This window comes from Symsagittifera roscoffensis, chromosome 1, assembly GCF_963678635.1.
Source record: "Symsagittifera roscoffensis chromosome 1, txSymRosc1.1, whole genome shotgun sequence".
In the NCBI taxonomy this organism is placed as follows: Eukaryota; Metazoa; Xenacoelomorpha; order Acoela; family Convolutidae; genus Symsagittifera; species Symsagittifera roscoffensis.
The window spans coordinates 12,294,995-12,367,083 of record NC_087062.1 but is presented as its reverse complement, the minus strand read 5'-3'; the positions used below and the strand labels follow the sequence as shown (position 1 = coordinate 12,367,083).

The window sequence follows — 72,089 nt, the reverse complement described above, 5'->3', positions numbered from 1 at the left end:
TGATGTTGAAGGGGGGAACTGGAAAAGAGCCTTAAATTGTTGTTTTAAAGTTTTTGATAGCTAAACGTAGGATGTTACAAAAAAAGTATAGTAATAAACAAGATTGCAAAAGTCTCTGTTCGTTAAAAACGGGTCTTAGACAAATGCTTGGGGTTTAGTTTTGATTAAAAAATTTGAATAAAATTATTTTTTGAGACGCTTTGGAAAACTATTCATTTTTTATAATAATTTTAGCTTTTCTCAATCATGTTTCAAAATTTAAATTTTAATCTCAAAATCATTTTTCATAAATTGTCCCAAGTTCATTGTCCCTAGTTCAGAATAATTTTTCATAAGTTTCTCTGACCACGCTCGATGTGGGAAGAAACTATGGCGTAGAACTTTTGTGGTTAATCCAAGAAAAGATTTTGAGGTTACTCCAAGGAAAGCTCATTTAGGTGCTAAAAAATGTATCATGTTAAAGCCGTTATTCAGACAAATTTTTGTGCATCAATAATTCCTAATTTCTATTTCTTAAATGTTAAGTAGCTCTTTCCTTTGGTTGAAAACCAATGGAGTTTGTACTCCGGTCTATCAATCAGATTTGTTTGTAATTTTTTCTAGTTTTTGTAAAAATGTTTCGCATTTCTCAAAAACCATTTTTCAAAACTCTTTGCATTTCTCAAAATGTTTTGCAATATTCCTGCATAAAAGTTACGCGCTTTTTTCGGCCAGGAAAATTTTATGAACTTGGGAAAACTTATGACATTTTTACCGTTTTCAAACTTTTTTTTTGATTTTTTTATAAACAATTCCTCCAATTCTGGGATTAGGTGTTAAATCAGAGGATCGTGTTGTGAGAAGTCATAAAAGCTTCTCCTTAACTGGCATCTAAGTCATAAATGGCACTCCCAGTTTTTGGTATGAAAACTAACATGGACTTCCTCAAGGGTCTGGAATGTTAGTAATCTATCTTTTTGAAGTCAATTTCATCGTAATTAATAAAAATTAGGAGCTTAAAAGGGTGTTAGACGATCTAAACGTAGGTTTTATGTTTATCAAAAGCAACTAGAAGGTTATTCATTTTTGTTAAATCTATTTTTGTGTGACCACGCTTGGTTTAGTATAGAACTATAGGCGCTTAGCATAGTGGCACGGCGTTCACTTTGTGATCGTCATATTGTGTAAGCGATCTTCTGCAATGGAAATGATAGTGCGTAAGGTCGAGCTCTCATTTGAACTCCAGGCTCTTTTTCCTTTTCCCCCCCACCTGACTCAAACACGAATTTTATGGTCTAACGAGTGGTTTTATAAGGTTAATTATGAAGACCAAATATGTTTGTCATGGCCTATTTAGTCTGCATGTCAATTTTCATGACAATCGGTTAAAGTGAACAGTAACTTCAAATATAAAAATTTGCAGGTGGGGGGAAAAGGAAAAAGAGCCGAACTCCAGTTGCAGGTCTACTGAAGCTTGACCAAATTCGGCCGCAATAGAACTCAAAAAACGATCTTGAGTTGCAAAAAAAAACGAGATTCTTTCAGCGAAATAAGATAAACGTACGATGGTTAGACAGGCTGCAAAGTATTTCATCGGCGAGTCGCAAAAACAAAAATCATTACTATGGCGTAGACTCTGTCCTTTTGACATCCAATTCGGATTATCCCAAGAAAGCTCAATAAAGAGCTCAAGTGTGGAGTTTTCAAAAGCGTGATTCACAAAACGGTTTCAGAAAAAATGTTTCAGTTTCGAGTAAACGGGTTTACAATTTTTGGTATTTCATACTGACCGAAGTTTGCTTGGAGCCCGACCTCTAAATTTAATTCTACCACATTTTTTGCTGAAAAAACCATCAATTATCACTCATTCAAGCACTTTCTTCAAAAAAAATTTTCTTAATGTTTTTTTTGCACTTTTTTTCTCTTTATTTTAGTTGTTTTCAATCAAAATTGTCGGGGCGTTAAATGCAACAGACCATTTTGGTTGAATATGCTTTGCACCGATATTATTTGTTCATTCCATTTTTCATTCGGAAAAACGATGTTCAACATTTTTTTTTCGATGAACGGAAAAGTTATTGAGACGTTAATTTTCAACAACAGCAATTTTTAAATGTTACTTTCTCCCTGTTTAGATTGAAAACTGAGGAAATTTCTAGTCCGTTGCATCAATCGGAACTTTTTCACTCCGTTGTATCTCTCATTCTGAAAAATGAAATTTTCAAAAATTGAAAAGTAGCTCCCAGGTGATCCAAATACGTTTTCTCTAATAAAATCCATTTGTTTGGAATTAATACAGCAAGAAGTTCAATAACCGCCTGTTCTACAAAGCTGTTTAACAGATTGCGATCATTTTATTTCATGCCTTTAACCAGCTAACCTTTTAGAGAAATCGTTTTGTACTGCATGAGTTTTTTGCTCTCCAGGACCTTGTTGGACTATCCCCCCTCCCCTATTTCGTTTTTCAGAAATTCAACTTTGGCTACCACATTTTCAAATTAAACATTTTTTATGTAGGTATTATATAAATAGTGAGTAATAGAAATACGAACGCACGAAAATGAAAACCCAATTAATTTTTAACCTTTTTGAAAATGCATCTTTTATACAGAAATGGTTCTCAAAAATAATACATGCAGAGGGGGGGAATAGTTAACAAGGTCCAAAAAAGGGGGGATTAGTTAACAAGATCTGTTCTCCATAACAAGTTCCCATTTTCCCGTCATGATTCTAGCTTTCGGTAATTTCATATATAATGGTGGAAAAAAAACAATCTAACCCGAGTCGTTTCCAGTAGTCGCAAGATAGTTTACGGTGATTTTGGAGGCCAAAGCTAAAAATTAGGAAGCCGAACGAAAACAAAAATGGATAAAAGAACGTTTTAAATTTGACTTTTAGTTGAAAAACTTGGCTCATGATTTCTCAGAATTCACGATTTTTGACCGAATGCGCAGTAGGTGTAGTTCAACTTCTAGAAATTGGAATGTCTTGAGTTCGAGCCTTGACAGGGACCTGTCTCTACTCTCGCAATGTTTTCCCTCTTTTGTTTGTCTAACTTTTAAAGCAATCGAATTACTAATTTTCTCTAAGGCAAGCGCCCGACGGATCATACAGTCCCATGCTGCTTGTCCGCTCAAGGATTAGCGTCTGTTTGTGTGTTTTAGGGCTTTGTGCACTGCTACGACTGGACGGAAGATGATCGTTATTTCTACATACTTGCAAATGTCTACCCCAAGGCCAAGTCTCTGAAAGATGAGCTAGATACAAAGGCCAGATCAAGAGACGAACTTGAAGAGTTTAGGTAAATTTGAAAATGAAGAAAAAAATGGCTGTTTTCCGATTCCCAAACGTACATTAAACTTTAAAATTGAGTGCTACTATAACTAAAATTTGATAACGGAGTAAAACTAGCGCAGTGGGTTTATCGAGCCAAGTTAATTAGACAGTTTCTGTTGTGTTTTCAGTTCCGACGCCCCCGCTCTAATTTTTTTACAGTCTCCAGCTTATCGTGAATTCTTTGAAATGACTTTAGCTGCTGCAAGTCATGCTATATAATAGGATTTACAATAAATAATTCAAATAGCCAGTTAGCCAATAAATAATTCAAATTTAAATAATTCAAATAGCCAGTAACAAATTAAGTAGGATTTCAGCTTTACATTAAATCTGAAAAGAAGACCAGAGAAATAAGAAAATTGAGGGCCTTATTTGGAGAAAAATCAAAAGTAGATTTGAAAACAGAAACGTTTTCAAGGAAAAGACTAGAAAAGAGCACCCAAAAATTTCCCGCATTACCCACCCGGTTTGTAATTTGGCATTGTGAAATATACACGATGTTATAATTTGACAAGTTAAAAATTTGATTGACATGTTGTTGAAAAAGTTATTAACCATTCTAAAACTACCTTTCTTAATGCCTCATCAAATATTTTTATGCATTCAACTACATTAGTAGATAATTTTTATAACAAAATCAAACTTTCTGAAAAAATACTTGTTGTTTAGTCGGAAAAGCGGAACAGATAGTTCCGCTTTTTATCTCCAGCTCTTATTTTTTATCTCCAGCTCTTATTTTTTATCTCCAGCTCTTATTTTTTTAAAATAAAAGACGGCTTTTTTGATCTGGCAAGTTTTACCGCATGCCAGTCCACCAGTCCGGGAACAGAAATCGAATTAATTTAACTTAGTTGACAGAAGTTCTTCGTTGCTGATTTGAATTATCAGGGCAAAACGAACTCAATTGGAAATGTTGATCTCATCTTTCTTATATTTGCCAATATGATGGCGACTAACGTTACTAAGAGTTTTACCAGAAGTAATATGATGAAAAATATTTCATCCCAAATTTTTGGCTCGTTTTATTCAATCAAAAACAAGGAGACATAACTCTTCGATCACTTTATGCCCAATTATCTTAAAAAAAGCTTCTGTTTAGCCTGATACACTTAAAAAAAACATCTCCAAAACCCAAATTGTAAACCCAAAACCCAAATTGAAAGAAAAACAACATCTAACCCAAATTGCAAGAAATTCTTTGAAACTGATAAGGACAAATTTTAGCATATATCAAAACGAATAGACTCGAGGAAGAGCACTAACTTAATAGCACATTTATTACAGTAAATGGCTGAGTGACTCGTATTGATAAAACTAAAAGTTTACAAAATTTCATGAAAAATTTAGAATTTTACTGTAGTCAATTTTTATGCAAAGTTTTCTTAACGTCTGTAGACGAATGAGATGGCATATCTTATCTGATAGAATAATCGGGGGCCTGTCCCTGATTAGAGGTTTGCGAGGTGACGAAGTAATCGGCGGAGGCGGGCTGATAGTGGATGGCTGGGCAGACTGATCATCTTCGATTCGCTTGACTGAATGACGCCGAGGGTCGCCAAAGAAACTTGTCGGTTTCATACTGCGAGAAGACGCTCTAGTCGCCTCAGAGTCCCCAGCAATCGGGTGAGCAGGAAGAGAGGGGCCAGATGACCTCGGATCGGTGTCTTCAGCACCGGGTGGAGCAGAAAGAGAGGGACCGAAAGTTCTGTGCTGCCAGCCGAAGTGTTTACTGGTTGAGCGTCAGATGTGGCACCAAGAGGAGTTGAAGACATCATAGTGCTATCCTGAGCGTGAAGTCCATTGTTAATTTGAACCTTAGAAGAATTTGGGATTGAAGTGCCCTTGACCGTAACGGGCTGTATATTTGTATAAATCGAGTGAGTTTGAAGAGCTGAAGGTTTTAGAAACTTGACAGGCAGAAAATCTGATGATAATTGTGGCCGCTCAGTCACCGGAGTCAAATCCCGTATTAATTGTGGGTTATTTGACCCCAAAGAGCTTTCACTAGAGGAGTCCGCAGTCAAGTCAACAATAATCGGGTCAGACGTGGTCGGGTTATTCGGGCGAGACTCCAGCAAAGCTGAATAAGACCTCGGAGCAGTCCTATTTAAAGCACTAGCGGGAGCGGTAGTGGGAAGGCGATCTCCTAAGGTGTTGTGACTAGCTGAAATGTCATAATGGAAATCAGGCTTAGGGCAAATATGATTTTTCCGGTAGACTTTTCGTTTATCAGTGATATAAGTATGGTCAGAGACTTGAACTTTGCGACCTAAAATAAACGTTTGCCAGATTGCCTTTCAACGACTTTCCGAAAGATATTCGCCCGCTTAGGATTTTCCAAAAAAAACTTTTCCAATTTATTTGTTTTGGTCGGCCGACGAACATTTTGAGCGGCAATACTTGTTCTCTGACTGTGAGAAAGTGCAGGGGTTGTCGTGCTAGTCGTTGATCATAGAACCTGAGGATTTTTCGGGTAAGACCTTTTTTCAGGGCATTAGCAAGATCTGAGTGACGGCTAGCCATCTCTTTAAACACCAGCTTGGCATTATCGGCCAGAAGGTTTCGTTTAAACTGTGTCCAGACATTGGCGGCCCGCGCGAGGTCTGCCAAAGCTTTGTATGGTTCACTATCCGCGACATTTCGTTCCAGAGCAAACATCGGTTTGAAACGAGGGGTGATGGTAGGGCTAGCACTTCCTCTCGGGACTACCTTGGCACGATCCCGAATGTAATCCTGACTGGCGATCTGATCCGGAGTGAGGAGATTACGTTCAAGTCCTTGAGTTGAAGTAACATATTTGATAACATTGTTAAGCACTTGGGACCACTCGGTATTTGATTTTCTACCAAAATGCATTTCAAACGGTAATTTTTTATAAGCACCGCGTGTTTGCTTTTAGGAATATCTTCAACAATTCGCTGGACTGTCGATTTCAATTAATGAAAATTGAGATCATGTTTTTCAGTACCTAATTTACGTTTAATCGTTTGTATTGAACGTTCAACTAATCCATTGGCCCGATGATCTCCGACCGGAGAGAGGATATGAACAAAGGCTTTACTAGAACGAAGCTTATTATCAACATCATTGTTAAAACCAGACCCATGATCAATCCTGATAGATTGAGGTATGCCGTGAATACGTAAGTAGGAATCTAAAAATTTAAAGACTTTTTTCGCCCCAGCTGTTTTGGTGATTGAGACTGAAGGGAACTTAGATAACGATCAATGGCAACTAAGAGATAGATCATGTCATCATTTTCGTCCGAGAGAGGACTAGCCAAATCTAACTGAAGTTCTTGATTTGGACCCGATAAAGTAGGGAGATAATTTGCTGTGTTAAATGCATTAGTAGGCTTAGGGTTCTTACCAAACAACGTGCATTCGCGACACTTTTCGAATGTATCAATACATTGTCGATTCATAAAATGCCACCAATGTACTCAGAGGCTCACATCATTGCCTCCTGGCCCGGATGAGAACGATGTAGCCTGGCAAGAACGACTTTCCTCGGAGGCTCCGGAATTGCGAGTTTGTTGTCCACAATGACGCAGTCACTCACCACCGCGGCTTTGTTCCAAAAATGAGCCATGTAGGATCCGAGTTTGTTGAATGAAGTAACATCCTTGCTAATAATAGCGCATTTCATAGGGCCTAGGAATCTGTCCTCCTCAGTAAGCTCAGCGAGAAGATCGGCGTCAAACAGACCAGGCAGTCCCACAACATCCTTCTTTGACTTAGAGAGAATCGGCTTACCTCCGTTGACGGCAAGGACTCCAAGTTTACCAGTCGCCTGAGCCTTCGTCGGCTTAGACAAGCGGCACTTCCTCAACGCCTCTAACAGTTGAGCATGTCCCTCTATACGAGAATTGATCAGCGCTGCTACAAATCGTGTCTTGGCGGCACGTTCTCTAGTCCGATTGTGTTGACGGATCTGATCAATGCGAGAAACCCTACCCATCTGGTGAGATTGTAACGGAGGGCGAGGACTGGGCGAGAAAAAGTAGAAGAACTGAGCGGAAGAGTTTCCACAAACAGTCTGTTCAGCAGTCGAAATGAGGATAAGGTTAGAGTTAATCGAGACGATAGTATTATTTAAGTCGTTCATTTTAGTGTTCGATTGTCGAGATCGATTCATATTTAGATTTAGATTGAGATTTAGCATAGAATGACTGATTGGTAATGTTTCAGGTCGGAGACAATAATTTTTTTAGAAGCCAAATATGGATTATTACGATTTTTAATTAGCATACTGGTATTTGTTGGATCGACACTATTTGAGCATAACTCGACACCCTCTAGCAATGAAGAATTAAGTTCTTCCATTTCGACACCCCTTACCAAAAGATGACGATCTATTGAAGGAAATTAATTATGAATCGTTAGAGAAACGACGCCCTCTTGCGTTTGGAAACAAGATTTTAGCCTGCGTTTCGATTGGCTAAATGAACCAGTGAAAAAGTCAGCATGTTGACCGAAATACGAACTTTGCCTTTTTTATGATGTTCAATCATACGAACTGGAATTATATCCGCGACTTCATGGTTTCGCTCCTTGTGAGAATTGATGAAATTCAAGGCTGTATTAAAAGCCTCAATAGACTTAACAACAAAAAGTTCGTCAAATTGAGAAAGTAAAGGTGCAGTAAAAGTATGATAACGAGATATATAGTCAACTCTCCCTAACGTAACCCCAGGAACGTGCACTACTTCAAAATAAAAAGGTAACAATATATCAGCCCGCCTGGATAGACGAGACTGATACGACTTTTTATTGTAATTTTTATTTAAAGCGGAAATAACGGCCTTATGATCTGTTAATATTTGAAAACGATTGCCTAGTAAATACGTTCGAAAATGTTCACAGGAGCAAACAATCGCCAACAGTTCTAATTCATTGGTACTGTATTTCCCCTCCGCGTTTTTGAGAAACCGCGACGCAAAAGCGATTGGTGCCCAAACATTTGGCTCAATTTTCTGCTCGAGGCACGCTCCTAAGCCATTATGCCTAGCGTCGCATTTGAGACTGCGGAGTCCGGTTCTCGGAGATAAGAAAAGTGGCATTTTCGACTTCTCAACCATTTGAGGAAACAGGGATTGTAACTGAACTGAATAAACGAATAGGACGCTTATTATAATCGACATAAGTGGTTTCTATCGGATGCCTCACAATATCCCAGAAGTGTAGAGGGATTGCGTAGGAGTAATAAATCGAACGTATGTTTGTTGAGGAATGAGACCGGGCTTCCGGTATTTATCGTAGAATAGAAAAAACTCGGACCTGAATGGAGTTGAATACTAAGGCTCGTAGGCTTTCTCCCAGCTGATTTAAGCAATTCAAAACTGTTTATCGTTGATTTGAGCAATTCAATACTGTTCATTTTTAAAAACTAGTTGACACTAAGATAAATGTAAGTTAGTTAATCAAAGAAAAATTGTTACAGAATAAATTAATCGGATACACGGTATAACATAAAAGATGAAATGACTTTTAAGACTTGAATTTAGCATAACAAATTCAGCACCTAACTTTGGTGTTGCTAAACAAGAAAGTCAAATGGTAAGAAAACTCTGTCATTTTGTTCATGAAACCTCTCCAAAGTTGAAACTTCAATACAAAAAGTAGGCTATATGAATTTGAATTTCAGTTTATTGAAACACTCGTACGCAGCAATAATTTCAAAAACAGATCTGGTCGCTGTTAATTCTTACTTAATTCAAATCTTCTGCAGAAAATAACCAACTATTATATGTGTATCGGCATGTGTGATCCAAATCTGCGCAGATATGGTAATAATCAACAACACAGATTTGCACAAGATCAGAATTGATGAAAGTATCCTAAGTCATGTTAAAACTATCAATGATTTAGGATTCATTAAAACTTAGCTAACTCCGAAAAACCTGGATCAGACCTGAATTAGATAATGTTCTCCTCTGATCTTTTGTCGATCAGATCAGAACGGATATAAAAAAACAATACTGGTACTGGAACACAACTATGAATATAAATAGAAAAATAACAAAACGTGTGGGTCGGAACAAACAAGATGCCGTCCCGTCTGGTATGCCCATCACCGGGACAGGAATCAACAAGTTTGGATCCAAAACACCCGTATTTTGATCAGAAACTAATTTTTCAGCTTCTGTTGAAATCTACTTTAGGTGAAAATGCAATCTGTAATCTCAATAAAAAAGTCGAAAAAACAATTTGATAAGAAAAGACTAACAACTAATACAACAGTTTTTTATCAAAAAAAAAATCTATCAAACCACAAATTTCTTTTAAACGAAATTTTTTTTACGAGAAATAAAAAAGTATGCGGCACAAAACAGTCAGCAACTAAAAACACACGGCAATTAACGAGAAAAACAAAACATAAATGAAAGATTTTTGTTTCTTTTCATATTGATTTGAGCATGTCTGATCCAGGCGGGTTATCGTTTTAACCAATTCTGAGCAACATTTTTTCTTTCAATAGGTTTGCACAAGTCTGTTTCATAACTGCGCACACTTGCTTTTAGCTCAAGTTCTGAATTTTACCAAGTCCCATGCCTCTAATTAGAAATTGCAAACAGGAATGTTAAAGTTAAACTCAACCATGTATATTTTTGTATAGCGCCTATTCTGTATCCTCCATTTTTAATATTTATTTCTAATAAACTCGTCATTTGGTACATGATAAAGTGATACCTGATGCTTTCGTTCTCTTCGATATGATAGCTCAAAAGCGATGTCAAAAATTTCGTGTTTAACAATTTCAATTCTTTAGAAAATGTCGGTAAAAATGAACTTAGGGAGCCTTAATTGGAAGTTAAAAACTCTAGTTTAGTCAATAGATGCGCGTTATCAGTTTGAACCGTCTAATGACTTTTAGCTTTTGCCGCCTGTTTGGCAACCCCACTCACACCTCAATACTCGTTGCCAAATTTTTCCAAAGGGCCCCCTTTGGCATTATTTTACATCCGTATTTGGCTGACCAAACTCAAAAACTTTATAAAAGCACCTTCGGCGTCAGTATAACTAAATTTGAGGGGGGGGGGGGGGGGAGCGTGCTCTGAAAAAACCGCAAGCTCTTGGTCAATTTTTCTAAAAAGTTCTCGAGACGTGTTTTTTTTCTAAAAAAACAAAATTGCCTGCCGCGCAGAAAATTTTTGACGAAATAGGTTCCTTTTAAATTTTTTGGAGAGCTTGAAACAAAATTTACCTACCTTAAAAAAAAGGTCGGCACAATTCTCAATTTTTTTTTTCGAAACATCGCCTTCCCCCACCTAGAAAAATTCTGCGCACGCCTTTGTATCGCTTGTTAAGACTTTTCATATTGTGATAAAACAATTGATTGAAGCCAGAACAACTACATTGTCTGATGGCTCACTTTGTACGATGGTTATGAAAATCTGGGCGCCGGCTAATCAGGCCATAGTAAATATTGTAGTCAAATCACTCTAGTTACAATTTAAAATTGATGCTCATTTTTGGGGGTCATAGAGGGAAGAGCTTGAGCAGTTTCAGATTAGATTATTCTAACATTTTATCAGTATTGGCTCAAGCTGAAAATGTTAACATTTTTGCATTACTGCGTTAGAAACCTTAAGTAAAAATGGAGCGATTTTGGCAAAAAGGTTTTTTTTTTAATATACTAAGAACAATTGATGCCAATTTTTATGATTTTTTACTCTAAGTTTGATTTAAAAAAACAAGAATAAAACATCTCGTATCAAAATGAACCTCCCATTTTTCCGAGTAAAACTCATTGAATATTTGATATATTTAGTTAATTTGTTCTATTAATCATGTTTATCGGAAATGGATGAAATCTTAAAAAAATGTCAAATTTCCACAATTTTTTTTTGAAAATCCGTCCCCACTCCCTCGTGAAAGTCGTAGATCCGCCCCTGCACTCACACGTCACAAAAAAAAACAATATATTTGGCGTCTATTAGCGCATAGATTAGATCAACTAGTCTGCCTAATTTGGAATTATAAAGCATGATTGAATACACATATTTGAATTGCTTCTAGATTTTGTAGGAAAATGTTTCAAATTAACCACACTCAAATTCAAATATTTTTTTTTGCGATTTAATTTGTAATTACTTTGCAAGTTCATTTCAAATTCAATTTCTAAGAAAAGGCATATTAAGCTCGCATATTTATGAAAGTGCAAATGGCAAGAAAACGTGATTATCTTAAGTCTCGAATGTAGTTTTTAGGCTTATCAGCAAAAAAGTTACCTATCGAGCCAGTTTTCTCGAATTGGGTTATTTTTATGATAAAGATGCATTTATGCGAAATTTTGAAAATTGAAAAGCTTAAGCGTCATATTTTTCTTAGACCTTGTAAACATTTAACAAAATTCTTTTTTTATTTCTTTGACTTGAATCCAACTTTCTGTTTGCTGTTTTTTTGAACCGGGAATAACTCGCCTCGAATGCGGTAACATCAGTTTCTTCATTTTTTTCGGAACTGTTTCTTTTTGAAAATTTCGAGTTAAGAGTTTTGTTTTTGGAAGTTCTATTGCATCGTATTTCGGTTTTTTTTTCGCTAGCAGCGGTACCTGTGAAACCTATTATGGAGACCATCTGGAAATTTTGGCACATCAAATTGTTATTTTTTTGACTATTTGCAACAGTTTTAAAGCTTTTCCAAGCAAAATCTCCACTCATTGTTTTTTACCACTTTCAATCTCAGTCTGCGTTTGAGACCGCATAGGTCAAACGTGAATAGCTGACCTTGTTTCCGGGATTTAAACATAGTCCTGTCGTTTTAGCATTCGACTAATTGTCACACTGTCCGAACGTATATGCACCTTGCATGAATTAGGCTACTGCCACGATGGACTCAATTTGGACACTATAATTGTTGAACAGGGGCGTATTTTCTGTTATAAGGACCAAAATTGATATTTTGAAGTTTCAATCAAAGTGCTTTGATTTGCTCAATTGACGTTATTAGGAGCCAATAGAAGCACGTGTTTTTGCAACCGTATGACAGAAAATACGGGTGCCGGACATCAAGCCGAATCGTAAAATTAGGGACTTCAAGCCGAAAATTTTCTCATTAAATGATGAAATAGGATTAATTTGAAAACTTTTTAAAAGAATTTCCTACTTTTATGATCTTTTTTTTCAGTAATCATTGGCTTTTTCATAAAATTTAAGCCGCCAAATGATGTTTAGGAAAGTTGAAACAAAACACGGTTGAAGGCAATTTTCTTGTTTATAATTTATGCATTTCAAAAACTGTCTGAAATTATTAACGAATGCCAATCCTAAGTGATTCATTGTCATGAATAACGCTTTTTATGGATTAAACTTGCCTTAATTTTTGAAAAGCAACGTTTTTCAGATGAAAAAATTGTAATTTGAGGTGCTTGTTAAGGGTCTAGGACAACAAACCTCCGGATTTCAAGCCGAAGGGACTTCAAGCCGAAACTAAAACTTTACAAGCACCTCAAAACACTATTTTATCATCTGTAAAACGTTATTGTTCAAAAATTTTGGCAAGTTTAGTCTATAATAAACGTTATTCATGACAATGCACCACTTGTGATTGGCATCCGTGAATAACATCAGCCGGTTTTTGAAATGCATAAATTATAAACATGAAAAATACCTTCAACCATGTTTTACTTTTCAACTTTTCGAAACATCATTTGGAGGCTTAAATTTTAAGAAAATGCCAATAAGTTGTGAAGAAAGATCATGAAGTTCAGAAATTCTTCAAAAAAGTTTTCAAATTAATCTTATTTCATGAGTTTTTAAGGAACAATTCGGCTTGACGTCCCTAATTTTACGATTCGGCTTGAAGTCCCGTCGGCTTGATGTCCGGCACCCGCTTGTTAAGTTTAAATTTTGGCCTGAAGTCCCTTCGGCTTGAAGTCCCGTCGGCTTGTTGTCCTAGACCCAGAAAATACGCCAAAAGGGAAACATTATCATCAACAACTTCGAGAATGTCAAACACTACACTTATCGCAAATTGCCCCAGAACTTCGGAGAAAAGTTTGTACTAACGCAAGAGGACAAAGACAAGTGCCGTTGTTACAGAAACTTGGGCGTTTTGCTGCAAAATGTGATCGTGTCACAGGAAAGAATTAAATAAATAATTTGCCAGTTTCCGAAAACAATGAATTTTTGTGGTAGCCGATCCAGGATCCATATTAAACGTGGGAGGAGGGAGGGGATGGTCTTCTACGAAACTGACCTCAGGAACCTGAGCGTTTTTCATGGCTCAACTCTTCAGGGCTTTGTGCATCTTTATACACGGTAGTGTGAACAAAATTGAGCGTCCTTAACCCGTTATTTTTTCCCAGTTTTCAGACAATCTCCGGTGGCTCACAAAAACAAGGTAAAATAGGGTCTCTAATGAGTCTAAGGAGATTTTTCAAAATGAGGACTCAGTTTACTTTCCTCTCTCTCCCCACCCCCTCCAATCCACTTAAGGGGGGGGGGGGGTGGATGTTAATTTGGTTCTGATTTCGAATTATCAGCCAATCAGTATAGCGCATTTTACACGTAAAATTAAATTTAAATTGAACGCTGGCGTGGAGGATCTTAACTTGGTCTATCGTGCGGAGGATGTTAACTTGATCCAAAAACAAGTTTGTCGGAAATTTTTGTGAACTCGAGAACAACTCATCTCGAGAAAAACTAGGAATTCGACTCCCTCATATCCCTACCAATTTGAACTCTTTTACTGTAGATTTATTATTCTACGGCATACGTTTTTGGCTAATGAACACTTCCATCCTCCAAAATTTCTACATCGGACCCTGGGTTCAAGCAAAATTGAAAAAAATCAAGACAGACCAACCCCGAAAAAATTTAAATAGTCTTAACTCATCGCCATTTGATTTAGCTATCATACCATAGCTGCTTTCCCCAGAAAATTACAGCCTCCTGCAGGGGCGGATCTAGAATTTAATCGAGGGGTGGGGTGGATTTTCAAAAAATTTCTGATTTTCCGAGCGCTCACAGAACACTCTAAAGACCCTATTTTGACAAAAAAAAAAATTTGCGCCGCAAGCATATTTTTGAAAAAAAAGACTTACAATGCCATTTTTGGGCACTTCTTGAAAATGTTGACAAAAAATACCAAAATGGGTGATTGGTGAGGGGTCGAATCCTTGAGGGGGTGCATCCGCCCCCACTAAATCAGCCCCTGGCCTCTTGAATATAATGGCTTGTAGCTAAAAGGGAAAGACATTATTTGGCGTTAAATTTACCAGTTTCGGAAACTGTGCAAGGTTTTGCAGGGAAGTCAAATTGACGACGTCGATTTATCTGACTTTATTGGCAAGCTGAGAAGTGGAAAACTGGAGAACCATGCTGCCATTTTGAAGCATCCGCACATTGCTGAGTCGCAGCTAATCGATGATTATGGAGACGAGTTGCAGTCCAGAAAAGCCGCAGAGAACTTAGCCAATCCAATTAATAAACAAAACATGCCTACAATCAGAGATCCGCATTAAATACTCTACTGACATCATTTATCAGCCCAATTTTCGAATTATTTTTAAAATACTTAATTTAAAAAAATATATTTTGACCAGTGTATCTAATAGTACAAGTAATGCCAACTTGTTGGCAGTATCTTCTTCGTTCATCAAATCTGAACGAAAAAAAAAATCATTTAAAACTGCTCATTTGACAGCTGAAATTAAAATGTCACTCGTTTGAGCACATTAAAAACCATATCAAAAAATATAATTAGCCTGAAACAACCGTTTTAGGACAAATTAAAATGCTCAAGGTTGTTGTTGTTGTTAGTAGCTGCTCATAAAGCATCGATTCGTCTGCAGCCCCAACTTGCCCTTGTTTTTGTACTCCACAATCGTAATTGTGGAAGTTGATTTGTTGCGTCGTCTCGTCTGTCAAACCCAGGGATCACTAAGAGCGGAAAAGCGCCTATTCCAGTCCTGATTAAACTACCATTCTAGAGGAGCAGTTTTGTTACGGAGAAGCGAGCGAAACTCCCGTGCCCGGTTCTGACGGGCAGTTTTTAATTCAGGCGGAGAATCGAGAAAAACTCCTAATGTGGGTTGGTTTTCGATTCTCAACCTCCTTCAAAACCCCTCCTGTCCAGATAATATAATTTCAGCAAGTTAGCGACTTCGATAGGTTGGTCGCACAGGTCGTCTTTTGTTGGTGCTGTTGGTGTGGCCGGACAGTTAAAAAGGTGAAGTACGTCACGAGCACTATAATAACAGTTCGAGCAGATGTTATTGGTGTCTTTATCGATTCACGAGAAGTAGCTGTTGAGATGAGTGCCAATTCCGCAGCGCAGTTGAGCAAAAAGGCATCTAGTACGACGAGGAAGGCGACTTTCTTCCTGTGGTACTTAGAGATTCGTTGAGCCCGTTAGTTTTGCAGGGTTACAGTTTCTATAGTTATTAAATTCCATCCGGAGAATGTTTTTCAAAGCAAGCTTGTAGTCTGATGGTGAGATGGATTTATCTTCGCCGGGTAATGTTGTATTTCATTATGATTTTTTTTAGTCACAACCTGCTTCAATTTTCTGGATTTATAGTTAATGAGTGTAGTGTGGTAGTCAACTCTGTGTAGTTGGTGCGCACCGGGTACGAATTGTTTGCACAGCATTTCATTCTGTGTTTTAGCTGGCAAGATTTCGCTTTCGCATTGATGATGCTCAGTAGGGCTCAATTTAGCGCAGCCAGTTGCTATTCTCAGAGCAGTATTTTGCTGAACCTGGAGCTCATTTTATCAAAATTTGCTAAACCAGGGCGACCAGACTGGAGCAGCATAACGAACAACACTTCGCTCAATGGATTTAGAAGTAACACAAAGCATTTCTTTACTGCAATTCCAAATAAATCTAGAAAATTTTACATTAAGTTATTCCTCGTTTTTAGTTGGTTCATGATGTTACTGATGTGGTGTGTAAAAGACAAGAGATTATCAAAAGCTACGCCCAGGAATTTGGGTTTATTGCTCGCTGGTAATACATTCTCATTAATGACGACATTAATTCTGTATTTGACCTCTTTGATTCAAGCCGTGAAGATAATTTCCGTGGACTTGTGGGATGATATTTCAAGGTTTCGACTTTCCATCCAGTTGTAGAGATCTTTTGAATATGGTTGGAAGGTTGTTTCTAATTTTGAGATATCAGGACCTGTGGAAGTAAGGGTGATGTCTTCGGCATAGGTGGTAACTTTGATATATTTTGCTGATGGGAGAAGCATAGAGGACATGTAGATATCAAACAGGACAGGGGACAAAACTCCTCAGGGGACAAGTTCTATAAGAAGAGCGCAACCTTGTAAATGTGATGTGATCCATCGTTTACTATTGTTGGATGTTAAAAATTGGGATGTCTTGCAGCAAGATACCGTGATTCACTGTGTCGAAAGCTGCAGTAGGATCAAGAGCCACCAATAGCGTTCTGTGTGGTGTTCTTAGTTGGCTGAGACCATTTTTAATGTCAGTGACAATACAGTTGAGGGCAAGTGTGATGTTTTTACGCTCATCTAGTACAATTCTTTCAATCAGCTTTGCACTTGGCGATAAGAGTGCGATCGGCCTGTAGCGTTTTGCCTACTCTTTTGTTTTTCCCGGTTCAAGTAGAGGAAATTTTTTTTCGGTTTTCCAGTTCTGCGGTATGATAAATGATTTTCAAGACATATTTTGTTGTTGAGTAGGAAAGACCCATTTCAGATTGGCATTAGTTTTAGCATTGTACAATGTTTTCTTATCGAGGTGTTTTAGTTGGTTTGATGTACGGTATGTGTTGTTGTCCGACAAAAATTTAACAGTCCTCTACCGAAGCACACACGCAAAAAAAAACATTATCATCTTTCACAGAACGCAATATGCGGAAACTCAGTCGATAAAAGATGAACCTACGACTGTTATTTTGCAGAAAATTTCAACCATTAAAACAAACCTCGAGTACAGCAGGTATTTAAAATCCAAACACGTTTAAAATATTTGTTGCATGAGTTAACGACCTGGTTTAAATATTCTCTAAAAAATTATTGCACTGGAAAAGTGCCTAAGTTTGCTTTAAAAACGAGTAGGAAAGATATGCGTAATCGCCTAACGAACGCGAGACTGGAGGCGTACAACTTACTGTCTTTAGCAATTTCTTTAAATTTCTTAGCAATTAAATACAAAATAAAGGATAGTTGCAAAAAATTTTTTGAGAAACCGTGGCCCTAAACATTTTAGTGTCGTTGACATTGTTGCAAGATGAATATAAAACTAGCGGCAAAAAATGAAAAGTTCTGATTTTTTTGATAAAAACGAGCTTTTCATAAAAAATAAAGGTTCTAAATTTAGAAAAACATGAGCCTCTTCTCTACCACAATCAACACCAACTGCAAAGTCAAGAATTGGATAACCAATAAAAAAGTGAATTATCAGTTTTTATAGTTTTTCGGTTATAGCTCGAAAGTAAGTTTGGTCATTCTACAAAAAATCGATATAATTTTCGAAAATTTTTGTGAACCCTACATCGCCTCGAGAAAAGCCCAGGAAATTGACTCCTTCATATACCAACTTACGTGAACTCATTCATACAACATACGACATAAGTTTTGGCACTGCTCGTTCCGCGTTTTGCTCTAAAATTGCACGCTTAAGGTACACGAAATCAACTGATTGGCCACAATACCGGAGAAGTAAGGATACTGTCTTGATATTGCGAAAATTGTAAGCTTACGGTTCTTGAAAAAGTTCTGCTATTTTACAGCTATTAAGTCAAAATCAAGGTAGCTGAGGTTATTTTTTTGAAAAATTTTCCTTGAACAATTTAGTTTCATAGAAATAAATGCAAGACGAAACTAAAACTAGCTGAACAAAAAAGACAAGTTCTGATTTTTTGAACATTTACCCAATGAAAAAATAACTTCTAAATATTGAATCAGTTCCCTACCACATTCAATGCCTACAGCAAAATCAGGTATTACATCTCCAGTAAAAATATATCCGATTGCTGTGCAAGTAGCACAGAATGTTCCGACCGTATTCATAGAGGGTTTTTTAATTTTTTTAAAAATATTATTGTCAATTCTAGAGCGTCGCGTGCTTCGACAATTTAATGATCAAGTAACAAAACTGGTGAACTAAGCATGATTCTTTATTTCAGTAAAGTTTATTTTTCTAATTTTTTGCAGAATAAGTTTATTTTTTGTAGAAAACGTTTTTGCCAAATAAGCGCAAGGCGAAACATCAAAAACTGAATTTATTTATAATAAAATCAGGTTGTTTCAACCTAAAAAATTTTTTAAAGTAAATTTCTATACACAGAGGCGAAGCTTCACTTCGCAAACACTTGCGAGAGAACGACATAAAGCAGCTCTGTAAAGTTAAATAATAAAAAATTAGAAATAATCTTGAATTAACAAAAGTTCGGTTGCTTCTAAGATTCGAACCTGTCACCTAGCGATTAAGATTCCCACATACTAGCCACTCAACCACGGAAGCTTAATGTACGCCGAACAATAGCGTCAACAAAAGCAGAGAACAAATGCTATGCAATTTCCAATGCTATAGTGAAAGTTCCAAATGAGAGAACACTTTGAATGAACACTTTTATCTGCGAGTTAGGTTAGAAATTAAGAAGGTTCGTATTAACACACTAAGCATATTGCAAATATAATAACAAGCAAAGCTACTCGATCGCATGTCTCGCACGAAATCAAACTAAATTTTAAAAATTTCAAACCAATTTTTCTCGGCAATGGGACATTTTGCAATCTTTTAAATGTCGCTTGAATCAAGACTGAAAATTGTTTAATGTGATATATCACGTGACCCATTCCGATGATTTTCATGGTACCAAATTTTGCATGAAAAACAAAAAAACTTTCGACCAATTAGCTTGCCACGTTTGAATTTTTAATCAACTTCTAAACAAAAAGTAGTACCACTGCTTGCAATGTGGGCGATGAACTACCTATTTCAATTTCTATCACATTTTGGGAAATTATTGAAGGGAATTTTTATTTATTCATCTTGGATATCTTTAAATTAAACTTGCGTTTAGGCAACTGGAATGCGTAATTAGCTTTTTGAATGGTAATTGAAGTTCAAAACATAGCCAAATAACAGTTGGAAAAAAGAAATGAACGCAAGTAAACAGAAAAACTGCCTTTGCTGAAAAAATATTAACTTTCGAATTTGAAAGGAATAATTAGATGCCCTTTAAGCTCTTTGAATTTCTAGAACAATTCATCATTGGCGCTTTTTTGATAACGTTAACCCAAACTGGATTAAACGATTAAATTTTTATTCCGCTGGAAATCTAAAATTAAAGAAGCAGGTTAATATATACATATATAAGCGCAGTCACAAATGAATTAACAGGTATGAATGCACATCTGTAGTTATAGAGCATTTTAAGACTTTTTACTGAAAAACAAAAAAATCACTAAGACCTATATAAGATTCTTCAGTACGTTCATTACTCATAAAACTTCAAAAAGTTTATCGAACTTCATAACGTATATAAAAATTAAACATATTTTAAGACTTTCCTGAAAAAAAACATGGCCAGAATAATTAACAAGAAAAAATTTCCGTATATTTTCCCGGGTAATAATGAAAAAAGATCAGTGAAAGCCAACAAAAAACATCCATGATTTTTGCATGAAAAAATAAGCATGAAATTATTTTTTCCAGTACATGTATTGATCAACTCATTGATCAAGCTGCATATATTAATAACTATAGATTGCCGGATTTTACCTTTTAAAGTCTAGTTTTGAGCTTCAATACACTGAAGTGTAGAAAGTAGTTGCAATTACAATACGAATTATACAATTGGATGCTTAGCGGATTCTTGAGCTAGATGCTACAGTAGCCGAATTGAAACTTATTTGACCTATATGTTTTGCTTGTAAAGATTTAAAACATTAAAAAATAATTAATCAAGTTAAGCATATAGGATTTGATTAAGAAATGATACATATTGTACCAAAACATGAAATGGACATAATTGTTTTAAATTAAATTAAATTTTACAAGGAGGCCAGTTAGCTTTTCTATTAAGTTACTTTTAGTGTTTATATTCAGTAATGCGTATTTGTAACAAGATGATTTTCAGTTAGTTCATTGCGAAGCAGCATCTTTGTTAGACCTATTCAGTTTCAGATGGCTCTTGACCAAATCTCCGGTTGACAGTGCTGACAAGAGTGACAACTCTCCCGCAACGACACAAGATCCAATTATAGCTGCCAGTTGCTTCGCATTTGAAAAAGCGTTTTCATTAGAAGCCGTTTCCGTAGATGTAGAACCTTGCACGTTTAGCATCTTAAGCGCCGCTTTCTGGGCCGGCAGCATTGTTCCACCCCCTAGTGTTCCGACTTCCAAACATGGCAAAGTACAAGTAATCGAAAGGTTTCCGTCCTCTGTTTTTTCCATATAAGTCGTGCAGTTCGAGCTTTCCACAACTTGAGCGGGATCTTGGCCAGTAGCAATGAATATAGCAGTGATAATGTTAGCAGCATGCGCGTTGAACCCGCCTATGGATCCGGCCAACGTAGATCCAAGAAGATTTTTTACAATATTAAGCTCAACTAAGTCGTCAACTTGAGTTTTAAGCACACTTTGCACGATTTGTTTAGATATAACAGCTTCCGCTACAACTTTTTTGCCCCGTCCTAGAATCCAATTTATAGCCGACGGCTTCTTGTCAGTACACATATTTCCACTGACGGTTATAATTTTCATGCTTGTAAACTCGCACTTAAGATAAAGAAGGCACTTTTCCACGGCTTTCGAGACCATATTCATTCCCATCGCATCACCAGTCGTTGCTTGAAAACGGAGAAACACATGTTTTCCCGATTGAGTGGGCGTAACTGAAACTAACTTGGTATGTTTGCTGTCCTCTGATATTTCAGCACGCAGCTTGTCGATGTTGCCTTCATTCTTAAACCAATTGCAGAACACGTCAGCTTGCACTATTGTTGGGAACTTAACTGCCGGAGCTCTTGTCATCCCCGAGTCGTTGACAACTACCCGGACGCCCTGGTGAAGCGCCTTGCACCCTCTATTAGTACTGGCTACAAGTGCACCTTCTGTAGTTGCTAAAGGAACGAAAAGTGGCTGATCGTTTACAGTAAGGGGTCCAACAACCCCAACGGGTAGCTGCACATAGCCAATTACATTCTCACAACACGCGTTTCTCATTTCATCATAATCAAAGTACATGTAAGGCAGATCGAAAATAGAAGAGTTCGAAGACTGTTGCGAAATGAGTTCTCTTCGAATGGCCACAGCTCGTTTCGAATCCACTCTCTGTTCCAAACTATACGCCTGCACTTTCTTCGTTTTGATCAACATCACTATTTCCAGGTCTGCCAGACTTACGAGTCCTTCGTTTTCAAGGATCTCGCTGCATTCTGCAAAGGATCGTATGTCATCCATCTGACCCCCTGAGCTCCAAGAAACCGTGCGGTCAACTACAGGCTGGTCACCTGCTATATTATTCGACATGGAAGGAGATTTTCGCCGCCTCGCGATTGAGTTATCACCTCCGGCTCCGTCCGTGGAATCACTTCCCACCACAAACGCTACTAGGTCAATTTGAGATGGCGGATCTGTATGATTCAATTGGACGACGTTTGACGATGGCGAGTAGCTTTCACTTAATGCAAACTTAAAGGCAAGGGATATAGCAAGAACTAGTAGAATCACAGGTTCCGTTTCCACCGAGTAACCGTAAATCAAATCTATGGTTTCGCGGTCTGCTATTGCGTGCAAATCGTAAATATGCTCGTCATAGCTGATTGCGGTTTTGCACAGAGAGTAAGCACAATCAGAGGGATTGAGGTAGTATATCAAAACATGGACCGCAATGGATCCGACCGAGATCAGAGCTTTCACTTTCATCATGGTCGAACTAGTATCTGAGGTCATGAAGGAGCAGTCGATGTCTCGACAGTCGATGATGAACTCGTGATGTTTACTAGCTGGTTTACAGCCATAGAGACAGACTTCAGAAAATAGCACCAGAAGGGCAGGGTATATCGTCATAAAACATGCATAAATGGATGACACACATATAATTGATAATAGACATACCAATTTCAGATATTTCAGGTTCAAAATGAGTCCCATCGCTAACAATGAAATGGAAACCACAAAATTCAAAAAATAAAGAGGACCGAAATTTTGAAACGCGGAGGCCAAAGCGATTCTGTAAACGTATCTACTTGTCGACTGCGCGGCGAACACTCTTTGGCCGAGGCAGACTGTTTTCGGCACATCTAGTAGCAGAATAAAGAAAGGAAGAATATCAATAATGTTCACTTGGATCGGAGCGAAAATGTAGCTAACGAGAATAAAGAAAACGAATGAAGATATTGCTGCCAGCAAAACTGTGAAAAAGAGAATTTTGCGCATACCAATTTTGTTTATGCATTGAATTTGCTGGTAGGCTGACAGAATAGCAACTACTCTTGTAATGGTAAGTACAACTCCGTCTAAGCCGTTCGGACTAGAATACTCGACGGCTGCATTATTCCACGAAAAGGGAAACTTCGGCGCCGTTTTCGAAACCATGACGGACACAATAGTGCTAAATGCGATTGCGAGCTGCATCGAATACTTCCCACAAAGGGTGCCATAAGAGTAAAACAAGTCAGAGATAATCATCGTCACTTTGGTTCTGAAAATACAAAATTATTGTTTTGTTTTTCTCGGTGTAACTTGATGTATATTGAAATTAGTTTAACAATTCAAATTATTCTGGATTAAAATAAGTGTAGATTCTTCATGAAATGTTGAGGCAAAATTTTCTTTGGTTCAACAGAACAGTCTCAATTGCGCCAAGAAATTAAATAGAAATTTAAATAGTCCTTTTTTTATAATTCATCGGATACGTCAATTCGATTTTGTAACAGCACAGTAGCTTGTCTCATAATATGAGCAATTCAAATGCTTGAATCATCGATCAAAACACATTTTAGACGAACAAGACCTGTTTATTTTATGGTTATTTATATAGATTACGTAACTTATACATCCCAAGCTTATGAAGCTGATCTGTCGCAATACTGCTTCCTTGGTTTAAAAAAAGGTATTACCAAAACAGCAGTATTGCGTCATATTAAAGATGTAAGCCATGCAAACAAGAACAAACGCTTGATGTGCGAGTCGCATAGCAGAGTTCCAACAAAATAACGAAAACGGAAACGTTTCTTTTTCGAAAAAAAGAGCATTTTTTTCACTTTTTTGTAGTTTCAAAATAATAACTGACGTATAAACCAATTCTTAGTCGCGTTATTTATAATTAATTTATAATATATTTATAATAATTTATAAAAAAAATTATTTTACTGGCGCTACTCGCTCTAAAAATAATCTAAAAAACACGAACCGAACCTAAAAATTCGAACCGGCTACTCGAACCTAAAAATTCGAACCGACAAGCAGTTAATGAAACAAAACAAATGACCCACTTTTTGAACCAAGTAAATCTTTTACAATCGCCATTTCTGATTCACTGCCTAACCTTCACTGCAACTAACCTTTCAGACACCTTAGGGTCAAAAAACTTGAAAGAAAGATTTTAAACGACGATGTTCTAAAGACACTGTATAAAGATGCCACTTTGTTAATCAAAAAAGCGCCGAGATTGCGCGAAAGCAAAACACAGCCAGCAGACAGTTAGAAAGTGGCACTAAATCTTGGAACTACAGTCCAGCTAAAGCTGGAAATACCTGTTTGATAATTTGTTTTTGAAATTACCCTTGTCCTTCCGCATCAGTACAAAAAGTTCACAGACATAGCAAAAAGTAAATCCAATTTAATGACTTCAAAACCTGCTAACTTCATCATTAACTTCAGTTTTTTAAATATTGTAGTGATTTTTAGAGCTTGTTATGTCGAAAGATGCTTAAAACGTTGCTCATTAGATTTGGTTGGGTAGTTTTTGAGAAAGTTTCAAAAATCAAAAATCGAAATCTTGACTTTTCAGAGGTTCATATTTTTTTGGAAAAAAATTAGGCGTAATCATTTATGCAGCGAAGCTTACCACAACCCGTTCTTCTCATTTAAACCAAAAACTCAGATTTGGGAGGGTAGTTTTTGAGAAAAAACGAAAAGTTTCAAAAAACACTCAAAAATCGTATATTTGACTTTTCCGAGGGTCATAACTTTTTTTTGTGAAAAAATTGGGCGTAACCACTTATGCAGGGGAGCTCCTCACAACCCGTCCTTTTGATTGAAACTAAAATCTCAGATTTGGGAGGGTAGTTTTTCAGAAAATGTATAAAAACCAAAAATATGGGTCAAAAATTCCCCCACACACATTTTCGAAGGCTGTAGAAAGTGTGGTAAGGTAAAAAGAGATTAGGGGAGTATGCAGACACACAGGTGATTAGGCGGACTTCCATTGGTACCACTTTTTTTAAAAACGGTTAGAGAGTTTCTAAGAAAAACTTATCAAACAGGAACTAAATTACCCGCACCTTTAAGAATTTTACAAACAGACGAAAAGAAGCTTCACTCAACTTGCGATACAACATATACATAGCACCACAAACTAACCGACAAATAGAGATGAAAGCCGTATAAAAGTTTTTTCATTAATATATCAAGCAAATTGATCAACAAGTTTCCTACATTCGACGTGATCTTGTCGTGAATAGAAACTCCTTTGCAGAAAAACTTCGAGCAGTAAGATAAATTGAATGCTAAATACCCATCGAAACAAGACCTACGGAGCAATAACAAAGCCAACAATTCTTAACAACTTTTCAAGTTCTTACTCAAAACATTTAGATAAAAATTTTTTGCTTCTCAAACGACCAAAAAAGAAGCCTCAAAGCCGATATATTATAAAGTGGAACTATTCAGGCTGAATTTCGAATAGAACGGGCATTTAAAACGCAGAGAAGCCCAAAAATTCTGTTCGTTGACAAAAGTATAGAGGGAGATGACCACCAATCTCAGTCAACTTAAAAACTGGTTCGGGAAAAAAATCTAGTGCACGATTGCAACATTGAAGAAACTAATAATTTGGATAATCTTAATTCGGGGTTAACTTAAAATGTTGACCCCGGTAAAAATTGAAAATGAATTGCAAAGAAAGTGTTCGGTTATACTAAACTCATAAAAATTACCAGCATATGGACTTCTGAAACATAGCCAACAGAAATTTTGAAGAGAATCAATGGACGCCAAGAAACCAAAAAATGACTTGTTTTCTTGAAAAAGATTGAATTTTCAATTTTAATAGTAAAAATGACCTTGAAACTCTTGGAATTTCACAAACAGCTTATGAAAACTGGATCAATATTCCGTTTTGAAATTTGGAAATTAAAATTCACTTTCGAAACTAATTTTGAATCCACTTTGAGACATTTTTCGTGACCATTACTCTTTTGGTGTTCGATAGTGGAGTTTGCCTTCTTTTTAACAACGGAAAGAATTAAATTTCAAAATAAACTGAAAGGTCAAATCCGCGAAAAAAAAAATTTGAATGTGAACAAATGTTAAGACCTTTCCTAAAAAAAGTAAATAACCTAGAAAAGAGTCTTGACTACGTTCATCAACTCTTAAAAGGAAACCATTTTTTGGGGCAAAAAACAACATCAGCAAAAAGAAAAGGTCAACAGCTACTGATGAACCCACGGCACCTGGACGAACATTAATTTCGCAATCGCTAAGCTGTTCTTGTTAACCTAATATGAGAATTTATTTAACATTTTAAAACGAAGAAGCTGAGTTTCGCACTACTTGCGATACAACAATTATAGGATGAGTGCACCATGATGGTAAAAAGTAAGCAAACAGAACTTCGAACGATGTTACAATCGAGGAAAGAAGTGGATTTGCTGTGTTTGAATTTTTTAGAAGAGGTCCTAGTGGGGTTAAATTTGGGCGTTTAAAAATTAGTGCCAAGTATCGATCTCAAAAATACATAATTTTAAGGAAAAAAATCGTTAAATAAGCCGACAGAATAGAAGCCGACATCCAAAAAGCTGAAACTCAGTCGAAAACTTTCGTGAAAACATACGGAAAAAACTCATGTTAAGTCATATAGGATCCACGATAAACCGACAGAGCTTAAGTCGACAACCATGAAGCCGAAAAATCATCAGCAGAAAATTAAAACAAAAACTCTTTAAAGTATACATACAATAGTGTGAGTTCTAGATATAGCATACAATATGAACTAGTGCCTGGCATGCGCTAGTTAAATTTGAATTTTCATGAAATTGAGCATGCCAGCGTCATAAATGATTCAACTGATTTTGTTTAACTAGTTGGTAACCCGAAAAAAGTCTATATTCCGATTTGAATATGCTTGCTAATCGCAAGCGTAAAGAAAATCAATGGAGGTCAAAAAAAGATGAGAACTTATAAAAACATTTTAAAACAAAATCAATGGATGTCAAAACTCAACAAAATCAAAGCATTCAAAGCTTACAACTTCTCGTATGACGCAACCTTTTGGTACACGGTCAAAAAACATGTGTGACCAAGATCAAAAATTGAACATCAAATCGAACTTCGTCGGTCGAAATGCCTGTTTACCTTCCTTCCCAGCAGAACTAATTTCAAGTTCAACTTCGCTTATCATTGAGCTACTGGAGACGTGTAACCGATGTGTCAGATAAAGACATGTAAAAGTAAAAGATGCAAAGCAATATTGAATTCGGTCTAGATAAAAGAATATTAAATTTAAAGACAATCGATTTGAGCAATTACTTCTTCAATCTACTTTTTACAATAAAAATCTCGAGGTTATTAACAATGGCAATTGAAAAATTCGCTAATTGAACTAATGTGAGCATCTACAGTGCGTTTCGCTAGTAACGAAAGATGTATATTAGTTTTAACAGCTATGTAATTTGAGAAATTCTTGATTGATTTGATAGAGTGACAATTAGCACAGTAGAAAAGTGTCTTCGAGGACATTTTCTTGCAACATCATCAGTGGAATGTTCACTTTACCCACACAAGATGAGTTAACAGTACTAAACTGGTAATAACAGACGGACACTTCCATGTACAAATTCTCCCACGTGTTGCCTCCGACATTGAACGAAAACAGTTGATTGAAAATCGGACTGCTCGAATTTTTAATATCCGTTTTCTTCTTGAAGCTGTCCGTTTTCATGTACAGTTTTTCGTCAACTGGTAGCAGCTTAAGCTTCACATACACGTTTGAGTTCAGACTGTCTTCCTGTAAATCATTGGAGTAATTCGGAGTCATTAAGTCAACACACCGTTTAATTAAAACCTTCACTTGCGTTTTTCGATCGTCGCATGATATCTTCATCTCGATTTTTCCTCCAGTTTGGACCGATTGCATTGAACTCATTGATGGGCTAGTGTGTAAGTATATATCTTCGCTATTCAACGTGAAGCTTTTGTCTTCGGGTAAGGATTGAAAAAACGTGTAAATCGCATCACTGTTTCGCACCGCGCTCTTCGAAGACGCAAAAATGAAATCGAGAAACTGTTGAATTGCAGTGCGTCTATGTGACAATCTACTACTCTGCTTGCTGAACATCTGCTGGAAGTTGAGAATAAGGCGACTCTTTGGATCCCGGAAGAAGTCCGGGAACCTGGCTGCGAGGAGATCCATCAGTTGTCGGAAGTGGGACCATCTTCGGAACACGAAGTAAGTCTCTCTTCCTTCGGTATTCACTTCACAGACGTACACGTGAAACCTAGACCAGAGAACATTATTATTTGAACTATTCTCATGGACGTTTTATGCAAGTTATTTTTCTTTGTCACTTCGCTTCAATTTTTTAATTCCTTTGTTTCATTAATTGGACAAACTATCTTCCAATTTCAAGGACAGCTGGTCGCTCTGCAAGTGGCACAAAATGACCATATCATAGTAATACACTTGGAAAAAGTTAAAAATTTGAAAAAAAAATCGCATATATTATTATTTTTATTTAAAATAAAGAGTAACTTAATTAGGATAAATACTGCAAAATCGAGAAAAAATATGGCTAAAATAAAAATAAACTCGCAGAAGAATTGAATTAAGGATATCGGTCTCAGCAAATTTCGTCTAATTTAGTCTGAAAATTGAAAAATATTCAGACCAGTTTTCCTCAACATCGAGACAACTATTTTTAAGCGTTTCTTAACATTGCGAAAAGAATCAAGAAGGATTTAATGTACAGGCGAAGCTGCACTTCGCAAACACAAACGAAAAAACGCCAAGAAGGAGTTTTAAAAGGGTCAATATGAATCTTAAAAGGGCCAAACTAAAATTTGCGACTAGTTTAAAAAACGAGTCTTGTAGGATGAATCTTACTTAGGTAAATATCATACTACGCTTGACCCCCTACTAGCTTTCCTTGAGGTAGTTAAAAAACGGACTGTACGCCATAGTTCCTTTCCATTCTTTGAGAGTGGCCAAAACAAAAAGGCATGTGTGTATTGTCAACACTAATCTTATGCTTGCAACACTTCACCCAGGGAAACACAATTCAGTTATTTGAACAAAACTTCAGGCACTTAGCATAGTGGTAAGGCGTTCACTCCGAGCTCGTCAGATCGTGTAATCGATCCCGTGCCATTGCAATGATAGTGTGTGCGAACGAGCTCTCACTTGATCTATAGCTTCAGGTCTACCACAGCCTGACCAATTACGGCTTAAATAATTGTACCACGTGAATTTTCAAGACGCAAAAAACGGCCTCGAGTTGCAAAAAAAGAGCGCAGCTGGGGAAATAAGAGAAACGGACTATGCTTAGACAGGCTGAGAATAGCCTCTCACAGACCCTCTGCGAATCGCAGAAACCACAATTATTAGAGGCGAAGCACAGATTCGTAACACCTGCGATGCGTAAAACACATTGCGCTACAAAATAGTGAATGAAAAAAGACTAAGTAAGAAAAAATTCTAAAAATTATGTTGGAAAAAATTACTTCACAAAAACTCAATATTTGCACCAGATGAAGTTCATGAATATCCCTCAAAAACAAAAATCATTTACCGAGCAGCAAAAGAGGCGACAAACTTTGGGTCGAAACCTGTTGAGCCGAAAATAAAACTGTTGTCATAAAAAAATTCATAAAATTTATAAGTTTTTACGACCAATGCAAACTGAAACACATAATCCGAAACGAAATTACGAAAAATGCCCTCGAAATTACGAAACATAAATTGACTAAGTCAACATAACAAAAACGGTTAGAATATTTAAAAAACAAACAAAAAAATGGAAAAAAAACTCAATGTCAGACATAGTAAATTAACAAATTTGTGATCTTTCAGTTATAGTAAAAAGTGTTTAAATTAGAAAAACCCATGCTTTAAAAATTAAACCAATAAAAGCCTGCCAGATAAAAAAAATGATCCCCAAGAAAGTGAGAAACTTTTTTGAAAAGATAATTACAACCTGAAACGGGCTTAAGGAACGCGCTAAAAAACTAATTACTACTTAAATGATAGAAGAGGAGATCCAACTTAAGAAGTGAAGATCCTCTAGCAGCGGAGATCCTCTAAAAGCGATACTGTGGACAAAGTTGTTTACGAAAAACAAGTCTAGAACCCGATTGCAATACTCTTGCTTATCGCAAGGGTAATTATTAAGGATTAAGTGGGCTAAACCCCTGAGATTTAGTTTGTGTTACGAAACTTCTAAAAACAAAACTTCGGCAAACAACAAAGTAGCCAAATCCCTCAAACATTGAAAACTTTTACACAGTGGCGAAACACAGCTTCGCATCACTTGCGAGACAACGCAAGCTTAGCAAATAAAAAATAAGTCGAAAAAAAAAGAAAACAAAAATAATATTAATTTCAGAAAAACAGTCAAGAAACACAACAGCCCATATTAAATAAGCTTTCAGTAATTTGAGCAGCCAACAATATGCAGGTGCACGCCCTTTGATCCTAAAGCAATCAAAAATTCCATAAGAAACTTTTCATAAAAAAAATTGGAGCGATTGAGTTTGAAATTTATAATTTATACACGACTTGAAATAATAGTTAACATTAAAATTAAATTTTGCCCTCCTACCGATACAAAATAAGTTGAAAGAGCAAAAAAAAAAAACAAACCGAAAAAGCCAGAGGTAGTAAATTTAGAAATCACAGTAGTAAATCAACACCTTGAAAAAGACTGATGTCTTTCAACTTTAAAACACTTCCGTTGATTTGAAACATTTTCTTTCAACTTATTAAAACACTTTCCGTTGATTTTGATGTGTATATTTTTTTAATTAAAATTATTCAGTTGGTTTCTTCTTCTTTTTTAAATGACAAAAAAGGTTACCAGTGATTCCAGGAACAAATATATCTAAAAAATGGTTGATTTCCATCTAAACCTTTAAATAAAAGATATCTTTCTGTGCAACTTGCTGCGAAACTGATTTCTCTTGGTTAAGTTTTTGAGCCCATCAAATCCCCATGAAAAATATACAAAAGCCGTATTCGCTTTACCTTTCATTGTCCGAATCAAAACGGTGTTGAACGCCGGCTACTTTGACCATCAGTATCTCTGCCGTGTCCTCCCGAGTGACTCTGTTGAGGGTGAAGTCAAATAGCCTCTTGTTCTTCGCAGAGGACAACCCTGTCTGGCCTAGTGCGTGGATGACGAAGTTCAAACTTGTGATCATTGACTTGTCGATGCTCTCGTTTATTTTCTGCGTGAACATCTAAATAAATGAACACATTTAAGAACATCAAGATGAATAATAAAAACCAGCTGCGTCAATCTTGCACAAATTTTGAGTTTTTTTGTAAAAAAACTTCAAAAACTTTACTTCACATAATCTTCAAGCAAAAATAAAAGAGAGAAATTCCCCAGCAGAAAAATAAGAACTGTTTGAAATAATCTGCAAGGTTGTAGAACTTTTGATCATGAGAAACCCAGCAGAAAATACAAAATACAGAGGAAAACCACGGATCAATTGAGCAATCTCCACCATTCTAGAGGGGGGGGGGGAGAGATAGCTCAATAGGGGGCTGTGTATATTAGGCGAAAATAAAAACAAAAGTGTTAAATTTAGGCGAAAATTTTGATAATGAAAGTGTAGATTTTAGCAACCCCCCCCCCCCCCCTTAATTTTCCAGACGACATTGACGAGAAGCGGTTAAAGACTGCAAAGTCGTTTGTCGGTTTAAGGTCGCCGACGGGCGATAACCGGCTCTAATTTTCTTAAAGAGACCTACCCTCTGTTGGCAAGCTCGCAACACGTTGGCGCGACTGCGGCGGTCACTATTTTTCCGTTGGTTTGCTGTTTGAATAATATTACGTGTATTTTTGTATCTAGCAATGGAATGTCGTAAGTAATCACATACAGTTTCGCTAAAGTTTAGACTTTTTCAATCAAAATTTTCGCCTAATTTTAATACTTTTATTTTCGCCTAATATAGTTTTCGCCTAAAATAGCCGCCCCCGCTCAATAGGTACTTGAGATATGTTTATAACCACTTGAAATTAGTTTAAATTAAATGAAACCATGAACCAGACTCTCCAACGATTATGAAACGCCAAAATTTACAATATCAAAGCTCAAAAACTACATTTAGAGTGAAAAAAGAATCAATAAAACTGAGGCACGTAAAGCAGCCCTGGTAAATCGCTTTCCTCGATAGGGCAACGGTCGCCCAAACAAAAATTTCCAAAAAAATTGTCTGATTTTTGGTTTTTTCTTTTTCAAATTTTTCTCGATACTCATATAAAACAAACTTCAATCGGCCAATTGAAAGCGTGCTATTAATTGGGTGGGGGGGGGGGGCAGATAGCTCAATTGGTCATGTCATTACGGGGGGGGGGGATTGCTCAATTGATCCGAAAACCACTAATTGAAGAAAACTGTAAAGATAGAGTAGGACAGCTGACCTGTGTAGCTTCGTCTTCACTCAGTTGTGGCTGTAGCCTCTGCACTAGAAACTGAATCTCCCTTGATATTTCCGGCCTCTCTCCTCCGATCATGTGCCTAACAATCGCAATTACAAAATCCGCATTGCGCCTCACCACATTATACGCAGCACAACAAGTCTTCACGAACTCATAGTAACTCTCAGACACATCCGAGTTCGATCTATTGATCGCGTAGAACATATCTTTGGTCAGAATAAACGGAGTCCTGTCACGATTCACAGGTCCAAACTTCTGATTATGTCCGAAAATGCGACCGTAGTCAATGTGAAACAGGTGTCCCGAGGGAAGAATCATGACATTGTCGTTGTGTCGGTCACAGACTCCAAGTATGTAGGTCGCAACACAGTAGGCAGCAGTCGAAAGAGTGAAATTGTCCAGAGCAATATCGAAAGCAGTTGCGTCTGGGTTCTTCTGACGCAGCCATTGATATATGCAATTCAAATTTAAGGCGCCCGTGAAGCCTCCTGCGAATGTTTGCAGTTGACACAAAGTCACTGCATTCGGAACAACTTCGATGAAGCCTGAATTGGGAGTACAGGGAAAAACTCCGTATGATATGAATTTAAGATCTAGATTGTCTGACAACCACCAGGAATTCATAAATGTCATTAGCAGAGACATCAGTTGGTCTTGTCGAAGATCGTCGCCGTACTTGTAAATAACTTCTAGCTCGAAGTCGCTTTTAGTAACGAAATATAAATGCATCGGTTTCGCATTTGACTTCGCGTGCAGAAAACACCTTTCAACGTTAAATCCCCTACAAGTTCGACCAGGCGGGAAAAACGAGACTATTTCTTGCTGTTCATTTTGGAAAAGACTCTCATTTAGATCGGCCAAAAACGCTTTTAAAACTATGGTTTCTTTTTCTACATTTAATTCGGTGTAGAATTTTTCAAGTTCACGTGCGAGCCTCTCCTGTGCTTCGAAGCCTTGAACAACATTACTGGGACATATATCAGAAATTGAGGCTTTGTAAACCTCAAACATCTGCTTATATTGAGGCAACGAAGTGCAGAGAATGAAGTTTCTGAAGAGCGAAATTCCGAACAGAAGCGATTCCGCACATTTTTGCAACAAAAACTCAATCAATGGGTTCGCGATGTAAATTTCGTACTTAAGACACTCGCACAGAACTGGAACTAAAACTATCAATTCGTCATTGGTGAAGTCGAGATTTTCGACCGCAAACTGACGTAATGCCGAATCTGAGAATCTGTAGAGAAGAATCACAAACGCAGAAAAGCGATCCATCTGACCACAACATAGCGAAATCAATTCATTAATGTGACGAGTTTGAGCATAGTTCCACGACCAGATATTGGAAAACAACACATCTGGCAAATAGTTTGAGCCATAACATTCGTCAGTAAGAAGATTTCGTCTGTATTGCCATATGAGTTCACAGTCGTCGCGAATCATGTCGCCTCGCTCATCATTCGGCAAAGGGATCTCTGGATTCCTAAGCAACATGTTCTCATGTTTATACTGAAAGATTCTGTCTATCCGTTTCAGTCTACTACTTCTCAGAGGACTTTCTGGAATAGTTCGTTTCAAAGTGTGGTCTGCGCCATTTTCTACTTGAGTTATTGAGAAAACTAATGATTCCTTGGACGGATTGACAATTTCCATGTGCAAGATAGGAGATGTATTTGATGCTGTGTTTAAAGTCGGCGAGCTAAGATGTGTGTAGTCAGGATGAGGTAAATTGGGTTTGACCCAAAACGGAAGGAACACTTGAGCGTCGTTGAAAATTCCATTGCAGTCGAAAACCGGATAGGCCACCGACGCCAGTTTAACTTCAGCTAAAGTAGTTTCAGATATGTAGCACAGAGATACTGACAGAACTAACTCACGTGGAAGGTCACATATTCTTACAACTCCACAGTCGAGAGGGTCCGAAAATGTCAATGTTTGATTGATCTCAATAGTAGCTTTCGAGCGGACGTTGTGCCAGAAATCCCGAAACGAGGATTTGAAAATTACGCGACCATTATAATACATGCACACATCAATGAAGATCTTAGTCAAAGCTTCTCGTACAGCCAGAGATCCTATATTGCTAATCGAGAATATTTTCACTCCAAAGTTTTGTAAATTCGAGGCTGCTGTTAGCGGCAACTTTGTAACTTCTTTGCAATATTTGAGGTACTGAAATGATGAAATTAAATACTTTCCAAAATCTAGCGCTTCCGACATAACTAACTCTCTTTTCTTGTTATAATCGGTCGAACTGCTATTTTCCAGAAGATCATATGCGTCTGATAATGGAGAGTAGTGAATGTTCAGAAAACTGCTCAGCAACTTCGCACTTTGAATGAATCTCATGAGGTTTCGATTTGAAACTGAGTTTTTACGACCGACTTCTTGGTCGCCTTCAACTGCCAGATTTGCTTCGACAATTATTTGGACTAAATGCTCCAAATGAGAAGCCAAAGGCCAAGTAACTGCTTCAGAAGCGTACAAATCCGATGTTTCAGACCTTTGGCGTCGCTTCTCTGCCTTTCCTGATCTAATATCATCGTCTACTTTTTTGATGCAAACATCCAACGGTCGCCTCAGCGCGAACAACTTTCGAACAATGAGGTGGGATCCGATCACCGAGTCAGGTTGCATGTATATCTGACAGCCACAGAACCTGACATAATAATGACCAGGTCCCAGATCACTGAAGTTAGACTTCCAGAACTCCAAAATATCGTTTGCAGTTCGTTTTAACTTACAGTTTCTGTACTCCAAATAAGGTTCCTTAGAGCTGCGCTCGTCATCATTTATGAAGAATCTGACTTTAATCAAGGATTCCAGTTTATTGGAAGTCAAATTGTTTCCGCCTGTTGATAATACGAATCCATCTGCTACGCAATTTGATTGCGAAAAAGCGTAACTTTCTGTTCTAAATTTCACTTTGTCAATACAGCTTCTAAGTTTCTCGATAGGCTGCAAACAGACAACACCAACGTCCGGGGCGGCCAAGTTTTCATCAGTCGACTGACATACTTCAGAGTTAGCTTTTCTTCTGGGAAGCGGAGGTGCTAAAGAGCTCCTCAGTGAATCTGAAGACGATGGTCGGACACTTAAATGAGGTGGTTCTACTGTTGAAAATGCTCTCTCAATGACATCATTGGGCGGTTTTGGCGGTAAAGGAGGTCCTGGTTGATTTTTTGAAGGCGACTTTTTAATCCTTGGAGGCAATTCAGGTGGTAGTTTCTCCTCTGCAATCTGGTTGAACGCTTTAAAAAGTTCTTCCAATGAATCTGCTCGTTGCGGAACCAACGGATCAAACTCCTCCACGTAAGACGAATTGTTCGGAGAACAACTTGAAAAATCTGGAACTGAAGCTGCAGATTTTAAATGCGAGTCCTGGTCGTCATTTAACAAGTTTGAAGTGCTTATTGATACATTTTGAGTGTTTCGTTTGTAGCGCACAACTGGACTGTTTTCTTCTGACTTTGGCACTGTTAGATATCCGGCTGTTCCGATCGATAGTCTTCCATGAATCGATGTTGAAAGAGGTGGACTTGAGAAAAACTGAGAAGCATTGTCGGTTATTAGCGAGTTCAAGTCTTTCGAATCTGAGCTTCGGTCCCATGGCGATTCTGAGCGACTGTTCGCCTGTTGTGTCATGTTGTCTGTGTGAGCTTTCCCACTACAAAACCAACATCTGTGAGATAAGCCTGACAACTACTGAGTGATCGCAGACTACTAAGAACAACATAAAAAGGTATATACATCTAATCTGAAACGACGAATCAAACCAGGTCTAAATCATGAAATGATTTCAACATCAAACTGTTAACACAGATTTATTACTTAGAAAATAAATTTATAATAATCCTACCTAATTTATTTAATAACTTTTCCTCGTTTTTGACAAAAACAACCAAATATTAATCTAAATTTGCTGCAAAAAAGGTAATTGATCAAAGACAAAATTCAAAACGAACAAAATACAGACTGAAATACTATCAGTTAATTTAAAATACTTTAATGCGTTTGGCTGTCGGTTCCGAGACTTCCGGCGCATCCTTCACGAGGTATGCACTCTTATCCAATTCCTCTAAAATTAAGTAGTCCGCTATGTACTCGTTTTTAAAGCATTCCACTCCGTTTGCAGTCAACTGCGCACAACTCACCAAACTCATGTCGACTCGATTTGGCTCAATAAACGCGTGGGTTGCTCCTGTTATATTCACAAACGGGGGCTGCTCGTGTAATATTTCAGCGCCTCCTGCGTTCAAAATAGCAGCCAAGCCTTTAGTTTTGGCTTTACTTGTGTGGAACAGAACTTTCCAAGACGAGTAAGCACCCCCTGAGTAGATCCCATTTTGACCTACTAAAACCCTCCACCGTTTTGCAGCTCTAGCTACATTGTGTACTTTAGTCTGAATAGAAGCGAAGCCTAATTTCTCACTACCCCATTCGAAATCCTCCTCGTTCAAAAACCTGCCCGCTTTTGTCGACTCTTCAAGGTAACTGCAGCTCAGAACCCAGAGACCCTTCGCCACCGAGGCCATGTATTTCTCACTCTTCAGTGGAGCTTTGCATAGTAAATGAGTTGCTGTCGGGTCGAAAGATGAAGAATCAGCTATCACTTTGGCGCCCAAATTTTCAATCATGTTCTCCAAGTAAGGCCTTTGGTCTCTTTCTATACTCGTTATCTGAAACACTCTCACTTTCTGAAGCGATTTAGGAGTCAAACAGCTTCGTTCTGATTTTGCATTTTGATCCATGTTTTCAATATTGTCCATTGGATTGTTTCCAAAAGAATTAGATTCGGCCTCCCAGCCAATTTGGACACTCTGTGAGCACTCAATGTAGTGATCGGCAGGTTTTTGAAATTTAGACAGCAGGTTTGTCGACAGTTTGGCCGACAGACCTTCACTTTTCATATCATTTCTTGCGTTTGATCCGGGATCTTCAGCCAATTTCGATTTACCACGGTTCGAGCTCGAAGCTGACGCGACTTTCTGTAGAGAATTAGGGGTGGATCCTTCCTTCAGTTTAGCCAAAGATCCTCGCAAATCAAAACTGAGTTTAGATGGCGTCGATGACAAACTGGTATTTTGGGAATTTCGCCCGATATTGTTTTCATTTATTGGAAATGATGCGTCTTCTTCAGGTGGTATAGGCATGGGTTCCAGATTTAGGGTTTTCAAGTTTTTACTCCTGGTCGTCCGGGTTGTAGCTCTAATTGTGGGCTGGGGTTTCGGAGCAGCAGGTAGCAATTTAGGCCGAAAACTTTCTTCGCCTATTAGACTTCTTTTTTCTTTGCACTCTTGAGCCCAATCAATGCTGACTAATTTGATATTCAACTGGTCAGTTTTTTCAACATCTTGATGGTCTTCAGCGATAGTCGAATCTTCTACAAAGCAATGAGTACACATTTCATTCAAATTATTGGAAATACTAGCTCCTAACTCTGACAATAGACCTGACATTTTTATTCTGATTGCATCAGATAGAGAATTGTGCAAGAAAGCATTAACTGTGTTTAACACAGATTTCAAGTCAAACAAGTTTTCAATGTCAAGATAACTTCGGCTTATTTCATCGTCGATCTGCTGCCCTGTACCTCCAAAACACGAACTCTGTCTCTTCGCAACATTTCGACTATTGTTGATCGCATTTTGAGACAAAGTGCTCATCGGGCCGACAGATTTTTTCCTTGGAAAAGGTGATTCCAAATTGTCTTCGATGGGCCGTTTCAGCTCAAATTCGTCAATTGGGACAAGACGCTGTGACGTGCAGCAATTGATGATCCAATTTGGTGTGACGAAGTGGATATCGTCTGACGCAGTTTTGTATAGGAACTCACTTGAAGGCAGTTTGTCACATATCACATGGGTAACTCCATGCTGATATGTCTAAAATTATCGAAAGATTGATTTGTCGAGAGTTTCGAAACCTGAAATTGGAGCAATAATTTTTTCCTATTAAATTATCAGAGGATGGAAAGAAATTATGAAATATATCTTTGAGATGCAAAAGAAAACTAAAAAACCTGGGGTCTCCTAAAAACCTGGAATTGCAGAAATTAGCTGAGGAAGTCTTTTTGATCAAAATGCATGCATTTGTTTCCTGCATTTCGTGCAATTTTTTCCCATATAAAAAGTCAAATGCCACGCAAAATGTACGCTAAAGCACGGCAGTCAAACTTGTCAAAATATTTTTGATGCTTTGAAGAAAAAATACAACTAAACGAAGCCTACTTTGTAAACAGTTGCGCCGCACTTTTGCATTATTTCTTCAATTGCAGCCGATTCTGTACTGTCAAGTCCAATTATGTGAGCCTTGCAGAAATTCAAAACATCATTCGCTTCAAACGAACTCGGCAACTGACTCGTAATAAATGAGTTAGACCGACTCAGCACTCCCCGACTTGTGTCAAACGAGACGTCAGCTGTTTCCTTCGGAACTAAATCCATGTTGAATTTATACAAATTTGGGTCACAAAAGTATCCTTTTTCCAGACAATCTGGCAGCCATCGCTGGGTTAAAACAGGAAGTTTCCATTTTCGCGCATATATTAACTTCTGCTGATTAGAAGCCGCTTCAGTGGCGATTAGATGTGTAACGTAATCTGACTTCAAATCTGCGCTGTACTTACCTCCATTACTCACAACAGCTTGCTCAACTAATTTTCGATCGGCCATTGGAAGTCCACTAACACAAATCACACAGCCAGCAAAAATCGGAACTTTAAACTCCTTCATAAACGCTTCATCTGTTGCCAGCTTTTGCCTTTTTCGAAGTTCAAACGCAGTTGTGACCCATTGCGGCGTCAAAATCGGAATTTTCATTTGAGTTGCAACTATGTACTTTTTAGTTCCAACTGAACTACAAATCAAATGTGTTGTACTAGTGTTCAAATCCCCACTATACTTCCCACCCATCAACTCGACTAGTTTTCGAACTTCATTACGGGTTTCGAAAGCCACATCTGTGCAGCATGCTGTGACGTTGTGCATAGAAACAGACACTAGAACCTTGCCACCAATACTATGGAGTTTAAGTGCGTTTCTAGTTGCCATCAAACAAGCTACGGGGCAAATTATTCTGCTTTGGAGTACATTCAGAATGTAATCATACGCTTCGCCTTCTAGCTCGTCCATTATGAAAACACTTCGCATTCCAGTTTGGACAGAGGGTCTGATTTTGATGACTTCTTGAGGTGTGAGTTCTTTGAATCCTCTATTTTTCTCTCTCCACAAGTTAATAAATTCTGTCATTGCGTGGCTTTTTATAGACTCGCACACTAATATGAGTTGGTTGGAGTCTCCACGTTGTTTGTGTGCCGACATACTCTAAACCTCAAAACGGAAAACTTCATTTCTAATCATACTCGCAATAGCTCACGGTTTACAACTAAATACTTCGTATTCTTAACACTTTTCCCAAGTAAAACTATCAAAAATTGGATCAACCGCACAATCCCCCCTTAAGTGACCTACCGTAGAACAAACCCCCAGTTATGGTAGCGGATTTAGGTGGGGAACAGCGCCCTACACCCCCCCCCTTCCAACCCATCCCCACTCAGGGACTCGACCCCCTGCCGACCCAAAGGGTCCTCCCTTTGTACTATTTTGAGATATCGTGTGATTACTAGCCTAAAATTTTTCTTAATGGGCCTTCGGCGTCATTTTATAATGATTGTAAGGTGGAGCACTCGCCAAAAAACGCGATTTACTGGTCAAAATAATTCAAAAAGCGACAAAAAACGCTTTTATGGCCTATTTTTTTTTCAAAATTTTGCCTGTGGCCCAGAAAATTTAGTCAAAATATGGTCTTTATAGTGATATGGGAGAGCTCAAAAAATCTATCCGGTCCACAAAAAAATGACGGCAAAATTCTTTTTGAAAATCCACCCCTCTCAGGAAAATCCTAGATCCGTTGCTGCCCAGCTATGTATTATTTTTGAAAATTATTTCTTTATAAAAAATGCATTTCGAACAAATGCACTGATTAATTTCGCTTTGAAATTTTTTAATGCGGGATTTTTTTGTATACTGCTAGCCACCTAAATTAACGTTTTAGTAAAAATTCTCGAAGTAAAACTCGCGTAGAGGCGAAGCTGTGCTTCGCAAACACTAGCCAGCACACGACAAAACAGCAGCTCTATAACCTGCAATAAGAAAAAATAAAATAAACATCAAATTAGTGAAGATTTTGCTATAACTCGATTCGAAAGGTTGGGAAAAAAGAAGGGTTGTACTAATAGAGATCGCTCGCAAGCTTGCCAGTGTAATAATTGAATCAATTTATGCGATATACTCAAAGTTAACTTCTGAAAGTCTTAAATAATATTCCCCCTAAATCGATTTAGGGGGATATTGCACGGTTGATCTCAGAGAGTGCATAATTTCTTAACCCTGTCAAACATGCTTCTCGTCATTGACAAATGGCAACGTTTTTTGTCGAATTTTATACAAAATTATCTGAACTACCAATCGTTTGGTACAATACCACAACTTGTTCTGATATATTTTGGTTCGTTGTACGCTTATCAATGAACAAGTCTCAATCTCGTTGAAAACAGTTCATTTCGAAAACTAATTTACTATATGCTACAACTAACATTATCTGATTTTAATCAGTCTAGCCCAAACACTGTAGCTCAATAAACATAGAATAGAGGAAGAAATTATAAAAGTATTCTTTACAACATTTTTAACCTTTTCTTTTCTAATTAAATTTTTTACTGACAGAGATTGGTGTTCTTTAAAACCAGAGGTTTTAACTTGCTCATTGAACATCAAGTCCAGTCTGTTGATGTAGTCCACAACATGTTCAAAACAAGAAATAACTGTTTGTGCATTTTTCCACTTAAGGTCAACTTTCCACATCGGCATTAATAAACTGAACAAATAGGCGTCAGCTGCGCATGGTTCATCGCCGGTAAGATAATTCTTACACAGCAAAATGCTATTGATAGTCTCCAAGGCCGCCTTTAGTTGTTTTAGCACTGCTTTTTCAACAATATCATCACTATGCATTAAAACCGGTCCTCCCAAAATCGATAGGAGTTCGTTTTTTCGACGACTAGCCCACAGCGCAGGAATAACTACACCAAGTGGAAAATGACAATTGCGCCCAAACACTGGTCGTGTGAAACGAACAGAGTTTTCATGCCTAGCCCAAAAAGTGTACAAAAACGCAGGATATACTTTCTGCTTGATGAACTTTCTGAGGTACAATTCATTCACGTCACCGTTTTCACTTTTCCACAACAAGTCATCAATTTCAGATCTACTCAAGGTGTGACCGTTTTGAACAACAGAGAGGAGATTTTCTCCATAAATTGAAGATAAAGATGGTACATGGTATTCGAGTCCAAACTTTTCCAATTTAAGCAGCCGACTTTGCATTATTAATTGGAGAGCGATTGGGTCAATAGAAAAGCAATTTGAACAGAAAAGCCAAATTTTGCACCTAGTAGAGCTAGCCATTGACATATCTAAAATATTGAGACCAACGCCCCTGCACTTATTATAGAAATCAATTTCTTTCTGATTGTTAAATGATTGGTACAGCTAGTGTTTTATCGAAAATTAAATCTGATAATTACTACAGCAACAAGTAGCACATAAATTTCCGATCACAGTAAATTAAGATAGCCAAATAAAAATAAGGAAAATGTAAAAAAAAAATTCGAGTTCTTTTTTTTCTAGGCATTCTGAGTGGGTTCAATTAAAATTCTCCAGATGTGAGTGATAATGACTTAAAAAATATATATAAGCACTCATTAAAGAGTGCATTAAGTGCAAAATAGTCTGAAAAATTATTTTATAAAGAGGTTCCAAGTAAGGTTGATTTGGAGCATTCGAAGTTTATTCGCAGTCTTATCAACCTAATATTAATTAAAACATTAGGCAAACGAGCCGAGAATCAAAAATGACACCCAAAAAGCTTTTTAGGCACAAATAACAAAGACAGCCGCTTGCTGTCCAAATAGCTTCAAAAGTTCGAACCACATTTAAAAAAACTAGAAACAATTTGTTAGTCCTTTTATCAAATTTGTGTCGATTTTCGCGCGTGAAAAGATATACTTAAGCATACGAAATTCGTCAATTTGGGTTACGTAGTAAAAAGTAGACAAGTCATAAAGTAGACACGTCATAAATTAGACACGTCATAAATTAGACAATTACTAAATTAACAAATCAGAATCGAGAACAGGCAGCAAACTTTTTTTAAGGTTTCAATTTCTAGCATATTCTGTTGCAAAAACAGAGGGTCCTAAATTTGCGCGATTCAAAACACCTGCGTGCGATAATCCTTTTCCATTTAAGCGCAGGGAGTAAAACCCTAGCAAATTATCCGATACTTGGGAGAAAAGATTGATCTGAAATGAATTAGATGAATCACTGTGGAATGAAAAAAATCACAGTCTCAAAGTTTTGTACCTAAAATTCAAGAAAAATAAAAACCCTATTCACAATATGTAATACTTCAACAAGAAAGAGTAACAAAACTTCATAAAAAATGGCATTAACGATTACCGAGAAACATCGAAACAGATGAGACGCCAACTTTATGACTCGTGTAGCAAAAAGCCACAGATCTTTATTGCGCATTTGCCGAGCTTCAACGCGCATTTGATTGGAGTCGAAAAAGGGAAAAAACAGCAATTGAGAGCTCATTATTCTACAAAAGTTATCGAAAAAGAATATCTTAGAACAAAATTGCTTTTCACCAAAATCCGTTACTGATATTACCTAAATTGAGCTACAAAAGGAAATTGTTAGCCACAGAGATGAAACGGAGTTTGCAGACAACCCGAAAAATCTATATTCCAGCATAATTAATTTCGAACCAAAAAGAAATGTACCAACCAATTTTAAAACGAAAACCAAAAATCGATATTTTTTCACACAAAGGCGAAGCGAAGCTTCACACCACTTACAATGCAACACAAACATAAAAAAACTTCAAAGTAGGTGAAGCAGAAATTTTGTTTGTCTCGATAAAAAATAACTAGAGGCCCAACTAAAACAAAATCGGAGTGAAACTTTTTTAGAATTTAGAAATTATGTAGTGACACAACAATTTCCCATTTTAAGGCGTAGCCGCTTATGCACAGAGGATCCCCACAACCTGTTGCCTCGATGTAACATTTGATATCAGCTGTTTTCGGCTGAGTAATTCAAAAAAAACTACAAGAAATCAAAACATTGATTTTCTGAGGGCCATAATTTTTTTGTTGTAAGATTTGGATGTCGCCTTCTATTCTGGGGAACCTCTCTGAACGAAAGAACAAAATGCGTAAACTCAAAAACAGGACTTTGCACAAAATCGTAGTTGTTTTTCTATTAAAATAAATGAGAAATAAATACATAACATTTTTCTATCAAAAAATTAAGGAGTCGCCCCTTCTACAGGACAAATTTTTGCAATCGGATCTTTCGATTGAAACATCATCGCAGATTTGAAAAGGTAGTTTTTTAAAGAAAAGTCAAAAAAACTCGTGACCGATTAAGCACAAAAGATTCATAGAATCGGGTTACTCGATTGAACACTAAATCTAAGAATTGGCAGGCTAGTTTTCGAGAAAAGTCAAAAAACATCCAAAGAATAGCTTTTTGGGTAGAAAATTTAGGGCTGCAACATTGGTTGCAACAACTAAATAAAAAAAGATCAATTCATTGTAAATTTCTAAACTTTCAAGTACAAAAAAGATAAAGATACATTCAACATTCAACCACTATGAACCTCAAGATTGTTTTAAGATTTGAGAAAAGTGGATTCATAGGTATTTTTGATATGCCGCTGAAAAAACCAAAAAATTAAATTATCTTTTGAAGTTAAGAGTCATTTGCGAATTTTGGCGCTATATACATTTTCGTTACGGATAAAAATGCACCGCCAAATGAATTCAAATTGAACTTGAAAAAATCAAAAAGCAAAAATATCAAATTTTAGCGCAAACAATCTTTCAGATTTTTTATTAAGAAAAACGAGCGTTCTAAAAGTTTCTTCACTTCGTTCTTTGACATTTAAAATATTTTGAAATGTTTTTCAAGATTTCTCAACCCTCTTCCACGAATTTTCTCACAGCCGGAGAAAAATCTGTGATGTGGCAATTAAGCCGACAATCTTCGAGCAGCCAAGAGTTGAGCTGAAATATAATTTTTAAATTTTTTAAACAAAATTTCAAGTCTCCTCTGAAACTAAAATAAACAACTCTTGCACTTTCAACTAACATTAAAGTTGCTCAAATAACAAGCAAAGTCGGTGAGATAGCAACTAAGTCGACAAAACTTGAGCAGAAAAACAAAATCCCGACAAACCAATGCATGCGACAAATCAGGAAAAAATTTTCAATTGCAAAGATACTGAAAAAAAACAAGGCCCGGACGTGACTCGAATTCTAGACCTTAGAGTGCATAGGCCACTGAAAAACCTACAAGCCAAGTTGAACTTCTGGTGAGAAAAATTGTTTAGGGAAAAAATTCTAGTTACCGATTACAAGACACTTGCACTTGAATTTTAAAACTTAAAACAAACAATTTGATAAGTGAAGACTTCTCATCTGTATTAAGGAAGCCAGGCAACAGATTTAGACTACCAACTGAAAAAAACTGGTCCGGAAAAATTAAGTTGAAATGTTTATACCATTTAAAACTTTGACATGAAACGACGGCCCCGATAAATTAAGCTGAAAAAGAGAGATCGTTTAAAATCTTGACCAAATGAGAACAATCAAAACCTTGCAAAAATTGTTAAAAACGGGTGTGAGGAGCTTCCCTCAACTCGTCATATCCATTAAACCCAAAATCTCAGATTTGGAAAGGTGGTTTGAAATAAACAAAATCCAAAAATATGGGTAAAAGTATTTGAAAAAAAAAATAAAAAACCCGATACCAATTATTTTTTCATAATACTTTTTTCAGAATTAGTCACACTCTTTAGTCTCAAGCTTTCGCGTTTATTTCTTGCAAACAAAAAACCAGTATACGAATAAATGCGAGAAAAACCTAACACAGCATGAGAGGAAACGAAAAAGTCGAGGAAAATATTTTTTTTAAACTTCGGAAAAGGATACAAAAAGATTTCAGTAAAACTGCAAACGTTACTCTCTAAACGCCCGTGAGGACAAATCTCATGGAAAACCGAGGTCTGAGCGGTGATCGGTTTTGATGAAAAAACTCAACTGATACCGGCAGCAAAACCCTTGTTTAATGCAAGGGTAAAAAAATACTCCAACGTAGAAGCGAAGTGGAGCCTAATAACTTTTGAAATACAACAAAAATGTTACAGCAGTTATTCCCAAACAAATTCAGAGGAAGGCCACTTTGAGTCGAAAAAATATAGTAAAAATTTTCATGCGTTTGACTGATTTGAAAACATAATCAGAAACACAATCACCAATCGTTAGATTAGTTTACTAAACACAGATGCGAAGTTGCAATTCGCATACACAAACAAAAATATGACCGTTAACGCTACTGGGAAAAACTAAATGAGCAAAACTTTGAGTCAACAAAGTTTCTTGAGTGACGCACGCCAATTATGAGTCTACATAATTGCTAAGTAAGGCAAGCCAATTATGACTCATTAGCAGTACCAGTCAATTTGAACTAATTGTACTTAATAGTTGGTTATTGATCAAAATGAACACTTTCAATGTGAACAAGTTTTGTCGCAACAAAAAAAAGAGTTCATACTATAACACAAGCTTTGCTTGTGTAAAAAACTATCAGCGTTAAATAAGCAGACATTACTCAAGAATAAGACCGTTGAGCCGGAAAAAACTGAAACTGAAAATCATCAGAATTTTTGTTGCGCAATTAACATTTGCCGATCAAATGAAATTGTCTCCCTTTCTCGTTTGCTACAATCTTTGAACTCTGTAACAGATAATTGCTAAAATTGGTTCAAGTAGCTCCCACAAACAGCCAACAGACAGTTTTGAAAACAGTCAAGGAATGAAAAAATTTAATTTAACAAAAAATTTAAAATTTTCAAGTACCCCCTGAAATTATATTGAGCAACAATTGCACTTGCAACTTCAATGAACAATGCTCAGAGAACAAGTAAAATCTGTGATGAGGCAACTAAGCCGACAATCTTTGAGCAGACAATGATTTCACAATTTTTTTTTTAAATTTCCAAGTCCCCCTGAAACTACAATGAACAACACTTATACTTGCAATTTGAAATTTGCTTACAGCACACGCAAAAATCGTGATGTGGCAACCAGGCCGACAAAACTTAAGCAGACAAACGAAAATCCGACCTTTCAATTTTTACCGGAAAAAAATTTCAATTGGATACATAATAAAACAAGGTCCGGCCAGGACTCGAGCCCCTGGCCTGTAATCAAAGGCAACGCTGTCACCCCTAGGCCAAATCGAAACGAACCTGAAAATTCTTAAATTCGAAGTTTGAACAAGGATAGCCAGCAGCGGTAGCACAGAAGGTTCCGACTACATAGAAAAACTACCAAGAATTTTATTGGAGTTAAAGCCAGTTTTTAGGCAGGGTGTGATGAGAAAACTAACAAACGTGTAACAAATTGGTGGAATTCAAACGATTGTCATTCAAAAATCAATAACAGACAAAAAAATTCAAAAAATTTTGAGCAAAAATTCCAATTTTTTTTACTTTACAATTTTTGAAACTTTTCAAACGAAATTTCAGACATTTTCTAGAGAAAAAAATATAAGACACAGCTTGAAAAGGAGGAGCCGTTTGCGGTGCAAATATCACTGAAAATTCCGACTATATAAAAAAATACCAAAAAAAAAGTATTGTTCTTCAAGTTAGTGCCACTTTTTGTGCATTATGTGATGAACGAACTATAAAAACGCGTTAAAAATTAGTGACCTAGGCATAAACGTCAAGAACTATCATCAAAGACAGAGGCGAATCTGAGCTTTGCATCACGCGATACAAAAATGAATGACCGTGATTAAAATCAAACAAGTACTTAAGTTTACTCGAAACTCAGATTTCGTTTGTGTCATCTTAAATCTCTTTTGAGTCATTATTACAATCTAGCTAACAAAAACCTGAATTTATTAGCTTCATTAAAACCATTCCTGCCCTTGCCTTATCAATTCGTGTGCTAATTCAAAAAAAAGTCTATTGAAAAGTCTAATTCTAAATTTTGTTACACGAGTTAAAATCAATCGAAAAACCTCTCATTTAATTTTTTTTAAAAATCCATGCCATGTCATGTCGCGCATATACCTAAATTATCGGTACGCAGCAGTATTTTAACATAATCTAATGTTAGTTTTAAAGTGTATCATAGTCTTGTTGACCATATCTCAAGACTTACCATCGAAAAGTTTATTCTACATCAATGTACTTATTGCTATTTTATACATATGTACAATTATCAGCCATATTATTTTTAATTACATTAGTCATGAATTTACCTTTGGCATTTTAAATAGTTTTACTAGTCTGCGAGTTCGGTAAATGTCAGAAAGATATCATTTACATGTAAGCTATGTTCTAATCTAAATTGTTGTGCAGCTTTCGGTTTCTGATTTTACTTTTCTCCAAAAAATGAAGAAGATTTCAGAATTGTTCCTGTCGACACTTTCATGTAGCAATCAGAGTTGAAGAACATCACTTGATTTACTTTTGCTTTGATGTAGAATTGTTTCTGCTTAGTAGGTCCAGTAGCGTTCATATCATCGTCGAGTTTAACCCATTCAAATGAACAAGGAGCAAAACAACACACAATGGCAACTAAGCCATCCGAAGTCTTTTCAATAGCTGCGAAATCAATTTTCGCTAGTTGAAATGGTGGAAGGACACTTGACTTTACCTCCTCTGACTCCAGGGTTACATGTTTACAGATGATGCTGTTTTGTTTTTCGATTGAACAGAAAAACACTTCAGACTTAGATATGGTTGCATTGAAAAAGGGTTTCTCAATATATGATGAACAATTGTCACCCTTCTCTAAACAAGCCAGAACGTTCTCAGTGAACATAACTGAATTTGTGGATAGATATCGCGAAAGGCTTGGGCCTGCTACAGCAATTACTGTATCTTTACCATTTCTAATGAACACTTCATCGAAATTGGAAATGATCAGGAAATAATTTTCAACTGCCGGTATTCGTACCTTGGATATCTCTTCTGAATTTATGTCGCACATATCTAAGTAAGCAGAATCTCCTTTTTTCGGAAAGTGAGCGACACAAAAGAAGTTTCTTGACTTTGCCATGATGACCCTGGCATTATCGATTCTGCGGTAGACCATTGGCGAGTACTTATCTAAGTTTCTTTGGGTCAGTCTTTCTAAGTTGCTCAAATACTCATCCACGTCCCCTTTGATTTTATCTTTTAAAAGAACTTCCTCGCATTCCAATTCTTTTTGCAGTTGAATAAGATCAGAATAAATCATAGGCATAGCATCTTCTCTGTGTTCTCGAACTTTTCCAATTAGATCAGTCGACTTTTGAGCCAAAATTTTTTCAACTAAAGCTGCATCTGACTCGCCAAGCAAGCTTCTTAGCTCTGTTTGCTCAGACTCCAAACGTTTCATTTGTGAGTTCAAAGTGTCGCTCGACTCTACCAAAACTTTCGATAAACTTTCAAGCGACCCAGATTGATTTTCGGCACTCACGACACACTTGTTTACTATTTCGCTGATACCTTTTTGCAAACTCAAAGAAAGTGCATCAGGTTCAAAAGATACTCGAAACTCGTCAAATTTCGAGCATTGTTGTTTAACTTTGTCTGAAGCCAGAGCAACCGGTTTATAGCATTCGTCTAATTTCCCCAATTCTGCGTGCACAGACTGTTTAATTTCCAGTGCTTTTTCTTCCAAGCTAGCAATTTCATGTTTTTGGCTCAAATGTTCTTTGGTACATTTGTAACACACAGTTCTGCTGCAATCTAAGCAAAAATTTTCAACTGGAAGTTTGTGTTTGTCACAAATAATTACAGAGTTTCCTTTGCTGTCCGTCACTTGATGATTTTTCCTTGTATGAGGAACGATGCAGAAATTGCAAAACACTGCATCACATTTTGTCGCTCCATGACTTTCGCTTTCATCCGGACAAGTCAAGCACCTGAATTGTAAACTTGGTTCTTCTATTTCAGTTTCACAGATTTTACAGACATTGTGAATGAAAGTACCAACTTTGCTATTCATATTGGTCATGCCATTTCTGAAATATTTGTCAACAATTAGGATCCACTCAAACGTGTCTCAATTTTCAAAAATATCCTTTAATTTCTTAAACAATCAAAACAATTAAAATAAGCTTTGCTATGAAAATTGAATGAAAATACCAAATTCTAACTACAATTTCAAAAAAAAAGAAATATGTTAAATTAAACTCATCAGACCTCTGACTCAAGTCATATCTTATCCAGAAAATATAAAACGTAGCCAACAGACAATTGGAAAAGTTTCAATGGCTGCAAGAAAACCCAAAAAACTGTCTAATTTAAAACAAAATTTTGTAAATTCAAATTTCGAAGAAAAAATATGTTCTCGTAAAGCTCTTCGAATTTCAAGAACAATTGATGATCGACACATTTTTGATAAAATCAACCTATTTCGAGAAAAACTCTGCTTATTCCTCTTATTGAAATCCACTTCGAAACAAGAAGTCAATCACGTTTTTCTTAATCTTCCTTTTAACAAAAAAAAATGAGCTAACCTTCGAAAATGAGGGTGAGTCTGAAGAAAATGAATAAAAAACTAAGATCTACAAAAAGCCCGCCTCCAATAATCAATTAGCTCGCAAAAAATTAACGATTTTTATATGGAAGCTAATCAAGCAATAAAACATTGATTTAATTCAAGTTGTTTCATAGAGCGATTTAATTCGCAAAAAAGTAAACCTTTTAGGCAAGCTATTAAAGCAAGGAAACATTGAAAAAACTCAATTTATTTCATCGAGCTAATCAGTTGGCAGAAAACTGAAGTTTTTCTAAGCAAGCTATTCAAACTATGAAATCAAATATTCAAAGTTACTTCACAGAATAAACTGGTTCGCAAAAACAAATTTTTCTATGCAAGCTACTTAAAAAAAAACTTCCAAGATATTGCGTAGACTAATCTGGTTCATGGAAAAAATGAGCCTTTCTAAGCAAACTATTGAGCTATGACACTTTGAATTAATTATTTCATAAACTAAGAAAGTTCGCGAAAAACTTAAATTTTTCTAAGCAAGCTGTTTCAGCTATGACATTTAAAAAAGTCAAGTCAGTTAAAAAAGTAAACCGGATGGCAAACTATTTTTCAGTTAAAGCCTTTCAAGTGATTTTCAGGTTTTTTACTGCGCGAGTTAATGGAGCAAAGAACTTCGAAAAGTTAAAGTTTTCAAAAGTTGGCAAAATTTAAAGTTTTCCAAAGCAAGCAGTTCAAGCTATGAAACTTCAAGCTATGAGACATAATTCGAGATATTTGAGGAAACAAATCTTTTCACGAAAAACTTGTTTAGGCCAGCTAGTCGAAAATTTGAAGATTTTCTAATGTTTGAAAACTAGGACACTTCAAAAATTTCCGAGATAATTCATAGACTGACTCGGTTCGCGAAAACATTAAGTTTTTCCAAGCCAGCCAACAGAGCTATGCAACTTTAAAATACTTCAATTTATTTCATAAACCTAATCAGTACGCGAAAGGCCTACATTTTTTTACCCAAGCTAATCAAGATAATGAAATTTGAATTCTTTCAAGTTTATTTGTAGACTGAATCGGTTCACTAAATCTTTGAGTTTTTCTATGCAAGTTTTGCAGCTATGAAGCATTGAAATATTTCAAGTTATTCTATAGATTTAATCAGATCAGTTAGCGAAAAGCTTTAAATTTGTCGAAGCAAGCTATTCAAGCTTTTAAACTTTGAATTATTTCCAGTTATTTCATAGATTGAAAAAGTTCGCAAAAAATTCAAACTTTTCGAAGCAAGCAGTTTAGGCTATGAATCTTTAAAAAGTCATGTTAGTTAAAAAGTGAACCGGATGGCAAACTGTTTTTCTGTTGAGGCCTCTCAACTGATTTTGAAACATTGCAAGTTATTTCGTGGACTAAGTGGGTTCGCAAAAAGTTTTTCTAATAAGCTTCTAAAGCTAAGAAACTTTGTATTATTTCAATTTATTTCATAGACTGAATCGCTCTGAAAAAAAGGTCAAGTTTTTCTGAGCAAGCTTTTAATTTATAAACCAAGTCAGCTAATCAAGCTATGAAACTTTAAAATATTGCAAGTTATTTCATGCACTAAATCTGTTCGCGAAAAGTTTAAATTGTTTTAAGCAAGTTTTTGAAGCTATGAAATTTTGAATAGTTACAAGCTTTTCATGGACTTAATCGGTTCGCGAAAAACCTTTAAATTTTTTGAAGCAAGCTATGAAACTTTGAAATACTTCAAGTTTTTTCTCGACCCAAATCGGTTCGCAAAAAGTTTCAGTTTTTCTCAGCAAGCTTTTAAAGCTACGAAACTTTGAACTATTTCAAGTTATTTCATAGACTGAATCGGTTCGTGAAAACTTTAAGTTTTTCTAAGCAAGCTTTTCAAGCTATGAAACGTTGAAATATTTCCAACTATTTCATAGAACGAATCGGTTTGCAAAACATTTCTTTCTAAGCATGGAGGTTGCTGTTTGTAAGTGATTTGTTCCAGACTGAAATGAATTTTAAACCCAGCATTTTTGAGAAATATTAGGCAGGTACTGTCTACACTTAAAGTTGGATCGAAATTATCTTCCTCTGGCGGTGCTCTGAATAATTCTTTGACGTTACGCTCGATAGCCACTTAAACATTGTCTCCTAATAAATCGTAAGCATTATGTTCAGTTTTATAAAATAAAACTGAAAAGAAAAATAAGAAACATTCAAAAAACGTTGTCATAAAAATCGCAAAAACAAGCCCAAAAGGTGTAGAACAAAATTATCAGCACCATTAAAAACTTTACAAAGAGCTTTGAGAAGCCTAGAAAAACTGAACTTTCAAACCAAATCCTTTCTGCGGGAGCTAAGCGGGCAAAATTCAGCAAACAAAAATTGAAATCAGCCGAAAACTTTCAGTTTGCAAAAAATATATAAGCCACGACTATAGTCGAATTACCGGGATCTGACTTCAAGCACGTGTGTTACAGTAACTAAGAAGAACTCTGTGCCTTAAAAAAAATCGGATAACAGGAACTAAGACGGCAAAAAAAAACAGAGAGGCGATAGCCCAAAAGTGCATAAAATTTCAAGTTTGCATAAAAACAGTCTCCAGCCAAATTCGAACCACAGGCCTTTGCTGTCTCAAGCAGATATGTTACTTCTACGCCAGATGCGACAAATAGTTGGTTGAATTTAAATTATAGCAGACAGGAAAAGAAAGCCACAAAGTATTTAAAAAATCCAAACCCTTGAAAAACAACTTCTGGAATCATATTCCATTTGCGAAAAACATGCCCAGAAAGACAATCGACGGCGATTAACAAAACTTTAACAAATAAATAACAATCGTCAACTGGAACGAAGCATAACACTATGTTTCCTTTGAAACGACCACAAATTAGGTCCCTAAGCCGATAAAATATAAACTTCACTGTCCGAGGCATATTTTTCACCCCAGGTTAAGTGCTGGAGACTCACAAAAACTTGAATTCATTATGAACCGAGATACAAGTGATTCTGTGAAACAAGTTGTTAACCAGAAAAAAGTTAACGAAAAAATATATTTCGATGTGATAACGCTTGATGATTGCAAGCCTTTAAACAAATTAAAAATCAATCTGCGTAAAATTAAATGTGAGTGCTCAAAAAATTTTTATTTTTTAACTTCATAATTTTTGAAGCTTTTTCGAAAAACTTTTTTGTCAATGAAGCACTAAGCAAGGTCTTAAGACTAAACTTTTAAAAAGTAAAATCTAGTTTTCTCAGCCTAAACGACCAATTTTTATATAACGAACGTTACTTGATCGCTTTACCCGCTGGAAATTAGACTTAAATTCAAAAAAAATTAACCCAAAACTTTTAGATTTCGTTCCAATAACGGGCAAAAGGGCTCTAATATGTTATCTCACTCGACCCATTCCTATGATTATTTGTGGTACCTGATTTTGCGTGGAAAACAAAAAGAAAAAAATAAAACACACCGGAAGACAAAGCTCTCCCCCTTTTCAATGGTCGGAACAATAAGTGTCTTCACTTCGTTCATTCACATTAAAGAATTAAAACATTATACACGGTCGATTTATTAAAGAAAAAATGAAAACAGTTTGAAGACTAAAACAAATCTAATATGAGTCAGAGAATACGATAACATCTTAGCGTCAATTTCGTCAAATCATTCAATCACTGCCACAGTATCATCGACCGGTAGAAGTCAATCACAAATTGGGGATGGTTTTCAACGGCCTCATCCCTTCTCATCAAATCCAAGTTTTCAGTTCCTGCCCATTTGACAAGAAAGAAAGATTCGCCTCGATCATCACGACCACAATCTACTATTTTTTCGACGGGTCGTTGCTCTACCTCTGTTGTCTTTCTTTCAGGTTTTTCTTTCTAAATAAAAAAAGAGATTCATTACAACGTATAACGAAGAGGGGTCTTGATCAAGCCTCAGTTAACCAAGAATTCCAATTTGCTCAAACAAAAAACCTAACAACTCATTTCGGACAATTGAAATATAAAAAAATGTGTAGGTTACTTTCTTGGTAAAACATCGTAATGATTTTAATCAATTCGATGATATCAATTCGAGTTTCGACGAGAAAGCTTCCCATAATTTGGAAGAAAAACTTATTTCTTAAAATCTATTTCATAACTTGAATAAGGTGATTCAGCTGCTGCGCAAGTAGCTTAGAATGTTTTCTTAGAATACGTGCTTAGACAAAATCAAAACAAAGTTAACAAATGGGTTGGAAACGTGTAAAAAAGGAAAACAAAAAAAAACAAATTGATTGACAATATTTTTCAACTTATAAATATATCTTGGTAAAACTTTTTCATAAATGGGTTTTTATGTATGACTGCACTTATAGTTATGAGAGCATCTTAAGACTTTTTACTGGAAAAAATCATCAAGATCTATAAAAGTGAAAATCACTTCATTCTTTCACACATAAAAAAAAATTATAAGGGAATATAAAAATGCATTTGCCTCCCAAATTTTTAGTTTAATTGTTTCTTGTTAATTGTTTTCTAGAGCAACCTATTGCAATTGGTGAGAAATTGAAGCAAAGTGGTAATAATAGCTAAAATAGTATTCAACTTAGTAGAACAATTTTAGTTAATGCCTCTACAAGTTGCGTAACTTAGTCAGCGAATACAAATTATCCAGAGGCAGGGGCGGATTTAGGGGGGGGGCGTGGTGGGTTGGACGTTCTCCTCAGGGATTCGAACCCCTGCCAACCCAAAGGGTCCCCCCTTTGGTACTTTTTAAGAAATCCATTTTTGGCCGACCGACCCTCAAATTTTTATAAGCGCCTTTGGCGCCAATATATACTAATTTTGAGGGGGAGCGCGCGCCAAAAAAACGCGTTTTTTTGTCAAAATTTTCCAAAAAGTGCCCAAAAACGGCTTTTTTGACCTGTTTTTTCAAAAAATTTCCTGAGGCGCAGAAAATTTGGCCGAAACAGGGTCTTTTTACTGCTTTGGGAGAGCTCGGAAAATCAATCTGATCGACCTAAAAAAAAAGGTCGTCAATTTTCGAAAATTTTTTGAAAATCCGCCCCCCCCCCTCGAGATTATCCTAGATCCGCCCCTGTCCAGAGGACCATTTATCTGACAATACTTCGGTAGACACGTTGAGCCGAAAACCAAATTGTCATAAAGAACTAACGGCACAAAAATTTTGGAAAGACGCGCACCCGTTTTACACCCCACTCCTTCTGAAACGTAAGAACTCATAAAAAGAATTTTATGCTCTTTAAACGACAAAGAAAACTAATGCGATATAAAATAAAATAACAACTATTCGAGCAAAAATATAAAAATGAACTTATTCAAAACCATAGTTCGTAAACTTACAAATTGCAGAACAACTTTTTATTATGGAAAAACAATAGTGTAAATCAGAACAAATCCATTCTTTAGATATAAGGTTAAGAAAAGAAAAAGAGAAACGCTAGTACGACAATTCAGGTTTTCCCAGTAAAAATCAAAATTCATATTCATCTAAAAAAAAGGTCCGAGCGCGATTTAAAACCCAAAACTTATGACCTCAAAGCATGAAGGTTACACTGACCGAGTGGAAATGGACTTGGAAGCGGCTGAGTTTGCATTATGGAGTAAGTCCAAATTTTTACAGATTTAAAACAAAAGTTGTTTACGGCAAAAAAGTACCCTTATAAGTCACTTGCTCTAACAATTTTTTTTCTTTCTTTTTTTTGGAAATAAATCATAAATCCAATATTATCTTGGTAACCAAAGTTACTTCACTGATCCTGCATCGTTTCCTGTCTGACACCCATTTGAATTACAAGGTAGGGAAAAGTGAAGAATAACTTGGAAGTGAAGAGTCCTATGGTTGCCAATCAAGCCAACCAGCTTGATAAAATTAAACCTGAGGAAAATATACCGGAATTGAAACAAACTCAAAAAAAATGACCTGATATGAGGCTACGGGTCTATCAGATACATGTGCGTTTAGTAGATAAACAAAAAAAATCTACGAAAGTAATTTTATCAATAATTGTGCCGAGTACAGAGACCACAAGTGACGTTCGCAACCTGTAGTGCGAGGAAGATTCTCTGATCAAAAAATGCGGGTCTTGTTTTCCTTTTATTCTTGCAACCAATTTGAACTTCTAGCGATCACAGTCAGTTCTTTTACTGCCATATTTTGATTTCTTGTTTTAATTGCCAACATGTTTGAACTCGGAACTTATCGACGCAGAAAGGAGAAAAAGGTAAGTAATTTCGATCTGGAAAATTAAAAAATACGGGTAATTTGAAAAACTCAGATGAAAAAGACGAAAAGAAAGAGCCTGCCACCCGAAACCAATGGATGCAACCAAGAAAATACTGAACAAGATCACAAAAAAACCGAACAAAGAAAACAGCTTTTTTCCCAGAAGGCGAATACTGCGGATTATTACTGGAGGACTTAAAAGTTATTAGCATAAATGGAGAACAAATATCAAAAAAGTACTAGCGAGATGATTTGGGGGCCACAAAATTCCTAGACACATGAAATGTGTGAGAAACAGAAAGCTTAGCAATTTAAAATATGTAGCATCTTTAATTGGAATAAATGACTGCCTTCAAACGAGTTCGATGTAAAAAAAATCTGTAACTTAGAGATCATTGTATTCATTAAATCAAAAATTTAAACCCCAAACAATCTCAATCAGGGTAATAACTCCTTTGTAACTTTTAGAAAAGACTTTAAGGCAAATATACTGAAATTTCACATGCAGTTTTTTAAGGTAGTTAGGTAGCGCGATGTAAAGTTAGATATTTTCGAAATTCACACGTTTTCAATGAGAATGGCTTTTGGTTCGCATGGGTTGAATCGTTCTGATGCGGATGACGAAAATTTAGTGAAATCATCTTAAGATTTTTACAATAATCCTTCAATAATACAAAACTCATGTGAAAAAATCACCCGGCCCAGAATGAAACAACCCTATAAGCAACCAACTTAGATAAAAAAAACAGATATGCTTGAATTTTTCCGAAACAGTACAAAAATTCAAACTAAAATTCTCGGCTTAGTCTATGGCGATTGAATTTAAATTTTTTGAAACTATTCTGTGATGCTCAATGTTAAATTCTGGATGTTTTGTGCAGAGCTTTTAATCTCGATCTCAAACAGAAACATGTACGAAAACGAAAAAATTAAGAGATGTCTAAAATGACAAAAAAAACAGTAAAACTGAAAAAGGAGGAGCAGAGATCAACCCAACTTGTGGACTAAAAGTTTTCCGTCGCAATGATGAGACGCGAGTCAGTGCTTCGGCTACACCTTATAAAACGGATGATTTTGCTTCAGTTGTTGAATCTGGAAAGATCTTTTCGGAAATTATTTATACTTCCAACAAAGATCATTACCAAAAATCAGATTGTGTAAAACTCTTTTCGCACTTCCTGGTTTCAGTTATACCAATGCGCAGACGCAAAAAAAGTTTTCATTGCTAATAATATTGATTTCCAAAGAAAATTATTAAAGATAAACACGAAAAATATTCGCAAGTGTTTACTCACTCCTGAACACAATTCCACAAATATGAATACTTAGCAATCAAGTTCGTGTTTTCTGCTCAAGCAACAGCAGAACTACCGTAACTCTTTCAATCTTCCTCGGTTTCAGGTCCACCAATGTGCGAACGCCAAAACAAGTTTTCATTATCAATAACTTAGTTCGGCGTGCAAAGATAAGTTGAAAAACAAACAAGAAATACTTTTAGCTGGACGGAATCAAAACACCGAAAGTAATCGGCAAAACTATTGTATTTGTCGAGAAAAAATTTCCAGTTTATTTAAAGTTAAACCAGAAAATCATTCGCTAAGTGCTTACTCCCTTCTGAACACAATTCAGCAAAAATGGTTATTTATCAACCATGTTCGTAGTTCCTGTTCAAGCAACAGCAGAATTACGGCGATAAGTAATTCATTCAAGGAAATGATAACTCAGGATATGAAAAATGCTTTCAACATTATAATCCAGTTTGGTCATTTTCAACCCAATAAGAACTTTCAACCCATTGTCAGCATTTAAAATAATGCTTTGATGTACTTGGAGAAGTAATTATCAGAAAACCTTTACAAACTTCTACCGCACCTGCTTAGGTAATAATCAACGGCCAATCAAAGATTGTGACACCTTACTTTTGCTATTAATGACTGTATAGACGAAAATGTTTTCCATCCGAAAAGAAAAAGCAACTGTCAAAACCTTGTTCAAATCAGATGACCCGGTCGATCCAATACATTATCGCCCTATTTCAATAACATGTGCATTCTCCAAAACCTTCGAACAAATTTTACATGCTCAAATATCAAATAAATACTCGATTTCAGTTTGGATTTCGCAAAAAGTTCAAGGCAAGATGCGTTGCTCCACTTTACAGAAAGTATCCGAGAAACAGATTCCAAAAAAACTGTTTATGCAGCTTTATTGGACCTTTCTATATCTTTTGTTTGTATTTAACGTAACATGTTAGTAAACCAAATTACCTTGTACGGGGTTTTCAATGGAATCAAATGCATTAATGAAATATTTTTTTTTTCAATGGACGCCTTCATAGAGTAAACGTGAATGGAGTTATTTATGACTGGATTGAAGTTAAGTGTTGTGCCACAAGGCACAGTCCTAGGTCCGTTGTTCAATTTATATATCAATGATAAACAAAAACGAATTTCTCATGAAATTACTTTGATGCAAAATTACATTAATTGGCATCAACTCAAATTAGTTACATAGTTTCTTGCTCAATCTACTATTTTTTTGCCGAAAATCAGTTGAAGTGATTGAATCAAAATAAGAGTCTTTAATTTTTTGCCCAAACAAATGATAAGCAGATTGTGGAAACTGACCAATTTATTTCACAGAGGTGAAGTTGCACTTCGCATACAACAGCAAAAACATGACAACAGAAAAAATTGTTAAAACACACATATCAGAAATTGATGAAGTACCTCTTTTTCTTTTTTTGGTTCTAACGCTTCTTGAACTCGTTGCATAACTTCTTCAAAATCTTTGATTTTGTCAGGACAATTAATCGTTCTTTCATCTACCCAAACTGCATCCATAAGCTCTGTATTGCTCCATTTTATCAAATATTTAGCTTGATCATTGGAGACTTGCCTTTTGTCCAATATCCGCTCAACCTTCTTCTCATTCTGGCTCGTTGTAGGTTTACAATCTACTTCATAAGAATTAGTCATAAAATCTAAGAATGCGAGCTTTTTAGAACCGAAAAAAAAATTCAGTGCAAACTTAGACGCTTTAATCTAGACTTGAGACAAGATCACCTAATAAAAAACTAAAACTTAAATTGCTGCCAAATGAAGATTTCATGCATTCAAGTGTTTGTCAAATTCAACTTTAATTGAGTTTAAACATTATAAAAAAGGACACGTCAAAACCATTCAATAAGCATTTGAAAACTTCTAAAATTGTAACATTCGCCCGGAAGTACATATCGACGGAAAATGTACTTTGTAAGCTAGGTTCTAAATTGACTGGCTATGTAACATTCGCCCGGAAGATACATATCGACGGAAGACAAAACTAAGTCTTAAGACGACTGGCTAGCGTCTAAACAGAGCTTTGCATGCTTTTCACCGTCTCTACCAAGCCAGTACTTTTCGGTGGTCTTTCTAACATCGGGTCGACTAAAACGTTACTGCTTTCGGCTTCGGTCAAAACACTCAAATTAACTAGATTACATGCAGATATAGTGAGCTCATGGCTGGGTCTCAGTATCCCCAGACCACGAGGTCACTCCTAAAAACAGGGCTACTACTTATTATATTACTATTGTTTTTGTTCAGTAGATAAAAATCATCATCTCCATCGAAGATGGATCAACCCTTTCCCCCAACTCCTAGCTTCTCATCTTTATCAAAATGAATCTAGATATCAATTAAATTCAAGTCAGGACATGACAGGAAGCTAAAAGTTTACGTAACAGGATAAAAGTTTCAGTTCCTTTACCCTTCCGGATTGATGAATCCGCTGGATCAAGCTCGTTAATCCTGATTTCCCCTTAATCCGGAAGGCCGTCTTTCACCCTTCACCGTTGTCTGCAACGGCCCTGCAACTATTGAAGCAGTACAATAGTTGCAACTCGGAGTGTTCTCTGTTACTCTGTAACTCGCTGTCGTTTTTCAATCTCAATTCCGTAGTTGTGGTTAGCGCAGCTAATGTTGTTCTTGTGTTTTTCTTTTTCTTCTTTGCCAAAATGGCCGTTTCTGACGTTTCTCAGAAATGTTACGTCATCACTTCGAATTTTTAAAATTTTAAAATACCAGAATATTCTAGCCCTCACTGTTTGGCCAATCATTCCAATAACTGTAACATTCGCCCGAAAGATACATATCGACGGATAACAAAACTAAGTCTTAAGACGACTGGCTAGCGTCTAAACAGAGCTCTGCATGTTTTTCACCGTCTCTACCAAGCCAGTACTTTTCGGTGGTCTTTTCTAACATCGGGTCGACAAAAACGTTACTGTTCTCCGGCTTCGACCAGAACGCTCAAATTAACTGAATTACATGCAAAAATAGTGAGCTCATGGCTGGGTCTCAGTATCCCCAGACCACGAGGTCACTCCTAAAAACAGGGCTACTACTTATTATATTACTATTGTTTTTGTTCAGTAGATAAAAATCATCATCTCCATCGAAGATGGATCAACCCTTTCCCCCCCCCCCAACTCTTAGCACCTCATCCTTGTCAAAACTAATCCAAATATCAATTAAATTCAAGTCAGGACATGACAGGATGCTAAAAGTTCACACGAGTCAATAAAAGTTTTCCGTCCCGAGGCCCTTCCGAATTCTTGAATCCGGTGAATCAAGCTCCTTAAGTTCGATTTCACGATAACACGGAAGGCTGGTTTCCACCCTTCACCATTGCTCGCAACGGCCTTGCAACTATTGTAGCAGCACAATAGTTGCAACTCGGAACGTTCTCTGTAATTCGTTGTCGTCTTCTTCAATTTCGATTTCCTCAATTTCGATAAAGTTGTTCTCGTCAGCGCAACTAATGTTGTTGTGTTTTCTCTCTCGTTTTTTGTTAAAAATGACCGTTTCAGCATTTCTCAGAAATGTTACGTCATCACTTCGAAAATTTAAAATTTTAAAATACGGGAATATCCCGACCTTCACCGTTCTGCTAATCATCCGAATAACGTCGTTAATCCTTCAAAATCATTAACTCGGAAGGTTCACTGCTAAAATTTCGAAGTCTGCAGAGATTGCATTTTGGCCATTCTAGTCGAATGTCACATACTCCCCGGACAGTCCGGTCAATGTCCTCATTGAATCGCGCAATATTCGTAAAATGGTTACAGTGTCATCGAACAGAATTTACAAAATGCACGAAATTACTTTTATCCACGTCACATCGACTCACTGCAGAATATAAATGGCATCATACTACATCACTATAGCCTTCAAATTCTTTCATTAATCTGCACATTGAGGATATGACTTAAGATAATACATTTTTTCTGACTTCCAGTGTCAATGTCCCGATTAGAACTTTTTCTCCTAGATTTAAAAAGTGTAGGCTTGCAGGACAGTCCTGCCAACCAACAAGCTAAAATTATCCTACTATTCTCCTTCCCTTCGGAAATCTTGCTTATTTATTGTCCTGAATAATAAAACTAAGAAACTTTGTGGTTAGAAAGAACAATGAAACAATCTCCCTCTTCGAGAGATTACTCAAGCCTTCCACGTCACCACAAAGTGATCAGTCTTCCTAAGTGATTAAAAACAATCATGCAGGCTGGAATATTTAAATATACTCTTCCCTCAAGCCTTTCTAAATAAATAATAAGTGAGTGTCTCTAAAGCCACTTCAACTAAAATCAAAATGCAAATTTATAAATGCAACAATTTCAAAACTCAACTAAATGTTTCAGTTTTCAATTACAACTTGGTTGCTTGGTTTCTCACTTGAGTCTTTCACACACATAAAACAATTCTGAGTTTTAAGTTTTCTTTATCACTCCTTTGTTCTCTTCTTTTTTCGTTGTTTAGAAGTTCTAAAACTTCTAAATTCTACTAATTTTCTTTCTTGCTGCCTCTTGTTTTCTCGACCATTCGTCAATGCTCCATTTCCTCCTCCTGTGACACTGACTCCGCACTTTCGGTTTCCGTGTCTTGTAGCACATCATTGGCTATCCTGACGCTGTTGGAAGCCGTCCTCCAACACTTCTGCTCTTCTACCCTCTGTTTACAGCAAGGTAGGGGATCCACGTTAGATTCTCTATTCCTGCAGAAGCTGTTGTGGAGACACAACGTCACGTTTCTCTCCAAATCTTCCTTTAACATCTCTGCCTTCTCCTTTCCACTACGTTCACTCGTCCTGGAAATTCTTTTCACAGCGGTGGTCACTGCATTCCGATGAGTCACGAGAGCTCGCTTGAAAGCTCCTGCTCCAATGTCCAGCTGATATTCACTGTACACTCTGCCGTGCTTCGACATATGCTTTTTCGCATATTCGTACAACCATGCAGTCATGTTGGCTCTGAACCATGGCATCAATCGTTTTCTCGCCCATATCTTCTTCACTTCCATCGGAATGTTTAGAACTTTGCACATTGTCTTAAAAAGATCTAAATCTTTCAGACAATCTAATTTCCGCAATTGTTCTCTCGTTGGTGCCTCTCCCAACCGATCCTGCACGTCTGTTCTTCGACCTGGTTCGCTGGAGCTTTGTTGCCGGTAATTCGTGACGGCTGGGACCGTACCCAGGCGTGTTTCCAGGCTAGGAGGCACAAAGGTGGTAATTACCGCATCACTCACCGTTCCCCCTTCCTTCAGCACTCCTGTGTCAAAGAGTTCTGCTTCCAGCTCCTCCAATCGTTCTTGGAAGACTCGATTCAACCAAGCTTGTCCTTCGATACTGTCGAAGTGGATGCCATCCGTGGTCAGTCTGGCTTAATCCATGGCTCTCAATTCATGTTCAATGTCCATGAGGATCATTCTTCCGGCATTTCGATTTGCTAGGTTCCTCAGTATGTTGTTCCATCTCATGACTCCCTCGTTGTGCCTCCTTCCTGATGCTGTCAGGCTTCTCGTATTCATTGGCACAGTGCAAACGGTCAGTACCGCGCAACTGAACTTCTGCCAGAGGGTAGTGAACAAACACACCATCATTGACTCCCACAGTGCTTCCTGCTCGTCTGATCCTCTGGAGATGTCATTAGTCCCAACTAAGATCATCACGTTGGGAATCTTCCCTGGATTCATCAGTTCCACCATCCGATATAACTGGGCTATTGTCGCGCCTCCAAAGGCCATCACCGTGGTGACCCACGAGGTCCTCAAATTCGACAGCACTCTGACTAAGCTGTCTCCCAATATCAGGTGAGATGTCCCGAGTGGTGGTTGCTGCAGGTTCACAGCCGGGCTCCAGGTAGCTCGATTGAAGCAGGCCCTCGGAACTGTCTCCGGAACTCCCGTGAAATTATACTTCAATTGATTATTCTTCTGCACGTCCATTACACGAGACACTTTCTTCGCTGGCATCTTTCGTACTTTCCTTTCTGGGATTCTCGAGCTCCCCATGAGTGGTGTCACGTTACTTATCCCTTGTCTGATCACGGTCTGGGAGAGTTGTACTCTGCCCGTATCGTCAATCGTTCCATAGGGTGCAGTCACCCCGGAACCTGGCGCATTCTTGTTAGCGACCAGTCGTCCAGCTGTCTCTATCAGTTTCCTCACTGTCTGTTCTACGACGGGGTCACCCAAGGTGTCACTAGGATCCGGGATCGTTACTCGATTTGTCTCTACTGGAGGTCGTGTCTCCGTTGTTTGACTCATTTCTCGAGGCGTCAAGAGCTCCATCGGGGACTGCCCACGAGGAATATCCCTTGCAGGTATCACTTTCTCCACGGCCGTTGTCAACGCCACCTGCTCCGATTGCTCTTTGTATTCCTGCCTTAAGCGCTCAATCTCTTGACCCTGCTTTTTGTTGCAGTCTTCAAACAACTTTCTCCACATGTCCCGATCTTCCTCCATCTGGAGCATGCTTCTGGTCATCTCGTCCAGCTCCTTCTTCGTACTTCTCAACTGATCGTTCATCTCGTCCAGATCTTGTATGGTTTGGTTCGTCTGAACCTTCTGTGTTACTTTCGCCCTTTTTGGTGGCACAGCTGCTCTCAGTGGTGAACCAGACGAGGTCGCCTCGCTGTTCATCTCCCGATGCATTCTCGTCAGCCCAGGTTTAGGCTTAGAGGGCATTGGCATCTCACCTGGTTGGTAAGTCCTAGAACTTCCCAATCCAGGCTCATTCGCCAAGTCACTCCCTGAGAGAGCCCCGTTTCTCCACCTCATCACTCTCATGTTCGGGCGGTCTAGTACTCCTCTTTCTCCATATGCTGCCATCAACAGGACTTCCGTGGGGCGGTCCCCACGGTTGTCGTGCCCCAAGATGTTGATCAGGGCGGCCAGCAACATGACCACCTCTGGGTCCTCCAGAGCGAAGTCTCGTTCGATCAGCCGACGATAGATCGCATCTACCATCGGTCCTACATATGCCTCTGCCAGGTCCATCAATTCATCCAGGTTGAAATTGTCCATACTGTTCTTTCCAAGTTTGATTTGATTTCGATTTCAAGTTTTGACTCAAATGAGCAATTAAATGATCAATCAGGATCTAGAAAAGGAATCACGACTGTCACACCTGTCAGTTTCACCTTAACATATATCGTTAAAATCTGCTTAAAACAGTTCAGATAAAAAGATATTTATACTAAAATTTATTAAAATCAATTGGTTTCTAAAATTTTGGAATTCGACCTAAGATTGGACAGTCCAAACTTTGGATCTATTCCCAAGATCGTCATTTAGTTGTTCATGGTCACTAACGCTTACTTACCCATGATCTTAATAACCTAACACATAACATAACATAACATAACACACATATCACATATTACATGCAACTTGGTCTTTGGCCTAACACTCTTTCGCACATCACTCAGCCTATACTTAAATAATATTTCTTATGTAGATATACTTGTATGTTCGTATCAGAGAATATCACGTGTACAAGCGCGTACAATTCCCGAGGATGCAGTCTTCCTCTATTTGGATCGTACACTGGAAGCGAGAGCTCCTTCACGTCCATTTCCACAAGGAAGTCCCTCAGCCTCGTCAAAGACAAGACTAGGTTTTCTGGGTCCACGTGCTGCTTCTCCGTCGCCCTCGTTACCAAGAAGCACAAGTACTTTCCCGGTATCTGCGACACCGCCGGAGGTAAGGCTGCTACGCCCCCTATCCCTGGTCTTTGCTTCCAAAGGAATTCCACGTTTTTATATTCCCTCTTAAAATCTGCCGCTAGCGCCGTCCTAAAACTCATGTCTGCGGTGATTGCTACCGCACATGTTCTGTTTGTGAGTATGAAATCACTGTCTGTTAGTATTATGTTACTAGAATATTCATTTGGTAAGTTAAAATATGACTCAACCACCCTGCCTATGTCAGGTTTCTTAGGTTCTTCGCCTGTTTCTGCTTCTAACTCTCCTGTTTCTCTTGCTATTCTCAATTTTTTTATTATCAGGTTTTCAGTGTGGGTAAGTCCTACCCCCACTCCCCGGACAAAAATATCCATCGGCGTCCCCGTCGATCGCATACCGGATATCAAGTCAAGGTTAGAAGCTGGAATGAGAAGTTGTCCTTCCTGGGCAGCCCAGGAAGGATCATCTCGTTCGGTCTTAATGTATTTCGCGCTTTCACGATCTACGTCTTGAATCGTAACGCTGGTCTTTTTAGGGTCTGATGTCATTTCGTTCAGCCACTCTAAGACACGCAGGTTCGTCAGGTCTTGTTCATTTGACTGCTGTTGCTCATCGTCGAACTCCACCTCGGGTTTCGACCAGTCGTCAACCCACTCATCGTTGTGATCATCGACTATGTCAATGTCTTGTGACACGGTTATTTCCTCTAAACCCACTACTTCCTCCACTATTTTCTTTAGATCTATCCTATCCACTACAAAGTCGTCACCGTAAGGATTGTATTTCTTTCTTGGTCTCGTCCCGTCTTTCTGACGAGTCTGCATCGTGAACGGAAGATCTGGTTCCATGTTCTTGGGAACCTCTGTCTGTTCGGAATCCTGCCAATCTTCCTCTGCGTAGGGCAAGGTTTCATCGTCCGCTTCGATCTGTTCGTTGGGATCCAGGTCCAATGGTGTATCCGTGCCTTCCTCTACGACTTCGTTTCCATCGTTCTTCTCCCTGGTGCCTTTTTCATTGACCTCACAAGCAGGATCCATCATTAGATAATCCCCTTCTTCCATGTCTGCAGGTATACACCAGTCTTCTGTCGATGGATTGTGTGGCTTGATGTTTTCGTAGCGGGCGGCTCGGCCAGTACTCAGTCTATAAAAGCGTCCCTCTTGGTGCACCTCTGTAATCATGAAGGGTCCCCTCCATTTCTTTAGAAGCTTCTTTGTCCCTTTCGGTGGTATAACGTTCTGAAATACCCATACGTAGTCTCCCACCGAGTAAGCTTTTGCGCCAGCTGCTTTCTTGTCGAATCTTTTCCTTTGCCTTGCCTGTGCTTGCTGAGTATTTCGTCTGCACAGATCGTTCAACTCCTGTTGACGTCTGATCACATCCCTTACGTAAACCTGTGGAGATGTTTTCTTCCCCTCATACTCTGGGTAGAAGAATTTCAAGGGTAAAGACTTCTCGTGCCCCGTCAGCATCATGTGTGGACTGACCCCAGTGGTGGAGTGTTGCGTGCTATTATAAGCTCCCATCACCTGTGGAAGGTATCTGTCCCAATCGGTCATGTACCTGGAACAATATACCCTCAGCATCGACACTAACGTCCTATTCTGTCTTTCCACTAGGCCATTCGTTTGAGGGTGGTATGTCGTGGAGTGAGCCTGAGCGACCTGTGAGCGTCTCATAAGCTCTTTTGTAAGCTCTCCTACGAAAGCTGTTCCATTATCCGATTGAAACGTCATCGGACAACCATGTCTTGCTATCCACGTGTTGATCAGGTGGTCGCATGTCTTTTCCGCCGAGGCAATTATGCAGGGCACGGCCTCTGCATACTTCGTGAAGTGATCTATCATGACCAAGACTTGGTTGTAACCGCTATCTGTCATGCATATCTTCTGGTGATCTATCTGCACCACCTCGTTGAATTCAGACGACTCAATCGATTGTAAAGGAAATCGTAATTTCCTTGGATCCTTGACCTGTTGGCATGACAGGCACGCTGTTACCCATTTCTCACATGCCTTTTTCATTCCAGGCCACTCAAAGCGCTTCAGGATCCTCTGATACACTTTGTCGATCCCTTGATGGCCCATCTGATCATGCGACTTGAACAATAGTTCTGTCTGATAGAGTTGCGGCAACACTATCGCGTTATATTTGTATAAAACCTTGTCTTCTTCTCTTCTCCTGCAAGCCACGATCCCGTCCTTGTTCAGATATAATCTCGCCTCCTTCTGCATGAAGTATTGTCTCAGGATCCTATAGCTGTCTTCTTCTAGGTCACCTTTGTCAGGTGCACCGTTTTCTATCCACCTTTTTAGGTTGCTTGTCATGCGATCATTTCTCTGCGCCCTTAGAAGGTCCGAGAGTCTGTATCTCGCCTTCAAGTACGTCTTCATGACCCTCATCTGACTATTCAGCTCGTTGGGCTGAAGTGTGTCTTCTTCCATCTTAACGCACCAAATCTTCGCCAACGGTTGTGTTTCTTGTTCAAACGGCTGAAGATCAGTCCTGACTACCTCTTTCTGCGGCAACAGGCTTATCGACCGCTTTGATACTGCTATTGTTTCTAAGTCATCCGCTGCGTTGTCAAAGACTCTTTCGCTTGGTATTAGGTAGCGATCACTGTCAGGATCCTGGTACACTTCTCTGTCCAGGTCCCTTGCCCGAGTTTCCACTAGTAGCGTGTGTATCGCTAGTTCTGACAGTTCTGATCCCGAGGTCGAATTCCTGTCGGAATAGGTATCCATTCCTGAGTTTCGGGAATCATCATCCGTCGAAGGTGTTGTGCTGGAGACTGCACGCTCCTCCAGATCATGTCTGTATTTCCTTCGCATCCATCTGAACACCCCGGACAAAACCTTGTTCTCTAGGTCCTGTTTCTCATCAGGAATTTTCTCGTCTATCTCGGACTCCCCGGACAAATTTCCTTGTCCCGGGTGTTGATCTTGTGATCGCTGGTTCTTCTCATCATCCTTCTCCCCGGACAAATAGTCCTTCAGCAGATTTTGTTCTACAATATCACCCTCTTCATCCCGGTCTACAAAGGTGACGGTTTTCTTTCGCTTGCTGCTCCCCTGTTCTTTCTGTCCGTAAGAAGTACTTGTTAAAATCTCCTGGGGTATTGAGGATACTAGTTGCTGAACTATTGTCCTACAATCCCTTTCGTTCTCTTCGTGTTGTCGTCTGGACGGCATGATCTTGACCTTCTCACTGACTGTTAGCGATGCCACTGCTGCTGTCCACTCGGGGTTATCTCTGGTCACTTCCCTTTCTAACAATCCACCCAGCATCCGCATTACTTGGGGTGTGACTTGCACCGTTTTATCCAATAATGAGAGGCTGTTTATATTCATGCGAGAGAGTTCTTGCTGGACCAGGTTCGAGCGCAGCAACAGATCCAAGGGGACCGGGTCCTCCTTTGACAGGATCTTTATCTCGGCTGCTCTCTCTACAGGTAACTCAGGGTGCCCTGGAATTGGATGTCCAGACTTATCCAACCATCTCGTTAAGGGAAGCGCTTCATAAGTTTCTTTGTCCAGAAACGAGAATCCCTCTTTTATTTCCGCCTGTTTGGCCTGCTTCTGCTCCAATCTTTCATAGAACTCAGTTTTCTTGCTGAGGCTGTCAGTATTCTGGTGTTTATCACGCATCCTATGTTCGATTATCATATGGTAGCCATCCAGTCTTACTATCCATCTGCCAATATAACTCTGATCCATCGAGTAGGTCTTCAACCAGGATAACGCTCTGTTGTCCACGCGTAACTTGAAGGGAGCGCTCCCCAAGTATGCACGGTACTTCTCCACAAAGGTGACTACTGCAAACATTTCTGCTTTTGGTGCGCCATATTTCATCTCTGTGTCACTCAAGACTTTGCTGCCGTATGCAATGGGACGGAGAACTGTTCTTCCGTTCCATTCTTGCTCTTGATGCAAGATTCCTGAGATTGCCACCACCGATGCGTCTGTGTCGAGAACATACATGCCCTTTTCTATAGGCATGCCCAGCACTGGCGCTTCGCACAGTTCCCGCTTTATGTTCTCGAAAGCAACCTGTGCCTCATCGTTCCATTCGAACTTTTTCCCTTTGTTGCGCATCAGCTTCTGCATTGGGTACACCTTGTCCGCATATCCTTTAATGAATTCACGGTAATAATTGGCAAACCCCAGGAAGCTCATTAGCTGTGTGTCCGTCCTCGAAGCCTTCCATGTCAGCACAGCCTCTACTGCTTCTGGATCTGGCCTCACACCATGCCTGTCCACCATTCTTCCCAGGTACTTGATCGAATCCCTAAGGATTTCACATTTCGATGGTTTGCATTTCAAGCCTGCTCTTTTCATACATCCGAAGACCTCCTCGAGCCGATCAATGTGATCCTCCAGGGTCGGTGTCGCTATGACTACATCATCCACGTAGCACATCAAGAGATTCCCGTACTTTTTGGTCACTCCTGTCAAAGCCTGAGCCATCAGCTTTTGAAAAGTTGCTGTTGCATTGCACAAGCCGAAGGGCATCCTCTTCCACTGGTACAACCCCAATTCGCACGCGAAACCGGTTTTCTCCCTATCCTTTTCCGCAAGGGAACCTGCCAGAAGGCAGAACCTAAGTCTAATGTGGTGAAGAACTTGGCATCACCAAGTTTAGATAGGCTCTCGTCTATTCGCGGTATCGGGTACGCATGTTTTATCGTTACCGCGTTCAAGTAACGAAAGTCGCAACAAAATCTAAGCTGCCCCCCTCTCTTTTTCGCCATTACTACTCCGCAAGCCCATGGCAATTTCGAGGGTTCTATCATGTCGTATTCAAGCAACATTTCTATTTCCGCTCGGCACGCTTCCGATTTATGTGACGTCATTCGCCTTGCGCCTTCCCTATGGGGAACGGCGCCCTCTTCTAGTTCGATTTCGTGTTCGACGAAATTACAGCAACCGATGTCCGCCTTATGTTTTGAAAATATCTCGGCGTTCCGATTTAGGAGGTCCCGCAATTTTTCAAAATCTCCCTCACCTATTTTTCCTTTTAAATGTTCTATTTCTGGCAAAACCGGTTTGTCAGAATCTAGTTCATATGACGAGGGGCGTTCCGGAAAATTCGAGCAGCTTGATAAGCCGTCGTCCGTTTCGGATTTCATTGAAAACAATTTATGAATAGATTTTAATTCATTAATTCTCTTTAAGATTTTATCTTTATTTGCATGATAAGGACAGTCATTCACACTATATTTCTTCGAGTTTTCTGTCTCCTCATAGTCGGTCCTCATCGGCAAGGCGTAGCCAAGTTTCTTTCCACGCTGGATTGAAACCGTGGTGTCCAGTGTGTTCAACAACACACTGACACACAGTCCGTTTCGCGTTACCGAGAAGCTCCGGCCTAAAATCAACGAACTCTGACTATTTGGATTCGGTACTAAGCAAACCTGTTTACTATCACTCAACGAATTTAAATTTCTCATTCTAAAAATTGCTACTACAGCTTGTCCTGGTTTTAATCTTACTTTTCTATCCAAAAAAACTGGTACCTTATTTTCGTCTGTTATTATCCTATTAATTGGTCTCTTAACATACTTTCGGTCCGGGTTTCTAATCCGTATCAGACCGTTGTTCAAATCAATCATCACGTCAAAATTCCTGACAAAATCTCTGCCCAAGATGAATTGGTCGGCATCGTCCAGATTCTCTACCACCAGGAAGCTCATCCAAAGATCCCGTCCTCCCATGTGGAGGACCGTTTTTGGTGTTCTTCCGGCTACGTAGATAGCTCCTCGATTGGCTGCAGCCAGTCGGAGATTCGTTGGAATTAGATCTTCCCGCGTGAAGCCCATTCTTTCCCAAGTTTTTATCGGCATCACACTCACTACCGCTCCTGTGTCCAGAAGCCCTGTGACTCCGATTTTTGTTCCGTTGGTGTCGAGCAGATGTGCTGTCACATCTGCTTCATATCCAATGTGTACTGCGTCTTGTTCCATCATGGCGTCATGGCCTATCCTGCGGACCTTGAGTTCCTCTTCTCCCAAATAGATCTGCCCTATTTGGTCATCATCTGTTGTTACATAAGTCCTGGTGTAGATGCTGATCCCATCCACGTTCAGCATCACTTGATACGGCCCATAGACTTCTAGGTAGCGTCCATGAAGTTTCTTCATGCGAGGGCCACCCGTCGTTAGTAGTGCCCTCACAGCCCTCGACTCGGTGCGTGGCTCCATCTGCCTCAGATAGTCTGCATATGTGTCCAAATGCATCAAAGTGAACTCAGACGGTTCACTCAGATTTCTGATTACCTGATGCCCTGCCACCGAGATTATCGACTGTATTTTACTTCCTTGCGGTGCCATACCGAACCTCTGACCAGAGATAACATTAAGTTTCATGCTCAAGCTGCTTGGTGCTTTTGCCTCTTCAACTTCCGTTGCTTCGAAGGCGTTCAGTTGCTCCTGTAATTTTTCATTCTCCAGCTCGAGTTTCACCTTTTGTTCAATCTCTTTCGTCACTAGTTCCTGTTGTACTCTATTTATAGCATCCCTCGCAGCTGCCCTATAATCGATTTTGAAGTCATCGGCCGCAGTTGCTGGTTCTGGTTCACGTGCTTCCTCTGTTACCGCTTGCATCTTCTTTGCCACCAGCTCTTGAGGTTTATCCTTTCTGCGTGCCTCCGTTTCACTCAAAAGTCGAGCCTTGCTGGCTTTCACTCCTGACAAAGCTTATTCATGTCTTGGATGCTTGATGTCTGCCACTGCATCCCAGAATTGCGGACAATCTGATTTAAAATGACCTTCCAAGTTACAAAAGAAACACCTCGGGCCGAATTTCGCAATTACCCCTCTCTTGAAATCCTCATGATCCAACTCTGACGCATCTTCGTCCTCGAGGCTAAAGCCTATTGCTTTCATGCCTTGTTTGTAAGCTGGGCATGCTGACACATGATGGTCTGTTGAACTGCAATTAGCACAAGAACGTCTCTTGTCCATATCATCCCTCGGTTTGTACCAATTGTTCCCTTGGTTTGCTGGTCCGTTGTTAAAATTGCCATAATTGTTCTTGTAATATCCAGATCTCGAAGGAGGTTTCAACAAAAGATACTCTTTTGATTTGAGCCTCAACTCCTCCGGTGTT

At 38.0% G+C, this 72,089-nt stretch overlaps 3 protein-coding genes and 1 long non-coding RNA gene across 4 annotated transcripts; all 4 read right to left on the bottom strand.

Annotated features, from left to right (window-relative positions):
- Window positions 1-20,190: 20,190 nt before the first annotated feature.
- On the bottom strand, window positions 20,191-22,964 carry LOC134857314 (uncharacterized). Its single transcript, XM_063873707.1, has one exon. The coding sequence runs from the start codon at window positions 22,934-22,936 to the stop codon at window positions 20,387-20,389; it is 2,550 nt and encodes an 849-aa protein (XP_063729777.1). The 5' UTR covers window positions 22,937-22,964; the 3' UTR covers window positions 20,191-20,386.
- Window positions 22,965-26,927: 3,963 nt separating this feature from the next.
- Window positions 26,928-35,883, bottom strand: LOC134857318 (phosphatidylinositol 4-phosphate 3-kinase C2 domain-containing subunit alpha-like). The gene is made up of 3 exons (XM_063873710.1): window positions 32,113-35,883; window positions 30,708-30,922; window positions 26,928-27,966 (listed from the first exon to the last, which is right to left on the bottom strand). The coding sequence occupies exons 1-3, from the start codon at window positions 35,773-35,775 to the stop codon at window positions 27,177-27,179; spliced, it is 4,668 nt and encodes a 1,555-aa protein (XP_063729780.1). The 5' UTR covers window positions 35,776-35,883; the 3' UTR covers window positions 26,928-27,176.
- A 149-nt stretch (window positions 35,884-36,032) lies between these two features.
- LOC134857319 (DNA topoisomerase 2-binding protein 1-like) lies at window positions 36,033-39,457 on the bottom strand. The gene is made up of 2 exons (XM_063873712.1): window positions 38,361-39,457; window positions 36,033-38,015 (listed from the first exon to the last, which is right to left on the bottom strand). Exons 1-2 carry the CDS (start codon window positions 39,450-39,452, stop codon window positions 36,126-36,128), a joined length of 2,982 nt encoding a protein of 993 aa, XP_063729782.1. The 5' UTR covers window positions 39,453-39,457; the 3' UTR covers window positions 36,033-36,125.
- Window positions 39,458-53,298: 13,841 nt separating this feature from the next.
- LOC134857322 (uncharacterized) lies at window positions 53,299-58,960 on the bottom strand. Its single transcript, XR_010164895.1, has 2 exons — window positions 58,706-58,960; window positions 53,299-53,626 (listed from the first exon to the last, which is right to left on the bottom strand). It is a non-coding gene; the product is annotated as an uncharacterized LOC134857322 (long non-coding RNA).
- Between the last annotated feature and the right edge of the window lie 13,129 nt (window positions 58,961-72,089).

What these genes read in the sequence shown, in the direction of transcription:
- LOC134857314 (XM_063873707.1), bottom strand. Translation starts at nt 22,936, where the DNA reads ATGATTATCTCTGACTTGTTTTACTCTTATGGCACCCTTTGTGGGAAG.
- LOC134857319 (XM_063873712.1), bottom strand. Translation starts at nt 39,452, where the DNA reads ATGTCGGCACACAAACAACGTGGAGACTCCAACCAACTCATATTAGTG. An exon ending in GCGGCGCAACTGTTTACAAA is followed by an intron (nt 38,016 to 38,360) that starts GTAGGCTTCGTT and finishes CGATAATTTTAG; the next exon opens with ACATATCAGCATGGAGTTAC.
- LOC134857318 (XM_063873710.1), bottom strand. Translation starts at nt 35,775, where the DNA reads ATGACACAACAGGCGAACAGTCGCTCAGAATCGCCATGGGACCGAAGC. An exon ending in GTGAAGACGAAGCTACACAG is followed by an intron (nt 30,923 to 32,112) that starts GTCAGCTGTCCT and finishes TCATTTATTTAG; the next exon opens with ATGTTCACGCAGAAAATAAA. An exon ending in TTTGATTCGGACAATGAAAG is followed by an intron (nt 27,967 to 30,707) that starts GTAAAGCGAATA and finishes TCTCTGGTCTAG; the next exon opens with GTTTCACGTGTACGTCTGTG.